Below are 60669 nucleotides of genomic sequence, written 5' to 3'. Positions count from 1 at the left end.
TGGCCATGCAATTTCAGGCCTTGTACAAAAACATGTATAGCTTAAAAAGTCCTTGAGAATTAGTTTGTCACTTGCTTAGAGCCATGTCATCCCCTGTCTTGTATGGTGTTTTTGACACCATACAAGCCAGGTGGTCTTGTGAAGAGGGCGTTGCTTGTCCTTAAGCTTATTTTGCCCTCCCATGGTTTATGGTCATGGTTTAGGGCCTGATTCTTGAGTTCCTTACACAAAAGGAGTTGTTCTTCCCTACCTTCTCAGCAGAGAAAGGTTGGGACCGTGTTTTGGCTGTTTTCAGGCAGGCTTGCTCTGAGAACCACAAGCAAAGCTAGGAGAGAAGCATCGTGTGTGACTGCCTCTAGCTCTGGAATGTGGAGATGTGAAGCTGTATACGTCGCTTTTCTGTAATTTTGCTGTTCAAGTATCCATGAGGGAAAGTGAAAAGATGGGAGCTTTAACTAGTCCTGTACTACTGGGTCTGAGTTGGGGGGTAGTTTGCATGTAATGTAATCCAATTTTCAGTGAAGGCAGCAATTTCACCTGGATTTTCCAGTGTATTTACAGATTATTATTATTATTATTATTATTTTCTTAAAATGCCTATATTAGAAAACAAACAGGTCTTTGAACTGTGAGCTGCCTGATTAGCTTGTTAACTTTCTGGTTGTGCTCGTCGCAGGTCTGAGCCAGTCCGGTGGGATGGGCTGTGGTGAAGGACTGGGCGTGCGGTGGCTCCCTGGGGACGGAGCCTGCCGCCGAGACTGTTTCCCATAAATTCACTCTCTCAGGAGCTTTCTGGCTTCGGAGCTCGTGTGCCTTACAGCTGCTCGATTGTTCCATGGAGAGTGGGGAGAAGGCTCCAGTTTGGTTAGGACTTTATGTGCTTGATAGAAGCCGACACTTTGAACACTTAAGGGTTTTTTATATAAAACGCAGCAGACAGTCTTTGTAGCCTATTTATGTGTAATAAGCTGGGTTTTGTTTAGTGCCTTGGATTTTTTTTTTTTCTCTGAAAAAGAGAAAGAAATTAAAACCACAGCAGTATTTTCCCATGCGGCTATAGCGAGTATCCTGTGATCTCACATGATCAGCTGTCCTGGTGGGGTGGAGTGTGGGAAGGTGTCAAAATATGTCTCTCAATTTTTTTTTTTTCTTAAAAGGAAAAACCAGATGAGTGCCAAAAGCCGTGTTCTCTTCTCTAGCCCTGCAGTAACAAACTACATGAGTATATGTTATTAAGATGATAAGATTAAATTTCTAGCTACTAACATGCTATCACAACAGCAAAGGGGGAAAAAAGATCTTGAAAAAATTATGAAAATTAGTCTGACGGTCTCCTTTTAATAATAAGATCACTCCCAACCCCAACAGACAGTGTAGGCTGGAATTCCACAGGGCTTTTTTGTGGTCCTAATGATTTTAATAATACTTTGTGCTATGTAGCACCTTTCATTAGAGGATCACAAAGTGCTTTACAGTCACTAATTAATTAAACCTCACAACACGCCTGTGAGATAGGTAAGTATTAGACATATATTAAGCTGAGACACTGAGATTTAATGATTTTTTTCTGCATTATTCTGGCAAAATGATTGATGTTTAAGCACTGTATATGCATTATATCTCTGTGTGGGTGAGTAATATATATAAGCTCTAAAGTTTTAATTTTACTGTCCTTTAACAAAGAGGTCCTACTTGAGCCTGTTGAATATAAATGAGTATTTTCATTTAACTTTTTGTTGCTGCAGTCTGTTGACTGATTATATCAGTCTTCACAGACCCTTGACTCAGTTTGCTCTTCATCTCCTTGTGCACTACTTGTACGAAGATTAGTCAGTGGCCTCTCACAAAATTCAGACATCATCCTAAATGTATTATTCTCTTGAAAAGAGCATATGACTAACATCTGAACTAAACTGCAGAGCAAGCACAAGGCAACAACCATACTGGTGCAGTAGGCTTTGATGACAAGTCATTATGTTCAATAAAAGTAATGAGCAACAACAATGACCCACTGCCATAGCTGATGATCAGCAGGTAATTAGTCATCGTTTTCACCATGCATAAGAAACTACTGATTATCAGTATTTGCTTTTTCTTTTTTTTTAAAAGAAGTATGGTAGTCACTATGGTAATTCATTATCCTGAATTACAAACTGATTTTAGCAGAAGTTTCCACTTTTTACTTCCAAGGATAAACTGATGTGAGTGATTGTTGAACAGAAAAGTATGTATCTTGCAGATGCATGAATCATGGAGAGTAGACTTGGCTGGTGTTGAGGGAAACTATATATAGCTATTACTATTATTTACACTTTAAAATATCTAACAGTGATCATATCAGGTAAAAAAACCCCACATGGTTTAAAGGTAATTTTGGCATAATGAAAATAAGAAACTAAACCCTGGCTTATGGAGCTCAAAGACAAGTTCTACAACACAGGCCTTATTCAGGGTTCGCTCAGCTCGAGATGTCTTTTCATTCGCGTCATGCTTCATAATTCTTTCATTTTGGGAGGGTCACCATTTCCAGGGATGAAAAGGTAGTTCAGTCCCATTGACTGTTCATCACTTGGCCTGTGTACTAACACACATCAAACATGCTTATTACTGCGATGGCATTTTTGAGATGTGAGAAGTTGCCTGCTAACAATGAAAGTAACACTAAATTGGTTTCAAGTGGGCCATGCGGCAGCCAGCAGATGATAACTTCCAGTTGCTGACAGCAGAGTCTGGATGTGAACCAGTTACTTGTATTATATTGTCTATCCGTTACGCCAGTTCTGTTATGATGCACAGTACCTGTGGTTATATAAAAAAATATGAAATACGGGAATTTTAAGGCATTTCTATTTCCTACACAATTGTCCAGCTTGTTTTCGGCATTTACTTTAAATTTGTTTTAACTTGTTTTTTGGTGAACATCACCTCTGAGGTACTTTTTATCTCTCTCTATGTGTTTGCTGTGAGAGCATGTGAGTCTGAGAAGGCGGCAGCTATAGGATTTCTCATGCTTCATGGAAGTAGAGAACAGCAGCTGCTAATTGCATGGTGTCCACTAATAGATGCATATGAATGAATGTACAACAGGCATAATAATGTTTTTAACTAAAATATATATTTTGAATGCATAATTTAGGAAGGAAAACCTTTTTTTTTGTTTTGTTTTGCAGATATACAGATCAGCTTTCAAAATGTCTTCTGTGTCTTCCGTGCATCTTCTAAGACAATTGCATTAGCCCGTCTGCTAGTTGACTAATAGAATTAATAATTGTAAAAAGCACTCTAAAGCCACATGCCTTATGAAGTCAATGCTGGGTATGATTTTACAAGTATGTGATCCATTTTTTCAAGTGAAATTGTTAACTGAAAGCGTTTTTGGCACACAATAAAACATTGTGCAATCTGTTATTTGTCTTAGAGATAATTTCAGAGTGGCTATATTCTTTCTATATCTAGCTTATGACTTGCTAGGGGATGGTTTCTTCAATTTAGGAGTATTGCAAATGCAGTATTATTTACATAATACGTCTCTGAAAAATGATAGTGGTGGAATTTCAGTGACAAAAAAACCCAACTGGGCCTTTTCTTACTGTCCCTTTGAGTGGATATCAAGCAAATAAATGACAGATGATTTTTCAAAAGCTAAGAGACAAAAGAGGGGAAAATAGTTTTAAATTCAACTTAAGAAAGTTTTTATATTTAACTCAATGTTATCTTCTTTCTTTTCTTTCTTCTAGTGTAGAATACTGCATGAAAAAGCTCCATTAGGCAGATATGGGGTGGTTTTTCCCCTTCATTAACTCACAGACTCACAGATATGCTTGGAAAATTTGAACCGAAGTATCTACATCTGAAGTAGTGTCTAGTTAGCCTGTTTATAGTCCAGATCTCTTCTTTCTCTCTTTTCTCTCTTTTCTCTCTTCTCTCTTTTCTCGCTGCTTGTCTTTGCTCTTCTTTCTGTTTTGTTTTCTGTCCTGTTCTCTGACTCTTTTCTGTCAGTTGCCATGAAGATAGCAAATCTTTAGACTTTCCTTACCTGCCAAAAACGTCGATAATAAAAAACATTTAAAACATTGCGTTTAGTCTTGTTTAATTTTGACTGAGTTAACAGTGACAATGTTTAGTTTATTGATTTCTGATTTTTCTTCACTGCACAGTCAGGAGTCCTGCCATGAATTGCATTTAAACAGAAGTTATTTTAAAAATTGTTTGAGATGTATAACCAGGAGTAAAATACAGACTTAGCTAAACACCTTCCAGAGATGCTTATAAGTATTTTTTGTATGTGTTACCCAAGAGCATTCATGAAGTCCCACACAGTAACGCTAAAAGGCTGAGGACTATCTTTATACCTTGAATTATGTATGCGCATGAGTTCTTTTAGTAGGCTGAGTCTGTATTGTAATAATTCTCTTTCTAACACAACAGGAAATGTTTCTTTTCTCTTAGTTCTGAGTGACTTCATAGTTCAGAAGTTTTCAGTGAAAAAAAAAAGTAGAATTCAGTGCATACATATCCTGGTAGATGTGGTTGACATTAGAGAGAAGACACTTGGTTCCCAAGCATGTGTGTCTTCTACAGTAAGGAATCGCAGTAGGCGTTTAAGAAACTTATTAAGACCACACGGAATGTCAGAATTTCTGTAACACGAGCTGGCATTCTGTGTGAAAGCCATATTGCTGTAGCCCATGCTGCCTGTGGATCAGCTCAACCACAAAGACAAGAGAGCCTGCCCAAGACACAAGTTGAACACTTCCTCGAAGAAGTTATCTGTTTTTATCAGCGTAGCACACAGTGCCCTTTCATGTGGAGCAGATGTAAATAAGAGGATGTACAGACACCTGTTCTTTTATTTTTAACCTCTGTCCCCATCTGTACTTCTAAAAGTACGGTTTTGAGGTCATCCATAGCTTTTAAAGGTCTGGACACAGCACCATTTGGAGTGCATCAGTGCTGCTCCCAGAATTGCCAGGTGGTCCTCCCTTCATAGAGCAAAATGTATCTCCAGTGCCTCCGTAGGCACCTGGCTATGGCTGGCCTGGGAATGGGGGCTCAGGCTTGACTCTTCAGCTCACATCTCACGTGTGGTACTGTAGGTTGCTGCCATCGGACCACACACAGTTTGGCAAAGGGAAACATCCATCATTGTATACAGTGTTGGCAAAGATAAGAGCCCAAGTTGTTGTACATCTGTCTTCTGCTCATAGCTAGCATGTGAACAGAAATGGATCAACCCAGCTGATGATGAATATCAAATCCAGAATCACGCAGGGCAGAGTTTAGGGAAATTTCATATATACATTTTCTCTAAGTAGGCTGGTGAAGGTAGGGATACATAGTGCTTGAGGAATTGGGCTTAGTACCTGCGTAGTCTGGTTACTTGTTCTTCCATAATCTCCGCTGTTCAGCTAGCAGCTAACTCACCGGTGGCAGACTCCTTCTTACCCTCCCATTGCTATTGCTGTCCTGTCTCAGCTTTCTTTACCAGATCCTGAAAGAGTACTTGCAGATTTGGCAACAGTGGCTATATCTGCAAGAACGACCGAGCAGAGGGAGGTTCGACTGTTTAGATCCACATGGATTCCAGGTGTTTTTAGGGTAGATCCCAACTCAGCCACACAGCAATGTCAAATGTCTGGATCCGGGCCTGTAAAATTTTATTGACAATGGGTTTCCTAATAAAGTTAGTTTCTTTTTGTTTGGCAAATAGAACTAATTACATGAATAATGGACTGTGCGGCCAGACTCTAGAATATCCATATAATCCTGTTTGAAGTTTATGGGCAGTAGGAGGGGGACCTTTTGCTGTAGAGAAACTGATACCTGCTTAGGAAAAATACTTTCTCTGAATTCTCAAGTTACTTACTCTCCTAAATCTGTTTCCTTCCTGATACCTTGTTTAAGTTCTCTTGATTATGTATTTTAGGTGTACTTTTGCAAATATGCATTGTATGTAGTTGTACAGTGTATGAGCATTACACTGCAAAAGTTTATTTCCCCCCTTAGTTTCTTAAAATTACTTTAGAAAAAGCATTAATTTAAAATTATTTCTGCCAGACCATTATCTTCTGAAAAGATAACGAAACCTGTAATTCACTCACTCTGATGGCAGTGTTTTTGTAGGCTTTAAAGTTCTTTTTTTAGTTAAGTTTAGTCTCAGTGTGATAATTTTTTAAAATGTAAAATTCCGGTTTTCTGCATAGTCTAAAAGACTGTTTGACAATTTTTTTCTGAAAAGTTTATGTATTTATATAGTTCAGAATTCTTTAAAAAGTGCCAGGTTTATAATCTGTTATATATCTTTATATCTTGAATAATTCTATAGGGTTTTTTGCTTTTTTCTTTCTTTTTATTTTTCCTTTATTCTTTTTTTTTTTTTTTCTTTTTCTTTCTGTTTCTATGGTAGATATGGTCCGGAAAAAGAACCCCCCTCTAAGAAACGTTGCTAGTGAAGGTGAGATACAGACCCTTGAGTCTACAGGTACTGAAAGCGAAGAGTCTGGAAGGAAAAAAGAATTTTCCGCAGAGCAGATGCAAGAAAACACTGACCAGAGTGATGCGGCAGAGTTAAATAACAAGGAGGAACTTTGCACGCATGTCCAAGAGCCATCTTCCAGCATTAAAAAGGACTTGAAAAGCTCAGTGCTGAGTGAAAAGGCTGGCTTCAATTATGAAAGCCACAATAAGGGAGGAAATGTTCCATCCTTCCCTCATGATGAGGTGACAGACAGAAATATGCTGGCTTTCTCATCTCCAGCTGTTGGGGGAATCTGTGAGCCCTTGAAGTCTCCTCAAAAATCAGATGCAGATGACACCCAAGATGTGGTTTGTACCCCATCAGGAGATGCAGCGGAGACAAGTGAGGAGCATCAGATGTCGCCAAAAGCTTCAGATGAAACAGTGCAAGTGCAAAGTGGTCAAACTGATGGCCAAGGCTCAAGCCCAGTCCCCATGGCCTCAAAAAACCCACAAGTGCCTTCAGATGGGGGTTTAAGACTGAACAAATCTAAAGCAGATTTGTTGGTAAATGATAACCCAGATACGGCGCCTCTGTCTCCAGAGCTTCAGGACTTCAAATGCAACATCTGTGGATACGGTTACTATGGGAATGACCCCACAGATCTCATCAAACACTTCCGCAAGTACCACCTAGGACTGCACAACCGCACCAGGCAGGATGCTGAGCTCGACACTAAAATTTTGGCTCTCCACAACATGGTGCAATTCAGCCACTCCAAAGACTTCCAGAAAGTCAACCGCACTGTGCTTTCAGGGGTGCTGCAGGACATCAATTCCCAGAGGCCTGTCTTATTAAATGGGACTTACGATGTGCAGGTTTGTATTTTCTGAGCCTCCCCGCTTCTGCTAACTGCCTTCTCAACTGCAAAGTTGGTTGTTTCCAAAGCCTTTCCTACCAATGTGATTAACGTGTTTCATATGACCTGCTTAAGCCTTAAGAACTGTTTTGGTCTATTTTAGCCAGGGTTTCTGCAGGTCTGCTGAGCATCTTGTACAGTAGAGGAGTACTTGGCTTTTTGACTGGTGATATTTCTGTGTACGATTTAGTCGTGGTGGTAATCAATAGCAAAATGATCTTATTCAGCAAAAAGGAAAACTGCTGAATTGGTAATCATATCTGAAGGATTTGCTGTCATGGAAAGAAAAGAGCAAATAATAATGAAAAATAACAACCAGATAGACAAAAGCCAGCAGCTGGAAATTAAAAATGTAATCCTAAATTATCAGCTGCCGGAATTCAGGATTTGGCTTATTGATTCTTTATTAAGATAAAATAAACGGCAAGTCTTGGCAACTCTAAAGTTGTCTAGTGCCAGAAAAACAGGATACATAATGGGTATTTAAAACGTTTCAAAAAGTAACAGTAATCCGCACTGTCCTTCATGAAAGTGAGCCCACAAGGAAAGGACTATTGCCTCAGTCATTTTCTCATCTAGTTGGAGCAGGGAAAAAACTACAGATACTGCTGTAAAAAAATGTTTTTAAAAGTATCTTATTTTTTACCAAGAAAGAGTGGAGAGAAAAGCTTTTCCATGGAGTCTTAGTTTCTTATCAGCTCATATTTAACTGAGTTTTAAAAAGAAATGCTGCTTTAAAAATATCCTCTCATGAGTGAGCTGAGATGCAGTAGGATACCTCAATATTCTATGATGTAAAATTCAAGTTTGAAAAAAAAATACTCAGTAACAAAGTTTGCATACAAAACAATTTCAAATGTCCATCCAATTTCAAGTGCATGTTTGCATACGTGATATTCAATCTGGTAGCAATTGCCAGACAAAATTCCAGGATATGTTAAAATAAAAATGTAGAAGATGGAAAATATTCAACAGTGCTTGCAAAGACTGTAGCTGTAGGAAACAAATTTTGGAAAACAGGTTAAGATGGCTAACATCTAACTTCAAGTAAGAACCTGAATCCGGAACACAAGTCAGGAACTTGACGCTTTTTAAGTGACTTAAACTTTTCCTCTTTTTCAGAAACTCTGCAACTTCTTTGTGGAGCAGCAAATCAAACTGAGGTCGTTACTATGCATAAAAGCTGCAATCTTTGAACTACTGTCTTATTAAAAGATCACTTCACTGTCTTGTGTCAGACACTCTCTTCTGTCAAACTGTGATTAGAAAGCAAATTCGTGATTTAGTTAAAAGAGGTTAGAAGTGAATAATGTCAGAATGTGAGATGATGGCTTATAATTAGCACATGGTATGATGCTGATACCTGGATTTCCTGGTATAGTTTCAGTTTGCTGACTCTGGGGACAGCATCTTAGAGCAACTGATCCATGCTGTCAGGAAGACATTCAAATTGGAACAGCTCAGGCATACAGTATAGAGGAATTTGAGTTTCTAAACACACTTTCATTTCCTCCAAACAATTGTTTCGTTAGGTCCTTAGTTATTTATAGGAAAGTTTATGCTTGATTAGAATGAGCTGGACACTTTTCCTATGCAGTGCTTTCAGAAATAAAACAGATGTGCGAGCTATCTCAGTTTGAACTGATAGAAGTAGAAATAAAACAGCTGAACCTAGACTATACTTGTCTACTAAACCCTGGCAGTAAGATACTGCAGGGGAGACAAAAAGTGGTAGGAAACAGCCCATAGATAATCTACTTAAGATCAGTCTTTTCTCAGACAAAAAACATTTTCCAAAATAGAACAGACAGCCTATACAATGTTGGCAATTCATTTTAAAGAAAAAAAAATTGGATCTGGAAACTTAATTTTTAAAAGTGCTAATATTCCCTGCCCAATTTGGGAAGAGGAGATTAAATAAGCTTTTGTGGCAAATGCCATACTTCATCACTTGCGTATGCACCAGATGTTGATCCAGAACATGTCAGAAGATAAGTAACTGATTAATATTTTTATGCTCTGTCCTTCCCCACTCCTGATACAGAGCAGCTTTGTGAGATTAATAAAGAGAGTAAGAGAACATTTGAAAATCCCCTTTGCACCCACACATGTTTATATTGCTACTATGTCCACTTTGGAGGGGATTTTTCTCAGGCATCTGAACGGCTGGCACCTCCTGCCGCAACGAGGGATTGTATCGGTTGGAGCTCTGGTTAAAGTTGTTTCAGTCAAACTGCTGCGTAACACAGAGAGGGAGCTGAACCTGGATAATTGGTTCATCCAAACAATATTAATTTTATAGGTACTGGGCTAAAGGGAGAGAATCCCTTCGTAATTAACTTGAAATAGTAGTGGACTGGGCTTAAGGTCTGATTTATTGATCTCCTTGTACTTAACAAACTGTTGTGTTGTAGCTGGGGTGGAAGTTATTGATGGATTTATGGTCTCAGGCCAGGGAGCTGGGTACAGAGCCAGAGGACGAAGACAACTGACTTTGATTTGGCTCAGTCAGAGTCCACAGTATATGAAGATTTGCAGTAGTGAGGGATGCTGTTGAGCCCCATGATTTGCATTCATAACAAAAGCAAACAAAATGCAATGGAAAAATGTCTGAGTGCAGAAAAAACCCTGGTATCTTCCACCGTATCTGCAGATAGGTAGTGGTGTGGTCCCTTTGCCAAGGTCTTGAAAGAAAGAAATCAAATACATTTTTTGGACTTAAACCACAAAAGTGGAGTCCGTCCTAGAAAACTTAACCCCCTTCCCAAAACTCAAATCACCACCTCCCCCTCCTCCCCTAAACCCAGGTTTTTAGGGGGTTTTGTTACATTGCAGTCAGCAAAAGAGTAAGGATACACATTTGGGTTCACATCCAGTTTCACAAATGTTGGGACTGTGTAGTACCTAGAGGATTTGTCTGGGAGCTGTGTAAATAATCCAGAGTTTCTGGCCTTACTACTGTGTACGTTTTTGCTTGATTTTAATATTTAATCCAACAAGATTCCTTTGCCTTCTTCAAAAATATTATTTCATTTTGAAAGTCTCTTTACTCTTTGTTCCCATTTTCTTCTTCAGAGACTTTTGGTTCATTTGGTTAATAATAAATTCCATAAGATTGGGTAAAATCACTGGGTGGTTGTTTGTGGGAGACTAACGTTCTTGACAGTATAGATTTTAGAAACCATTTGCTAGTACATCTCAGAATCCCAGAGAATGTGTTAATCAGCTTTATTGCTTTTATCAGAATAGTATTTGAAGTGAGTTCAATGGATCGATCAGCTTTTGCTGATGGCCCTCGTTACTGTTTCTTCACATTTAGTTAATTGGTCAATCTCTATTGGCAGCTTTGTCTCGCTGGGTATTTTCACCTATACATGGCTTAGTGAACATGCCTAAAGCACTAGACTTCAGGCTGGATCTAAAGACTTCCCTTGGAGTAAAATTCAGATGACTAGAGTTAACAGATATGATGCTGAAAACCATTTCTTTGCTGCTTTATGATTGAGTGTCCTTCTGTGTTAGATCTATTGGGTCTTTATATGAGAAGATCTGAAGACAGGCAAGTTGCTGGCAAGTAGGCAGGGGTCCATTTTCCATCCCCAGATTTTTTTGTGAGTGGAGAGTGAGACAGCTTCAATAGAAAAGTTGAAGAGTGCGATCTTCTACATAGCAGCTTATGGCTAAGGCACAGGACATTGCCCAGCAAGGGAGAAGAAGCAGGCTTGGATCCCCTCTGACAGAGCAAGGAGAGGAACCTACTTTTCCTGTTTCCTGAACAAGTGTTCAAGCCATTAGGCTATTGTATAAAAGAAGGCATGACCCCATTTCCTTATACGTTTTAAAAGAAAACAGTGTCCCTCAAAGAAAGAACAGAAGTGTCTGCATTCAAGTGATGGTTTCAGATGGCATGTCCCAAGGGAAAGGGTATTCATGCAGCCGTGAATAATGTCATACTGCAGTGCTCAGCAGTTCTTACTGACTCCAGGCAGCTTCACATTGTGTGTGCTACCTTTGAGGAGCTTCCTGATCTGCATGGCCTGATCCTGGACCTTATTGTCACAGACTTACCCCTTCTTATGTTCAGCCATTACAGAGATTCAAAGTCTTGTCTGAAAATACTAAAAAGTGGTTTTTTCTTTGTTTTTAATCCAGCCATCTCATTTTGTTTGTTTCATAGTTTTAGATACTTGACTGCCCTATAAGATAACAAATTTCTGAAAAGCCATGGACTTATAAAAGCCATACAAAAATTTCTTGATTGTATTTCAGTGAGTCTGGGATAAAAAATACAGAAAAAGAAGAAAGTATTATCTAACTATCCTATAGTCTAATGAAAGATTGGTCGCAGATTTTTTCTTTTATGGTTCTAGACACCCAATATTATAAGAGTTGTCCTGTACCACTCAGCCTAATCCTTTGTCATATATGAATATGAGTAATAACTTTTCTAGGATTTTGACAGCAACCAAGAACATTTCTGGTTGTCCGGGTACCAGGATGCTCAGTGTCCTCGAAAGCGGCAGAAATGCCCATGCATACAGGGTGTGTAAAGCTCTTCCTTTTGTCTTCTTTATAAATCAGTGGTGAGCTCCCTGTGCCTACACAAAGTTGTGTATATCTGGTTTTTAGCAGTCTGGATTTCAATGTATAAAATCTGGCAGCTTTTCTCATATTAGAAGTTTGTGACTAGTATAAAAAGTCTCATCTCCCTAGGATTCATCTGAATGAAAACTAGTGGTTTTATTAGTAGTTTCTGCTTTTTATCTTACACTGTTATGTTAGCAGTTTGAATATTTACTTTTGTATTAGTAAATTCAAACCTTCTTAAAGTTCAGCTTTGTCATCAAGTGAGCTTCCTCCGAAGTGACATAGATACATATCTAGTTGATAGGAGCAAAGGAGAACATGTATGTGAATGAGTTTAATTTCCCTCACAAATGGATCCAGATTTTATATTGTTGGTCTTACTGACTTTAGCACAATTGTCCATAAAACAGGAATTAGATATAAATAAACTGACCAACTATTGTTGGATATGATGTATCCTGATCTCTTGGACTAGGTTGTGCCATGCTACATCTTGAAGGGTGTGCTTGAACAGAACTTTTGTGAAGGTGTGAAGTCCCAGAAGGTGTATTTCAACTGTCAGCTGCATTGCAGACTCTCTCTAGGGACTTCCTTGATTAATCTGAAGGCTGTCAAGCTATCTTGAGTGTTCCACCTATGTGTGTGCATACCTGTTTATTTTGAGTCTTATTTCTGGGTCATGATCAGGCTAGGAGACTACTTGCAGACTGAGAGTCACACCTCATGAGCAGAGGAGTCAATCATCTCTTTTAAACCACGAACATGAAAAAGAAGTGGTGGCAGATGGAGAAATGGGTAGTGGTAAAACACACATGTATATATACATTAATATGCATGTGCTTGTGTGTGTGTGTATATATACTTCTTTTACGCATATATATATATCTGCATACACATACATATAAAGTGAAAAGGCACCTGTAGTCTTATAGGCATCTAAATTCCGTATTGACTATAGCTCATGAGTAATGATTTGTACTGTTATATGTAGTAGAAGTTCTTCATGTCATTTTCATAGATACATTAGGAAGTTTACTATTCAGAATGATATGTGCTGATTTACAGCATGTCAGCTGCCAAGTAGTAAGTGCCTGCGAACTTTCACTTGCTCTGCAACAGAAATGAGCTATTTTAGCCTTCTTTCAGTGAGAAACAGTCTACCCTCATATTAGAGAATCCGTATGGGCAGTTTCTGCGGAACAACTGATGTGCTGTATATATCGCAGCCTTCAAGGCAAAGTGTATGTGTTAATATTCCTCATCTCTATGCCAGGGCTATCTGGTAGTGTTTGAAGAGAGGTTAATGAAGAAAGTTGGTGAGACTAGTAATAGTCATGGATATATTTAAAGACATAAACTGCCAAGCTAGCCCACAGAAATGATGAGAGCTCAAAAAATAAAGTTGGTGGGGAAAAAGGAAAGCAGCTAGGTTTTCTTCTGGTGTAAACTGGTGCAAGTTTGCCTTGAAGTCTGTGAGGCTGTGTGAGTGTACAGTAGCCAAGGAACTGTCTGGTAATTTTATCTATACAGAGAGAGAATAGACGGGATGGTGCTTCTTTTAGGACCTAGATAGTAGTCTACTATCATTAGCCAGCAACTGCAAGTCTTGATTCTCTGTTCCTTACTTTTGTTGCTTTTGCACAGAAGTAAGGTTCCTGACCTTAATTTTAAGTCCTGTTACTATTATGTCACAGTCTTTTTTTTTTTTTTTTCAAATACCTTTAAATTCTAATGTCAAACCCCATACTGGTTCAGTGGCAACAGAATAAATCTTGGGAACTATACACTCCTTGAATTAAAGTGACCCAGTATTTTGCTTTCTTGTATTGGTAAGTATGAATAGCCCAGAAAGCCAGGAGTTTTCCCTGAGTTTTGCTTCATTTGTCCAGCATAATTCTGTCTACCTATAAATTAATCACACTATGGTAAATAGTTTTACAAGTATACTCTGAAGATTCTCCTAGTTTTACGTGTAGAGAGAGTGCAAGTGAGAGGGACTGAGTTCTCCATAGTGGAGGTTAGACAACTGGGTGGTGTTACACAAACTTGCATGAAAGCCAGGAATCTGTTCTGGCCTGCACAACATGAAGAACTTCATAAATGTGGGATGGTTAAAATGTTCTGGATGCTATATTGCACAAAGCAAATGAATAAACAAGAGCATTAGAAAATATTTTAGGATTAGAAGATTAAGAGTAATTGGCAAAGGCAGACTGGATGGCTCAGGAGATTGGTAAGGGATCTGGAGCCTTTCACCTTCTGATTAGCCAAAGATGTAACCCAGATAATCAAAAAATGATTTATTAACGTTTGATGTTCCGACGCAGACAGTTGGTCTAGTTTCTAATCAGTAGTTGCAAAAGAAGCCAGGGGTCAAAGACAGCTTTACTCTGTGCCTGTAAGCCTTGTAGTTGAATCTGCTACATGGATATAGGCTATGGGTTTCTGCTGGTAGAATTTTCTTCATGAAATGTATGATTACAGGAGCCATCAGGCTTTGTCTTCCTTGGTAATTTTTTTCCATTTTCTATAAGCAGTATTTGAAAACTTCTTCAGCATAAAAAAATCAGGATTGAACTTTGAAAAAGACATGGGAGAGTAGAGTAGAGTAGCATTTGGATCAATGACAGATTAAATTTGAAACACATTTCTTAAAAAAACCTTTAAGTACCTCACCTTGCTCAAGTCCACTTATTCCATGAAATCAGTTTTCGGTCTGACTAATTAAGGTAATACAGACATATCTGTTGGAAACATAGTGCAGTTACGCAGCTTTATTGAAGTATTTGCCAAAATGCTTTGGAAAGTACATTTTGAAATACTGTCAATTACTGTGTTATCTTTTCTCCTTTTTCTGGCTGTTTTTGGAAATGTGCAAGGTATATGAGGAGATAGCTTAGTTGTATTAACATGTGAACCTCAGTTCTTGTGGTAAATTCTTTCCCAGTCTTCTAGATTGCATAATTTTCCCCATTAATGAATGAATTTAACATGAGTTTTGAGTTTCAGGGAGTCTTACTGTGAAATATATTTCAGTTTAATCGCAGACTGAGATTAAACTGAAATATATTTATGGCTTTGAAGAGCAGTTTTTCAAGAATACCAATACAGTCATCTCAAGCTTAATAATGGAGAACTGACTGTAATAGTTGTCTTCCTCTATGCAGAATAATAATACCAACTGTATTGCCATAATTGAGGTGCTGCAGGAGTAAGTGATAATCCCAGTGTCTCACAAGCAAGCGACAGTGAAGGAAAGAACCTCATCAGGTTTCCGCAATCCAAACAGACACCTTGTATATTGGGTTCTCTTTAAAAACAGAATTATGAAGATTAATTTTCTTCTGTGCTTATTGAGGGAACTGGTGGTCTATAGGTGCACTTACATTTCCAGTGCAAGCTGTACCTGTACTTGTGACTGCCACTAGTTATGTAAGCTGGCACTTTGGACTCCGTTGCTGTAACAGAATTGCAGAATTTTAGCATTGCTTTTGTTTAGTTTTCTCTTCTTTATGTTGGAGAGGAATGTCTGCTTAAGAAAGTAGAACTCTGTCAGGGCAAAGCAGGCTGCTAGGTTTTGCTGGGATCAGAATGACATAGGGCAATAAATATGAGAAGCTGTCATTTCTGATACCACACAAAGATGTGGATATTGATTGCTAGGGTGTGTATATACGCATGTATTTTTTCCCCTTTCTCCTCTTTCTCCTTTATTTTTCCTCTTTCTGGTGCAGGTCAGAGAGAGCAGAAGGTTAAGGACAGTTAAATACCCAGTGGAGGAGATATTGGTGCCTGTATAACTGAAAAATCTGAAAGTCAAGCCAAGACTTGAGCAGAGTGCATGAATTCAAACAGTTCTGCAAATGTTTAGGCTTCTTCCAGATTTGGCTGGCTGAAAGCTGAAACAGCTTCAGTTTATATTGTCACTTGAAGTGCTTCTCCCAACCTCTTTGCGTGGAAGCCGGTTTCTTCAGTTCCCTTTACCTGATGACCCCCAAAGAGGCTTTTAGTAGGTTTTGTTTTGCATGAAAAATGGCTTTTGAGTGTAATAACATTAAGATGACCCTGTGTTACCTTTCACGTACATGGTCTGCTAATAGGATGCATTATTTTGAATTGTGGCAGGGTAGTCAGGGAAATGCCGACCCAATAATTGGTAATCAATTACATTCCAGTGCTGTAAAGATTGTGTGTCCCCCACTATTGCAAGAGGTTAACACAAATAGTGTGAGAATACTAAGTTCTATATTACCCTCTTGTGATGCAGGGAAGGCTGTATTCGCCTGGGATGCAAATTAGCTGTGTAGGCCACTAGGCAGGATTAGCACAAGTTGCAGAAATGACGTGATTTACAGTCCATTGTATAAAATACTAGTACTAATAATACATTTTTCCAGTGTTCAGAAATAAAAGTAATTAGCAATGAACAGCAGCTGGGGTTATTGTTGCTCACAGTTTTTAACTGGGGTCTACGGAATGTCTGGAAAATAGGTTTGTTATCTGTAGGCTCTGTGAATGGAGAGCTGAAAGTAAAGGATGTATTTTCTCATTAGAGCCACTTAAGGTAAAGCATTTTGGCCAGTTTTCTGTGCATGGATAGAACCAGCATAAGTATCTAATTAAATGAGCAAAACCAGATCACCTTGCAACATATGTCATCACACAGCGAGCTGCTGTTATTTTCTGTTTACCATAACTCCATCAGTGCTTTCTTTGTCTTTCAACACCATTGAGATTTTGAACGTTGAAATAATGCAGTGGATGGAGACCTGAAGTGCCAGATACTGTGGAGCAGGCCCACATCCCACTGTTGTCAGTTGATCAGGCCCAGCATGGCTTTGTTCCAGTTCTTGCTTGCCATGAAATGAATAAAGTGAGATATCTTCTGCAGTACAGATTAAAACATGCCTCTTCTAAAGAACCTCTTCAAAACCAAATTCATAACTTGATACCAGAACTCAGAGCCCCAGTTTAAGTGAAAATGTTATTACAGCTAAGTCCTAGGTATTTGGTTGCCTGACTCCCCGTTGTCTAATGAGACGTTTCCTAAACAAACAGAAAATAATTTTCGGTTTGTTTAAGAAAAAGTTTTAATCAGCATATGGGAATTCAACTTTCTTTAAAAACAAAACCAAAAAAATAATTGGAGGCTGAATAGCAGCAGGTCATTATATCACGGTTTAGCAATCATTGACTCACTATACATGTTCAGTTCTGATGGGATACAAAGGACAGCATCTCATTCTCTGAGCTAAATGGCTAAAAGGCATTTATATTATATGCATTTAAAAATGTTTACATTTCATGCTCTGTATGTCTGAGTCTTTCCGTATGGTGTGATACTGAATGAGCAGTGATCACATGTTTTCTTTGTGGCACAGCTGTTGAGGAGGAGAAGAAAAATAATTACACCGTTTGCCTAATGCATTAGAACTGAGTCCTGCAGAAATGTAGTAATACACTTACTGGTTGAGCGAATGGAAATCAGACTCTGTGTGGAAACTTTATATTCCCTGTAAGGCATCTCCTGCGTGTAAAAATTGAGAATGTGGCACAAGGAAGCTTCCACCCACGCCTTTGGTGTAGTGGTGTAGACTGGATGATGGCAAGGGAGTTGATGTCTGTAGATTTTGGGTGGAAAGAGGAATTATCTTCTGGATGCTCTACACTACTGTTCAGGAAAAGAAGTAGAGCAATGGTGACATCTTTGTCAGGAGATTCTTTCTTTGGCCTTGGAACTGGTTGTACAGGAGCAGCAGATCTCCCCCTGATGTCATGGGCAGGTGTGGTGCACTCCTGGGAAGGGCAGGCCTGCCTGCTATGAGAACAGAGGGTTTAATAACGTAAGCCCTGGAAGACTTGTTTCCTTCCTGCAGACCGTTTTGCTCAGAGATCATGAGAATGGTTAAGTAGACCTACCTTGTTTTTTTAAATTGGTGATGTCATGGACTTGGGTGTGGTAGGTTTCTTTGCCATATACCATTTTTCTACTGTAGTTTTTCCATCCTTGTTTTACTAATTTGAGCTCTGTGCATGAGAGAAACAGAAGATTTCCATGGAGAATGTCTGCAGTGAGTAATTTTTGAGAAACTGCCTTTTGTTTCAGGCATCAGCCACTATGGCTGTGTTAAGAGGCATCCTGGCAGATACTGGATACTCCTGTAGGAATGGTCTTTATAAGAACTGGTCATACGCCGACCTAGCAAATGAAATTTGTTGTTTCAAATTTAATTTTTTTTTGCTCTCATTTAGAAAGCAGTTGTCTTGGACTATTAAGCATGAATATGATTAAAACATGTAACTACATTGAAAGAAGGTGGCTGAGGGTCTGTTCTTTTGTTCCACACTTGGTACAGACTCCCAGCAAAGTCTCCTGTCAAAGGCTTCAGAGATACCGGAGCTTATTATTGGATATTTCATCAATGACATGACTTAGTGATTTAGTGAAGGAAGGAGTAGTCCTATCGGAGAGCACTAAGTTAAGATCACATTGTGTACGTGCGCCTTAGTTTCCTCAAATTAATATGTTTATTATTCATATGGAATATATATTCAGCTATGTGAAACATTTCAAAATCTTCAGCAACAAATGCTAAATACATGAGGGTATACGTCTGATACCTTACTACATTATTATAAATGAAAATGGTGGTGATGGTTAATGAAAAAGTCTTACAAATTAATTGCTGTCTATCTTTTTTTTTTTTCTTCCTTGCTATTTGAATAAAGCTACAGTGGAGCTAAAATGACTTTATTCTTTATTCTCAGGTTACTTTAGGTGGAACCTTTATTGGAATTGGGCGGAAAACTCCAGATTGCCAAGGCAACACCAAGTACTTCCGCTGCAAATTCTGCAATTTCACCTACATGGGCAACTCCTCCACTGACCTAGAGCAACACTTCTTACAGACTCACCCAAACAAAATGAAAGCAGCCCTTCCCTCCTCTGATTCTGGTAAAACTTCAGAGAAAAACTCCAATAAATCCAGTCCTACTCTTCGACCGTGTGATTCTGGAGACTTGGGGAAGTGGCAAGACAGAATCACTGTAAAAGCAGGAGATGATACACCAGTTGGATATTCGGTGCCCATCAAGCCAATAGATTCCTCTAGACAAAATGGTACCGATACAACCAGTTACTACTGGTGTAAATTTTGCAGTTTCAGCTGTGAATCGTCCAGCTCACTGAAACTATTAGAACATTACAGCAAACAGCATGGGGGAAGCCAGGCAGGAAGTCTTCACCCAGATCTGAATGATAAGCTTTCTAGGGGATCTGTCATTAACCAGAATGATCTAGCCAAAAATGCAGATGGTGCAGAGTTAGTGACAAAGACAGAAAAGGGTGCGAGTGTGGCAAAAAAGAAAGACTTGACTAGCAAAGGAGCAGAGGACAGCATGGTTACAAGCTACAACTGTCAGTTCTGTGACTTTAGGTACTCAAAGAGCCATGGCCCTGATGTAATAGTGGTGGGCCCACTTCTCCGTCACTATCAGCAGCTACACAACATTCATAAGTGTACCATTAAGCACTGTCAGTTCTGTCCCCGAGGCCTCTGCAGCCCAGAAAAGCACCTTGGAGAAATTACTTACCCATTTGCTTGCAGAAAAAGTAATTGTTCCCACTGTGCTCTCTTGCTTTTGCACCTGTCTCCAGGGGTGACAGGAAGCTCTAGAGTCAAACACCAGTGCCATCAGTGCTCATTCTCCACTCCTGACGTGGACGTTCTCCTGCTCCACTATGAGAATGCACATGAAACCCAAGCGTCTGATGTCAAGCCAGAAACAAACGCCCTGCCAGGGGCAGAGGGGCCACTAACGCTCAAGGAGAACAAAGAACACTCATGTACCAAATGTGACTTTACCACCCAGGTGGAAGAAGAGATTTCCCGACACTACAGGTACAGTGAAGTTTCAAATGATTCCAAACAAACAGCTCTCCCTTAGTTCCTTAATTGAATGTCACCATTCTCCAAACATTTGAGGAAACTGGAAATCAAAATACGAATGCGTACAGATATAAATCTTTACAGCCAGAGTCCAATCCAACATCCACTTTGTTTTGGAAAACCACCAGCTAAGTTGGTGGATTTAATTATACATTTAAACCTGTGCAAAGAAGAGGGAGATTTGGATTTGTGTGCAAATTCTGAAGTTTCAGCATGTTTGAGGTTTGGTCAACTATTTTCCACCCAGAATCTTTTAGGTACTAGTTTAGTTTAGGCTTTTTACCAGAGAGCTGGCATCTTCATTCAGTGGGGGAATACAAATGACTTTACTCTCCAAGATAGACTATGAATCCTTTTATGCTCCGTAACAGTGCTTCAATGTACTACCTTTTTGTAGTATTTTCCATTCCCAAGTCCAGCAATGCAATAATTAGTTTAAGAGCATTCCAGTACTGTTTTGGTGTTGGTTTCACACTGGGAGCAGACACTCTTTTGTCTGTTGATGTCATCCCCCAAGATCCTTTTGCAAATGCTTATTTTTGTGTTGCTGGTTTACAGTGTCATTATATTTATTTTAAATGCTAATGTTCCTATTTGGAGGTAGATGCAGCCAGTCTCCTGACTCAGCCTGACACAATGTCGTAGTGGCAGCCAACTCCCTGCTAAACTTCTTGGGTCAGTTCCTGGGCTGTTGTAAACTGGCAGTCCAGTTTACATCACAGGAGGAGCTGGCTTTTAGGCTTCGTAAAGAGGAACAGTTATGTTCTGCTGCAAAAGCGATGTTAAATATTAGAAAGTCATGCTGAATATGTTAATAGTTAAGGCTAATGCGTCAACAACAACGGAAAACTCTGTATCTATCTCATCTAAAAGATCTTTGCATGGAAGCCAGCTAGAATGAAGACAAAAGAAGATGCATTTTCAAAGCTAAAGCTTTGTTAAAAGCTCAAGAAACTGTGCCACGTTTAATAGATTCCAAGACATCCAAAATTAACAAAGGCAGACTGGGGCATGATACTTTAATAGAGATTAAAGCTAGGGGCATCCAAATGTTGCCCAACAGAGGGCTGCATTGGCAGTGTATCAGGAGTCTGTTTAAAAAAAAAAAAAAAAAAAAAAAAAAAAAAAAAAAAAAAAAAAAAAAAAAAAAAAAAAAAAAAGGAGCAGATTGCTCATCTTTAATTTGGAGCTAGGGCCCACGGAGGATTCAGGTCCCAGCATGCAGTGCCCCATTTTTGATCCAAGTGGGCCTGAGGGATGTTGTGCGGATTAATTAGTTAATGTTTGTAAACTGCTTTGAAGATGAAAAGTGGTATCTAAGTTCCAAGCATTATTACAGCAGCTTTGAGCCATGCTGTAGAACTCCATAGGCAGCACTTTGTCTGCTGCTGGGGCATGGTACAATCTTTTTTTAGTGGTTAAATAACTGGAAGATTGAAATGGCTTCTTGACGAAAAAAACCCACTTTTATTTTGCTGCAGCTGGTAATTTAAGTTTTAACAAATACGCCTAGTTAAAATCATTTTTCCCAAGGAAAGGTGAGGCCATGACTTTCAGAATTAAGTACGAAATAAGGCACAGGGTAGCAGTAGCTTCTCCTTTGGAGGGCTCAGTACCCTGCGGCTCTGGCAGTTGTCACAGGGAACTGCAATTTGGAAAATCAAGAGGTAGACTTAAGTGTTCAAATCTCAACTTGTTCATCTGAAATTAGTCTATTCTGAGACCCTCGCACAATGAATTTTTTAAAGTTTTTAGTCTACGACATAATTGAGTATTCTGAGGATGTTGTGTAATTAAAGCAAAGCACAACGGCCCTGTAACTGCTAACTTCTTTCCCTTTCTCCTACCTTTTTTTAATTTGATTTTTTTTTTCTTTTCTACATGTACTGCTGCTGTTTTCCCCCATTGTGCATCTTCTTTGAAATCACAGAAGTTAGTTCAGTTTGTGGTAGGTTCTGTGCAGTGGCAAACACCGGCAGGTTTTATTGCTTTTCTATGCCTAACCTAGTTTCCGTAGTTTTCACTCTATCAGACTAGAACAAATGGAAAGAGAGACTTGCAGTGCACTTTAGCTTCTGTTATTATTATCAGGCCTTTTTTTTTTTAATAGAAGTTTGGCATGTATCGGATATGTATTTTCTTTCCCTTTTTGTATTTTATGAACTAAAGATACAACATAGTTCGGATTTAAAAAAGTAGAACCTCTGTAAAACAGTAGGATTAGGGAGTTAAGTGACGCACAGAAACATGCTGATGTGGAATCAACTCCCATCCAAGCTGGTCTTCTCTGTGGCTTCATCAGAATTTATCTCCATAAAGCTGTTATGCCACACTTTATGTATTTCTGATTTATTTAAAATGCTATATGTGCACATTTATCTGAAACATGTCCATTTATACAATAAGGAGCTCAATAGATATAGGCGTAATATGCATAATACTAAACATTACTGTGGTGGCGGAAGGTCTTCTGCCATTCATGGTTTAAGTTTACCCTTGATAATCTGTGAGTATCAGAGCTGGTTTTAGGTATTTTGGTTCATGTATTTTTTGTCTGCGTTTTTGATTATTTTTGAGTTTGAGTCACACGCCTGAACAGCATGCTTAATTTATTTTCTTTTTTATTTCATTTCCTTTTGGCTTTACATCTACCATTTTACTATGTCTGCTAGCTAAAAAATTATTCCTCTGCAGCCATGCATTTGCACATTATTAGAATTTGCAAAAGTGGTTCTTTCTAAGTTTTCTTTCTACAAAAACACATACTTACACTTAATGCTCATTCAATATTTCTTGACATGATTATCTGAGAGCTGTTCAGTTAAATTTGAAGTTAATGAATCACATTGCACTTGAGTTTACTTGTATTTAGATCTCACTGAAATGTGCTTACTCATATAAATCCCCAGAAGGTTTATTTGCCTCAATTTTCTACTAATTCTAATGCCACTCATTTTCTCTTAAACCTCTAAGGAAGCAGGTACTCTTCCTGTTCATTGTGAAGCTTAGTTTTTCCTCAAAACTGTCTGGTATTCCGATGAGCTAAAAGATGCCAACGCTTGTAATTTAGATAAAAATAATACTGAGTATTTGGGGAAATTTTACATGTCAGATTACTTAGAGTGATCTATTTTCTTGCTTGCTCCAAAATAATTAATTCTTAAATTTTAGGGTTTTTTCTTAAAAATGAAAGAGGCTTCTTGCAGAAATGAGTTTTTTTTTTTTTAAAAACAACTTTTACTAAAAAATGTGGAAAAAGATGCATTTTCTCATTTTTGCAAAAATTAGAATTTTTCATATAAATCCTTATTTGTCAAAAAAGACTTAGACAAGAAGGCACTTGATCAGTGCTGGTAGAATTCAAAATGCTATGCTGAAAAATGCTCCGAACTTCTCTTTAAAGAAAGATAAGCTAATGAGTCACTGAACAACTGCAAAATATGAAAATAGACTCAAGTGAAATAGAAGCTTTGGCAATGGTATAGTGTCATTTTTGTAATAAAAAAAGTATTTTGAAAACGTGGATGACAGCAGTTATGTAGAGTTCTCTTTTGAAAATAATTCTGAGTAAATTTCGAATTAAATAGTTCCTTACCTCTTAAAGATAAGTGGGGTAGAGAGGTAAAGGCAGGGGGTGCTTTGGGCTCGTGCCTCCCCAGTGCCAGGCCTGCTTGTTGGGGACAGGGGTGTTAGAGCTGCCCCCTCGCACCGTCAGGCGGCAGAAGCCAAAGCAGAGTCTTAGATGTGCAGATTATGGAAATGTGGAGCCTTTGGTACAGCCCCAGAGAAGCCAGCCCAGGGCAGAAGTGTAACCTGGGGCCCACCAGCTCCCGGTTTTTCGTCAGAGCAGGAGCCTTCACTCACTGAACAATAGCGGCAGCTGCAAGGACCTTTTCCGTCCTCCTGACACCTTAATTCACTGCTCTGAACTTGTTTGCTCTTGCCAATGTGTTTTGCTCTCCTTTCATCTCAGCCTTGCTCTCTACTCTGCCCGTTCTCTCCCCTTTCTGACCCTCCGCTGAGTTTTCTTGCTGGCTTTTCTCACTACCTTTTCTTCTGGATATTTTCTGCTCTCCACCAGCCTGAGTGCAGCACCCATCCCAAAAGTAAACTTTCTTATAAGCCTGTTTCTTCATGCAAAATACTAGTAATGATTATATTCATAATGAAATTCAGAACATGCAAAAAAAAAATGGAAGTGATGTGATATCCATACCTTCATCCAGAAAATTTTCTGTGCCCTAGGGCCTAGAAATGTCTTCAGGTAATTAAAAAAAAAATTACTTGTTTTGTAGAAGATGGTTCAGCCTAGTTAACAACTGGCTACTGTCAAAGTATCACAGCCTGTTAGAAAGCTCAAGGAAAGAACATTAAATCCATCAAGAAAACTCCGTATAATCTCTCCAGCTTGAAGATTTTGGAAGGGAAAATCCTAATATCTTATATCACTCAATTCAAGTACATTTTGGTACAAATAACGATAGGATTTTAAGATCAGAATGTGACAGTGCACCAAAAGTTTGGCCTGAATTTCTTGACATTTGATCTTGGAATTGGACCATAAATGTTTTAATGTCCATGTATAATCAGGTCTTTGGTTTATTTTGTAGTGAAAATATTAACACTAAGTGATGTCAACGGATAGGCTGATACTGCCATCCCAATGCCTCATTGAAGATAATGCCAACTGATGGCTCGAGCCTGCTGTTAGTTTGTTTGAGTGGTGTATAAGCAAGATCACAAAAGGGATAATGCTGTTTCTTTCTTCATTTACATTGCTTTCTTCCATACTGAGATTGTCCTTAAACATCTTTCCTTTGATCAGCTGTATACCAATACACTGTATTGCACCTGATGAAGTCAGAGTTTCAAGTGGTATATAACTGGTTTAGCTGTAAAGTGTAACTGTCAGGTAATGTACAGGAGTGCTTACTGTGTACTTTCCAAATTGGAATTTTTAAAATTTCACTGCTAACCTTGGGGAGCTTTGTGCACAAATCTATGTGTAACTTGGGCCTTTGGAAACAAGATGTAGATTTATATTCTAGTATAAAAAGAAATCAAACATTGCCAACTTGTTTCCTTGATTACTGTCAGGGTGGGGTGAAAACAGTCAGAGATGAAAACATTTTCTTTTTATGCTTTGTCTGGGAAAGAATAAAAGTTTCCAACTTTTAGAAGTTCTGTAATAGCTGATGATAGTTACTATTTTATTGTCTGAGACTGTGACTTATATTGGACAGTTCCAAGCTTTAGCTTACATTTAGGAGCTTGAGGATAGAATAATATACAGGACAAACCCATACAAAGTAGGAAGAGGTATAATGTTGGTGGCAGAGATTTCTTTTTAATGCATAGTAGAAAGGTGTATGTCCTGAAAAAAAGCAGCTTGTTGGTTTACTATCTACCCACATCAGTCCTTGCCTTTTCCACATCACAGTGCCTATCAGTCTCTCAGAAAAATGAAGGGATGCTTGTATGACTCTTTTTGAATCAGTTATAAGTAATTCAAATGCACAAACCTTTAATGTAATAGAAGTGATTTTATCTGGGCCTCAGCAATATAGTTACAACTGCATCTAATATTCCACATTTATTTGTGGCCTCTGAAGTGTGGTACCGCTCCTGTGGTGTGTACTGCTCCTGATCAAAAACATTTAGCCCGCGTGGAAGGGTTTAAAAAAAAAGTTTGACAGAAAAAGATCAGCTGTTTGGAGGTGTGATATCTGTAGATGAGAGCTAAGTTAGGAAAGGGGGTTAGCTATTGAAATAGCCAAGTTAAACAAGAGACACTTAGGGCTAAGTAGTCTCCCAAAGGATTGATAAACTTTCACGTGGGGAGTGTGTGCGATTGAGCCATTAGCCCCAAATGGTGTCTTGTTTAACTTGGCTTTTAAGATAACTAGCCCCTGTCTAACTTGGACTTCGCTTATGGTATCCCACCTTTACAGGGCTGACACTCTCTATAAGTTGGCTTTTTGTATTATAAAATGGTTTTGATCAGATAGCACTTTTTTTTTTTTCAGAAGAGAATTAAGCTTGGTTTAGAAAAGAATTAAGTTGCAAGAGAGAATATATTAGTGTTGCATTGAGAGACAAGCTGAGTTTAATAAAACACGATTGTAGAATGAAGAAAAAGGAACACAGCCAGAACAGGATTTTAACCCACAGCTTGCTCTCCCACAAGTAGATTTTGTTGCCATAAGGCTGTGTGGAGAATAGCTGAGTGTATTTTTTGCATAACTGAACAAGCCCATCTAGTCCCTTAAAATGAATATAAATATGGAAAATGACAAAAAGAAAACTGATACTGCACGAGGGCTAAAAAGCTTGAGTCTGAATGTGTACTCATGTCTGCGTGCTGACATAACTGCAAGAAAATCAGACAATGTAAATAACATATGGTTTGTTTTTCCAACAAAAGGCAAGAAGGAAGACAAGGGGTTTTAATAAGTTTGGCAAGTTGTCCCTTCTAAACTATCATACTTTAAAAGGGACATTTTGTGTATCATTCCAGTTCTACAGATGCGCTGGGAGCCAAATCCTGCTCTTACTGAAGTCAATGGGAGTTTTGCCATCGACTTTACTGAGACTAAGTTTTGGCCTCCAAAGAATTAATTCTAACCATCGAAGCTGTCAGGGCAGTAACAGATTTCTCATACAAGTTTTGTCCTGTGTGGATAGTGAAAGGCTTGTTTTTTAGCTTGGCTAAAGACGCTGTTGTGACTCGGAATGCCTGGGGTGTGGATGTGTGAGTGTGTCTGTAGGGAGAAGCTTTCGCAGAGTTATGTACATTTTGATGAAGGGCAGGGACAGTGTTTTACTCTGCGTTGGTACGAAGCTGGGCGCAGCGGGGCCCGGAGCCTGACAGAGGGCTCTGACCACTCCTGTGCTATAAACAATTATTCATAATGGCGTTATTCAGCTCATAAACAGTGTTCTGTTCCTGTGATAGATACAGTAAATGGGTAACATGTTGTTCTCATGTAGCAACATATGCTTTACATAATTCAGTAATGCAGTGCTTTATATAGGCTTTTAGAGTAAAAACAGGAAAACGCATTATTCCACACTGCTCCGCAGTTCATACCCAAGCATTTCTGTATTTGACAGGAAAACACAGCTTGTAGTGACACAGCCAACTATTTTGCTTTTTGTTTAGAGCAGCATCTTTTAAAGTTGTGTTAAAATGTCCATATAGGACAAATAAGTACTGTCTGTTGTGTACAACCTTCCGTCCTTTGTGTGTTATTATCTGGAAGTTAACCAGAGTTCCATTCAAAATCATCTTTGTCAACCAAAGGTATACAAAATTTCCAAAAGTGGAAAGCAAAGGAATTTTTAAAAACATTTATAACTTTCTACCATGGATCTGTATTATATAAAGTGGTTTTTTATACAAAGAAAACCATCCTTTTCTATTTGATTTTTGTTGGAAAAAAAAATGCATTACCTCAGTGTTTCTACCACAGTAGAAAGTAAAAAGTGTATTGCAGCAAACTGAAGGGGAAAAAACACAAAGTACCAGTGAAAATTATACGAAGTTTAGAATAATGCAGTGGTGTGAGAATGAACAATAGGAGGCCATTGCAAGGCGTGGGGGGAAAAAACAGCAGGATTTTTCCCATATTGCTTGAGACACCCAAGTAAACTGGCTTGTTTTATTTAGAGGGAATCGTACTGTATTTTCTGTTTATTTTCTTGATCTTGGTAGGTAAAACCACTGTGAGAGGGAAGGCCAAGTGGAGGCTGTCACATTAATACACTTCTCCTTTTCTTCCAGGAGAGTACACAACTGCTACAAATGCCGTCAGTGCAGCTTCACAGCTGTCGACACTCAGTCACTACTAGAGCACTTCAACACTGTGCACTGTCAGGAGATGGACGTCACTACAGCCAATGGAGAGGACAGTCATGGTGTTTCGTCTATCAAGGAGGAACCAAAAATGGACCTCAAGGTCTACAGTCTGATTAATCCAGACCCCAAAATGGGGGAGGCCATATCTGACAGCATAGTGAAGAGGGAAAAGATAGAAGATAAGGAAATGCTCAAGGAGAAAGGTTGGACTGACAGTCCTAGTGATGATCTTCGCAACGTGACCTGGAGAGGAACAGACATTTTGAGGGGGAGCCCATCGTACACACAGACCAGTCTAGGCTTATTGACTCCAGTGTCCGTTGGCCAAGAGCAGCCAAAGCCTTTAAGGGATAGTCCAAATGTAGAAGCTGCCCATCTTGCACGGCCAATTTATGGCTTGGCAGTGGAGAACAAGGGCTTCCTGCAGGGCGTGCCAGCTGGAGCAGCGGAGAAAGCTGGGCAGCTCACCCAGCCCTACGCTGGATCCGGGGACAGCAAGGCAAAGGACGAATCCCAATCCTTATTAAGGGTAGGAAGCTCTCTTTTATCCTCACTTTTTATGATGACTACATTTATGTTATGTTTAATTCAGCATGCTACTGATTTCTTCCAGAGAAATATGGTTGGGTTTTTTTTCATGCAAGGGAAAAAAATATGTGAAGGAAGGACTGAAAGAGTCAAGCTTGTAGGGCTAAACTGGCACATAAATGTTCCAAAGTGTTTGCATAAAACAGTGTATATATTGATGTCGCATTAGTAAGCAAGTGCTTCTTCTTTTGCTATTTAGCTGTGATTGAATTTTGTTTAATCATTCCTACTAATTGTGCAGGTTGGTGATGCATTTGAAGAAGGAAGGTTTAGAATCCCAGAAGGTTGCACATCTGTTACACTAAACCAACTAATCACCTCTTAAATTTTGTGGTGGTGTGACAGTTCACACTTAAGCAAGATTTCACATTATTTAATATCTAAGAATATGAAAACTGAGTTAAATAGGAATAAAAAGTGACCCCTTTTTCTTGTGCCTTGGAAGCAAAAGGAAAAGAAAAAAAAAGAAAAGGAAGGAGCTTGGGTGATAAGAAAAGGAGAATATTTATCACGCCAAATAATTCCTATTCTGTGGTTTTTTTTAAAACAAAAGGACCTGTATATAAGGAACTTCTCCTTCCATCGAGGTATGCATTTCCTACTGTGAAGAAATCTGAGGTTAGAAAAGCTCTCAAATTCTGAGGAGCTGAATAGGGAGACAAATAACTACCTTTCTCCTGCAGTCACCACTGTATGTTTTCAGGGGCTGTTCCTTATCTGAACTTCTAGAGACTTGCTACAGAAGTGGTTAGTCGACAGACAAACCTCTCTAGAATGGAAGTGACGATCAGCTGGTTTTTTTTTTTTGTCTTTATAAGAACATTTATAACCATAACATCCATTACTGTAAGTGTGAACAACATGTTAGGAGAAGACAAAAGGCAAGATAAATGTTTTATTCCATGGTCTGCTAAGATTATACATAGGTACATCTGTCTCAGTATGCATGTATGTCTTACAAGCTCTTTCTAAATTAAGTCAATGGTATTAAAAATATTCAGTTATTCTAAGTATAAAATCATATGTCTGTCACTTAAAGCCTGCATGCAATTTAGGGGGACCACAGTCTTTTGTACTTTACAGGTCATGAATAGTTATCATCAGATTGTAAGTGTATGACAAGCAGTCACTGTCTGACAGGTTCCCTGCAAACGTGGGTGTGTGTTCACTGTGAATGAGAGGATCATATTTCCCTCCTCCATTTGGAAATACATGTAAAAATATATGCATGTTTCTGACTAGTAGTTGGGTATATTAGCTGTGCACAGACGTATTGGCTGGAGGAGCTATTTATACTGGGAGTTATCAGAATACAAATAATTTTCATTTATTTTTGATTATTAAAGAATGAGAAGAAAAAACTAAATAAAAATCTGCAAAGGGACATGGTGGTATGCAGAATCAACTCTGTAAAGGTCTAAATTTGGTTGGTAGCTGGAGCCTAATACTTCGTAGGGAAATTGTGCACTGGCTGTTTCTTATGCCCTATAAAAAAGTAATTCCAAGTCTTTATACAGAAGCACTAATATATGGATATATTTTCTAACTTAGTATTTTTATCATTTTGGAAATATTTTGATCACTTCTGGATATTTGAAATATGAAGTATCTGTAATTTCCATGGTTTTCTGAGGAAAAAAAGGTCTTATGTTTGTGTATATAAATTAGTTCCTTGTATTTTAAACTGTGTACAACCCAACTTTTCTTTTTCAAGGTTTGTAAAAGGATTTACTAGTGGATGAGGTGTATACTGACTGGTGAAACCATACTGACACCCTTCAAAGTGGGATTACTTTTGTTTACACCTTTAGCTACCTTTCTCTTTGAACTCTGTATGCAAAGGACTTGTTTGTCTGGGTCTTTTCCTTAATTACAGTATTTTAATTTTCACTTTTCTTCTTTGAAAATTTGTCAAGTTGCCTTTGTCAGTTCGAAACATTTTTTTAAAAAATGGAAGGAGGTTAACTGTCTTCATCTGCTAAATAGAGTCCCTAATCATGTATATTTCAGCACTGTTGATGGATAGAGGAAAATAGGGAGAAATGGAACGTCTTGAAGGTAAGGGGTGATTTAAAGGATAGGATGTGGAAGGTGAAGGAGTGTGATTCTATGAGTGATATTAATTCCCTATTCCCTTGGATCTGTAAAAAAAAAAAAAATCATAGAAACCTAACTCCTTTATTTTGCTCTTGATACAGTTTTCTGTAGACAGTTATGGGATGCAGTACTGGAGCCAGGAAGTAAGACAAAGTGATGGGCAGCTTGACCAGAGGGAACTGAGCGACAAGAATTATCTGACAGACATGTATGTTAGAATGGCTGGAAGCTCTCTTGGCTCAGGCAAAGTTAGAAATTGTTCAGAAAAAAACTTCCGTTCTGGAAAAAGCTTATTTTTGTAATCCTTTGAAATAAAAGAAAATAATCTGTGTTGTTAAGCAAATCTCTCATGACTATCCACTTTTGGACAAATTTATTTTTCTAATGTGAAATAGTTCACAGAAATAGCTAATGTTGTGCTAAAAGTTGGGCCTTTCTAGTAGTAAAGTGTTAAAATAATGCATACTTCTGGTATCATATAATGAATGCTCATGCAAAATACTGTATCCCGGGACGACTGGTGACTAGGAAACAAAACCTATAATAAAATCACTGTGGACACCTTCATTTCTTTTTCCCCAAAGATTGACCCAGACAAAGCCAAAAATTTGGGATTACTCAGTGAATAAACACTGGACTGAAAAAAAACCTAACACATCTCTTTGGTTGTACTGGCTGTTCAATATTTATAAAGTGGTTCTGCTTCTTACAAATGATTTGTAGTGATTTGACAGTAGCAGTAATACCGTGTGCTTTTCATTTTTTAGTTCTCTCATGACTGGGGGAAGGGCAAGGGGAGATCATGTTTTTCACGTTTTTTCGTATAGATAGAGGTTAATACTGCAAGTGGGTTTTCCAGACACTGCATTTAGGAGTGACTAGTATTTTAGTAAAATATCAAAGATGTACCGATCAACTGGGAAAGGGGTGAGAATCTACAGTTACCCACAGAAATCCCTAATGCTTACAAGATAATTGTAAACTTTTGGAAATTACTTGGAGTGTTTTTCAGCTTTGCACGTTGTGTAAGCCGTTTATATTCTGCTTTCTCGCATTCCTTCCATGCATGATGGACATGTTCCCTCCCCAGACTCTGTGCTACGGTAGGTTATTCGTGGGAGTCGTTAGGGTAGGATTTCTTTCTTTTTTAGCAGCTAAAAGACCTAATGGCTTGTGACCTTTCGGGAGCTGGGGATGGTGCAGTGGCGATAGCTTGAACTCTACAAGTGTGCGAACACACATATGCAGTAGACACACCTTTTTCCCCAAGAGCGCTTCCAGGCTGTGTGTATGTAACAGAATCTTTCTCAGGGGCTTGGTCCTCTTCTGTGAGTAGCTTTAATTTATTTTTCTTATTAAAATGTTTCCAGCAGCTGTACTTACAACGAATCGGTATGTTTTGCAAATGGGAATTAAAAAAATGTACCTCAGCGTGGTACAATGTAGACATTATTTCTGCTCTTCCTTAGAGTAGCTGATTTTATAGTGTAAAGATTTGTTGATACTGGAAGGTCTATTGAGATGCAAAAATGTTCCTTTTTTTTTTGGGTAGTACATTGGCAGCCAGCAGACTCCAAGCCAGGCAGATTGTTTAATGCTTTGACAACGCAGATCTTGGACAGCAGGAACTTTTTGCTAAACTGATTTTAAATGAAGTGTCCTGTTTTGGTATGTGTGGACGCTGCAGAACAAAGTTTTCCACAAAATTGGGAATTGCAGCCTGAACCTTCAGACTTATATACAGACCTAACCAGCCCACCTAAAGGTATTGATAAATATTGCTGCCTCCTGTCATAGTTTAACTGATGCAGATGCAGAATAACACGGGTCACTGTGTTCCACATGCCACATAGACCTGAAAGCAACAGAGAAATGCCTGTGTATTAGTCATAATTGATGTAATGGAGGCATTTGTGTACTGTCGGAGGGAGAGAGATTGACAAATTATCGCAGAGGTTCTGGTGGTTTTTATCAAAGGCAGACTGCAGGTGGTAACATTAAATATAGAACTGAAGATACATTAAGCTTTGTTATGAGCTTTTTACATGGGGCAAATGATAAAATAATATCTTCTATTAAATTAAGGTTATTTTGCACCACAATTATTAGACTATTTACACACTACAGGAAATCAGAGCATTTCAAGGAAGTTTCTGTTTACTTTAAGAACAGTTATTTTCTTATTGTCTGTGAAAGTTACACTTCTGATATTTCATATTGTGTTCTGTCTAGGGCTGTTTATGTGGCTTTAAATTTGGGAGAGAGACAAGAAATCAGAAAAAAGTTATTTTCCATCTCCCTGTTTTGCATTCTCCTTTGTGACTGACAGAGCTAATTTTAAAATAAGCAATTGGTATGTGTGTAGTAAATTTACATATAATTGTGTAGTATCAGCGTAGTAAATATCAGACACAATCCCTAGTGGAGAAACATGATTTCTCCTATTATAAAGTACTGACTCCCATTACATGCAGAGTTAGATGCCAGATAGCTGCAAAGCTGTGGAAATCCTGGACTGGCCTTAGTGATTTCCAAAAGACTTCTCTAAACATTCGGTTCTTGGCCAGAAGGATAACATACCTTTGAGGTAAAACCTGCCTGTCTGATATTGGTAGAAGTATTGCTGCTGCCTTTAGCAGGAACACAGGGAGCAGCACTGGAAGTTTCAAGCACTCACAGTGGGACCTTTGTTTAAGTGTGGTGTTTTGGTGGTCACTACTGGGTAATTGATGGAAGTTTTCGTCTGCTTTGGCATTGTATCCCACTTCCAGCCACCTTTTGATAGCAACATCTTAATGGTATATCTACAAAGTTAAATTTGATGCATACGATTGCATCATATATCTTATATTTAAGGTGGTGGAGATCTTGGATGCTGCATCTTATTCCTCAGCCACTTTGGGAAAGAAAAAGCAGCCCTTTAAAGAAGAAACATCTGAAATATTTTCTCTGTAGCTGTATCTCATTTTTCCCCCCATTTCCTCTGACTCTGCTAGAGATCTTTCAGGAAGTATTTATAGTCAAGGCCATTCATTGCCATATGGGTCCTCTAATTAGCTGAGGGAAGCTCAGCAGGCACTGCGCCTTACTAATGCACAGAGCTATGTCAGGTCAGGGAGCTGCCAAAGTCTTGGTTATTTTAGAAGCACCTGTTTCCACAAGTCTCTGCCTGGGGAGGCAGTGGGCTCCTTTTTAAAATATAGCTACATCCTGGAAAATGGCAAGAATCCTCCGACAAGGAAAATGAGAAAATAAAGTTAGGACTTGAAAAGAAATGGTTTTGAAGTATCGCATTTCCTGTGCAAACTGAGGCGGGTAAGATCCCTGTGCTGGTGAAGGGCTTGTGAACGAAGCTAAAATAACTTCTGAAGGTTTCAAGTAGTTTAGAAACAAACATGTACTTGTCTGCTTTTAGTAACTACTGGAACCAAACCCACAAGAAATTGAATGTTATGCGTTACGCATCCTGACGGAGTGATCAGATAGGACTAGAAAGTAACTTTTAGAAAAATGTTAACCTGTCCAATTAAAGGCATGCTTCTGGTTTTTGTGTGGGGTGTGTCTGTCATGTGGAGAGACAACCCCTCCTTGTGCATGTTAACCCACCCATCAGTGCATTTATTTTCTTCTCCCTTTTACGAAATGCAGTTTAGAAGAGAATTAAATGATAAAATCATTATTTGGGTGGGGTGCAGTATAATAATGTGAAAGGGCAGCACCTACGTCAAAAATCCTTGACAAAAAGGTGAATCAGTATGTGGAACAAAGGGCTGGGGAGATCGGTATGGGCTCTTGGACTGCTTCATGAGCAGCAGAATTTACTAAGTTGCTATGATCAATGACAATGATTCAATCAGGGAGAAGCAAGATAATTCTTGATTTGAAACAAGCTGCTTCATTTGGGTGAGAGAGATGCTAATGAAAATGAGAACAGAAGAGTGTTTTCTTGTGCTGAACCAAGCGGCCAAAACAGATTGACAATCAGTGTCAGATGCAATTAATTCAATTTTATATTACCTTTCTTAGTTCAGGTAGGACAACCTCTCTTTTGCTCTCTCTGGTCCAGCATTTGGTGTCTCAGCGTTGATGGGAGCGAGAAGGGGCAGCGCACTGTTATCACCTGCATGGCAGCATCCTGCACCAGGGCTTGGCTCTGCTAGGCGAACCTCACTTGGGTGCTTGAGGCTCCATGCCATTGCTGCCACGGGGAACAGTGGTTATTGAACTCAGCGTGAGGGTGGGCGTATCCTCAGTGCGTGGGTATAGATATCCCCAGCAGCCCCCACCGCTCTGGGCTGGGTGAGGGTTTGGGCACAGATGAGCCCTCAGAGGAGCGAGACAGAGCCTCCCTCGTCCTGGGGTTTGGCTTGGAGGTCTCCCTCCCACCTCAGCCCCTCTGCACTACCAAGTCGCCCTTATTGACAGTGGAAACAACCCGTCCTGCAGCCCTTATTCATACCCCCTTGCTCCAGACTGGACACACTGAACAAGGAAATGTTATTCCCTTAGGTATGACCAATCCTGGTAAGCAGGTATTTTTTTTTTTTACTGTCTTCACATTAATTCCTGACTTTTTTTCTTTTTTTTTTTTTAAACCTGCTCACAGGGGATGCAGCTCGGTTAAAGCAGTGTCAGGGTATGGAGCACAGCTGTGGGCACTGCACAGGCAAACAGCGCAGCAGCAGCTCCCTCCAGTCTAAACAATTCTGAGAACTGTCAATGGGAAGCCTTGTTGAAACTGGGCAGTAAGTAAACGCAGCTTGTCGCCTGACAACTAATTTCAGTAATTAGTTGGGCTTTCCAAAAGTTTTGAAAAGTTAAGGGCAACTATAACCATTATACAGCCCTATTATCTCTCTGTATTGCTAGTAGTGCTTAGTATTATGTACCGGAAGTGAAATGGAAGCTTCAGTTAGCTCTAGAAACTAAGGATAATCTTCATCAAACTGGATGCAATAGGAAACACACATGCATGTCTGAGGGCAGAACTTGCTGCTAACTTACAGATTTTCAATTGAAAATTAAATTTCATAGATGAATGCAGGCAAGGATCGGACCTAATTCTATTTTTTGCCTGAAGTACTATGGTGCTGAACAGTGAAAATCTATGTGAAGATACCTCTAACATCTGGAAGTGCAGAGTTGCTTTCTGTGTTAAATTTCAGACAACCGTCTGCATGTATTTGGTAGTTAAAAAGACACAATAAATATAGTCTTTTAGAGGAGGGATATAATGATAGACAGCAAATAAATGTTTAATTTATCAGACTAAGAAGGAAACATTGTAATTATAATTGATTTGAAGGAATCCAGATGCTATCCACATCTGAACAAATTCAAAATGGTACAGATTTAAAACTAGATTTATGAATATACAGTGTACACACATGTTCTGTGATTTTTCCGTTGAGGTATCTAGGGACTAATGCACATGGTTAAAAAAGACAACTGTGGAAAATAGTTGTTATATGAACAGATGTGTGCTGAAACACAAAAAAAAAAAATTTTTTTGAGATATGCAAAAGGTTTTCTGCAATGTCTTTTGCTACCTTAGCACTCCTCAGAATATGCATGTGGCCACCTTGAAACTAGTTTTAAGATCTGTAATGTAGCACAGTTAATTTAGTGAACAATTTCCTGCCTAATGTAATTAATTTACTTCTTCTACCAAGTTCTGGTTTTAAAATGAAGCTTTGTAATGGCTCAATGGTTCTGTTGATGGTTTTCTAAGCATTTTTCTAAGTACATTTTTGTATATTTTAGCAAATCTTATAATCTTTATTGTAGTGATATTATGTGTTTGTAATATATACATCTATAAATATAGGTATTCAGTATTGCATGTTACATTATTTAGAGTTCAGATAGGACATAATTTGTGCATGAAGACAGGAGGAGGAATAAGGATGTTTTCTCTTTTTGTGCTGTGCACATTATTAGGTTTCTGAAAAAAATGGCCTGGTGGCAGCCCAGGCTATGCAGCGCTTTGCAAGCAGCTTGCAAATGGACTTAGAAACCTTTGCTAAGTTTGTGTCCTGCCGTGCTGCCTGAAATTTGCATTCAACAAATCTTGAGTCATATTTGTTGGTGAATCATATTTGTCCTAGTTAGGTGGGTAATTCATGGTGATTTCTTGGCTGCTCATAGCCTTAGTCTCACGATTCTGTCTGTAAAATGGGAATAAGGCCAGTTTTGCATCTTGAAAGGTGAGAGCGAAGAGAGATGCAGTAAACTCTGTATCGTGCAACACTCATCATAGCAGGAAGAGCCTGATCCATAGACATCCTGAATCAATATTCCTGGTTGAGTTCTCTGGGCATGATGATGTAACTTTTTGCAAGAATACCAGTGAAAGAGAAAAACTTAAGAGACAAATCATAATTTTAATTTTAACTTTGTTAAAATTTCTATTCTTTCCTTCAGCCTGAAAAAAAAGAAAAAAAAAAAGAGCAGGAATTCTGGAGTGAAGCATTTGCATTTCTTGTTTGACTTTGACCTCATTTTGGTTTATGTGCCTCTGATGTGTATAGTGGCAAACTACACGTTTTCACTTATGGGAAGAAGTCTTTTAACGATGCTAACAGTGCAGTCTTTAATCATGTGAGTTGCCTCCAGCACTTGCTGAGAGTAAAATTCCACCCTCTCCATTTTCAGATGGGTTGTACTATCGGCTGTTTCTCCTTGCAAGACTGTCTGTGATTTGAAAATCGTGTTTGAATTTAAAAAAGTGAGGAAAAAAGAGAAATAATCAGAACACTTGTCAAGGAATTTGTTATGAATGGGAATGAGGAGCAATGCAAACAAGCTTGGAATGAGTTTTAATTCACATGTTATTCTGGGAGCCTACAATTTCTGGTGAGAAAATGGCATATTTTAGGTCTATTTCCTCCAGTTTTTGGCATGGAGCAATGCCTGCTTTGTTCAGTCAGATGTTCAAATGAGAATTTTGGATGCTTAAACTAATTTTAGTAGTTGGGGGGCAAATTTATTATGATGCTACAAATAGAGTTCGATTACAGCTGCTTCTTTGCAATTATAAAAATCGGCTGCGAATCACTGGTTGCAAAAAGAAGGAAGGAATCTCATCTGTACAGAATCCTGTCTTGTTTCCTTAAAGTTCTGAATATCATCATTTATATACCCAGTATTTTGAATTTGACTTGATCATGTTGCCAGAGTATTTCCCTGCCGCTTTCCTTCTGTGTCCCAACAGTGATACTGTGCTCACATCACTTTCCCTTTCTTTTCTGAAGAAACCATATCTTTTTGTGTTACAGTGAATTTCTGAGCTTGTTCTGAAATTACAGTAAGTCACACAGACCTCTTCAGACTTATTAAAAAACTTTAAGAAACTTCACTGGAAGTTGGGCACTTCAAAGCTCTTACTACTCTAGTCTCTACATGACTAAAAGGCTGTAAGGCAGGCACCACAAGGTGAAAGCTTTCAAATCAAAGCAAAAGTTAATATACCGCTATTATAAGACATATAGAAAATAGTGTCTTTACATATGTATGATTTTTTTTCTGATAGTATCTGCTTTAATGTTCATGGGATTGTGCTTTTGATTTAGAAAAGAATACTGGGTTATACTCCGTGCTTTTTCTACATTTCATGGCAGCTCTTCTCCCAACCCAAGTGGATAGATTCTAGATCTGTTTAAAAGTTTGTGTTGTGCAGAACAAACTTGGTCAGCCTGTTTCTTGAGAAAAACATTTTCTTCACAGTTCAGTTAATGGACTCAGTTATGGTGATCATTTTGGCATTCCTCCCTGCAGCTGATAAAGAAGAAAAACATCTGTAAAGCTCTCCATTGACAGTAGCACAGTACCTGTGTATTACAGAAATTCATTTATATTTGGCTGAGGTATGCTAGAAACTCAAATATTGCCTTCTGTTTAAAATTCTCATCTATAGTAAGTCATCTACCTTATGCAGTGTTTGAGGGGTGGGGAGAGTTAATGGAAAATGTGATTAAAATCTTCTAAACTTCAAGGCTTGTAAACAGCTTGGCACTTATGTATGTTTGTGTGCGTACTTGTGTTTTACTGGTTTGTTTACTAATTTTAAATTAGATTTAAAAAATAGACTGAAATTTAAAAAGTGAGATTTATTTTTAAATTAAAACCGAAAAGGCTTTTCCACTGAACACTGCATTTCTGTAGTTATTTAGCCAAATGGTTTGTAGGATGTAATTTTTAAAGCAAAGAGTATGTTACAACTTTACTGATTTTTCCATTACAGAAAATTATGTTCTGCTTAGCAGAAGTTTTAAATCTTGGTGGATTTTTAAATAGATCTTTTCATGCCTTTAGGACCGTAAACTTAATCATCACTTAATCAATTTGCCTTTGCCTTCTAATAGCCAACTAAATGGTTGAAGGGTAGAGGTCTTTGCGATGGTTATCAGTCACAACAGTCAGAGCAGGTTTGATGTAGGGACTTCTACAAAATTTAAGAGGATAGTTGATGCCTGTTAAATTTGGTCCCTCAGTTTCTTGGTATAATGCCCAGCGAAGTGATTCCTCATGTAAGACTCATTTTAGTCAAACCTCATGACCAACTGTGTCTATCTCAGAAGAGGTGTTTAATTTGACTTCAGTGCCCCAAGTTGGCATTGGTGTAGACCTCTAGACTGAACCTTTTCCAAAATGCATCGTTTCAGTGAGTGAACAGACAGCCTGGGGAGAAGCCTTAATTGTCGCTAGAGGTACCTTAAAGCTTTCTTAGTGATATCCTCCTTAAGAAGTGAAGCATAAGCCATTTTGAACACCTGTCCCCCAGGTACCTCAGTGTTGTAAGGAAAGAACATTTTTAAAAACACTGAGTTGAGAAGTATTTTATCTGTGCTGGTTCTGTAGGTCCTTGGCAAAGAAGTTAGATTTTGTAAGTGCTGGAAAGTTAACAGGATCCCCATCCAGCTCTCCACACTGAAGGGCTTCCAGTGCCTGGAGAGCTGCAGGGTGTGCCTGGTGCTCTGCCTGGCTGTGAATGCCTGTGGACCCTTGCTGTTGGCTATTTTTTTACTCTTTGCTTGTCCATGTTGCAAGGAAACTTCACTGTAACCTCTGATTTCTTGTCGTCTTCACCTTCATTTGGCTCTCTCTGTCAATCTTTTGTGGAACTCACAGTTTTCTATAGTAAGTCATTGAAATTCTCCAAATTTGGAGCTTTTCTGAAATAAAAAATATTGAATCTTTCATTCGGTTATAAGAATTGTTCCTGATAAGCCTTTCCTAAAATAGACATTGTCTGCATCACGAACAGAGGCTTCCTGATGGGGAGAGATTAAACAAAACAGTCTAAATCTTCTTCTCGGCATCTGCACTTTGCCTCAGCTGGAGCCAGGGTGCAGGTCTGCAAGGGCTTTGCTCTGACAGGTTCTCTCTCAAATGCCTACTAGTATGCACATAAATGGCCCTAACGATCTGATATCCTTCCTACCAAAAATATTCTCATGGCCTTGCTTGCTTTCATCAGGATCACTAAGTAAACCTCAGCTAGTGGAAGGAGGCATGTTGGAGCGTAGCAGAAGAACAGAATGGATGAAACTACAAATTGTTAGTCTGTTAAACACAGATTATGTCTTTGGGTACAAATTCCATTAGCGACTGAATGAGTCTGGATGGGTAGTAGCCTGTGGAAGTATTTGTTATGACAAAACCAACTTTTCATTAATAGACAAAGTTATGCTGTTTCCCTCTGTAGTCTGGCCAACATCAAAATGTTTCAAACTAATTTCAGACTTGTAAAACACTGTCTATCAGATACAGACATATGGATTGAACTAGTAAGTTGCTTGCCATCTGCTGATAAAGGAAGCAAGGCGTCTAAGCAGAAAATGCAGAATTTTTTTTTCACCCAATAGAATGTCATATGGTGCCTTTAGTAGTTTTTTGTATTGACGTTTTTATTGATTGTTAGTAAAGTGTTACATTGCACTGACCTGCATCTGCTTTCAATCTGATAATTATGGGGTTTTTTGTTTTCAAAATATCCATGATAATTTGAGCCTATAAGTAATGTAGTTAGACAGTGACCCACTTTAAATCTGAAAAAAATTGATTGATAACCATACTTCTTATTGTGTGAAACAGGAATAAGCATATTTTTTTACTTGAAAAGGAGAAAAACCTTAAATGTTACTAACAAGAGTTAATTAAAATTATATTTTCTTTCAGTCAAAATTTCCCCTTTCCTTCTGAAAAATAGGATAGAGGCCAGAAAAAAAATACAATTCCTAACATAAAAACAAACAAACAAACAAACCTGCCAAAACTTTTCTGCTTGAGGGAAAATGGATACTTGAGCTTTCTGGGTTTTACCCTGTAGGAGACTTCTCTCCCCAGCCCTGGTGGTTTGTGCAGGTCCAGAGTTTGTCTCCCAGATCTTTGCCAAGGCTTAGCTATGCTGGCAACAGCTATTTCATCTGGGGATGGTTGGCCTGGAGGGCAGAGAGGTTTCGTTGCCTGGCCGCAGCAGGACCAGCCCGGGGCCAGTGCAGTCTGCCGGAGCTCTAATGTTGTGGTGTTGGAAGCAACTTCTGTGCTGGCGTCCGTGGCCTTGCTGCTTGCTTTCGAGAAGCTGCAGCGTGTCAGAGTTGGAGATCTGCTTCCTGAAACTGCAGAGACTTCTTATTTCAGCATACTGGCCCTACTTGGGCCCAGTGGAAATGATAATGATCGGCCCATAATGCAAGTTTAAGTGTTTGTTCTTTTAGTTAATGTTTCTTATAAATTTGTCCATTTTCAGGAAGCTTTTAGAGCTTCTGTGGTTAAAAGAGACATAACAAGTACAAAATTCAGTAACTTCTCAATGGACACACTGCTTTCATAATCAGTAATCATACTGATCTCATGCGATCAGTAATCAAGCACATGGAACTTTGCTTAGTTAAATAATAATAAATGCTCATTTCATCCCTTGATCTCCCTTTTTTTTTCCATAGTGATAGGTAATTAATTTTTCATTGATTTCAGTGATCCAATTTGAACCAATAGTACTAAAAATATTCACAAACTGTGTTCTTAAACATGAGTTATGTCTTCATAAAAGTTGTGACTGAACTGGTGATTTTCTTTTGTAGTAAGAAAAGCCCATTTTTTTTTCTGCAGCAATTAGGTTATTGACTTGCTAGAAGTGTAGGATGTTAAGAATGTACCAAAGAATTTCGATATGTGCTTGAAGTGAAAGTAGTAATGGAAAATCACTACTTGTCCAATATACTGTTTTCTCTGTTGTAAATATCTTTGTTTTTCTGAAAATTGATGTTCCTTGTAATGACCTGCAAAGCCTGTGAACAATGCAGTACCTATTCACACAAGCAGCCTTCTCTTTTCCGAGTGTGGTTATGCATGGTTTCATCTGAGAAAAGCTACACAGTTGCATAAATAACAAGCTCTCCACAATGTAGAGTTAATTGCCATTTTACATTTGGAATTTACACTATGCAGAAAGCTAGTGCAACAGTAGCAACATTTTAACAGGCGTTTGTTGCAGCTGTACACATAGGAACCGATGTCCATGACAGCAAGAAGTAAGAGGAAAATTCAGATAGGACTGATGAAGTAAAAGCTTAGGTAAATGCAGTGCTCCTGTGATGGCTTATGGAAGGCATTAAGCTACAAGTACTACCACTAGCAGTACCATTACTATATGGTTTGCCATGTGCTTCCCCTCTGGTTTTGGTAGCAAAGCTGAATCTGGTATGCTCAGTCTGGTCTTGTATTCTGTTTCTATGCCATGTTCCAGCACACTGAGTCTAGGTCTACTCTGCATCTGATGGGCTATTATTGGTTTTTGTTCTGGTTTTGTTTCATTGAAAGTATCAAGACTTTGTATTTTCCTGATGGTAAATGTTAATATTTACAGCATATTATTGGGAAGTATATCTCCAGAGTAATTTTTCCCTTTTTAATTTTTTTTCCATAGGACCTACCATGCTGTACAGCATGTTTATAATGCTGCAATACATATATTGCAATTGACAAAATACAGGTGTTTACAGCGTTCTGTTTGAGAATGTTGACGGCAGCAATGGAGTCAGACTACTGCGAAGAAAATACTGTATCACCGTAATCAGGAGGATATCAGATATTTAGTCTGACGTTGCCTGCCAGAGACCGGTTAACCTTGCTGTTGATGGGCATATTCACCTCAGTGTATTAAATGGCTCTTCACAGGTTAAGTCCATTATGTAGCATGGTAAACTGCCTTGGCAGGAGCTGAGGGTATGACGGATAGGCTAGGAGGAGCCAAGACCCCTTCTCTTAGACAGGCTGTAGCATTTGGGACAGATTCAAATTTCTTTTGTGTTTTTGTTGTTGCATATTTTTATTTTATAGTAGCTTCCAAGGAACATTGAGATTCATGAATATTAGTAAATACCTTTGAGAAAACTGGACGTGAGGTAGTTCAGAAGCAGGAAGGTTTATAAAGAATAGCGAAAATTTTCTATGTCTAGTATACACTTACCTCTTGTCCACCAGAGCTGTTCTTTTGCAGACCGAACTGCCTTACTGTAATACTATCACACTTCTGACATGAGCGAGTGCTTTCAAAACCATTCATGCCAGATCAAGATGGTGAGAACAGCAGACAGACATGAGAACTGGGACTGTATAAACCAACGCAGGTCCAGAGAAGTGGCAGCATGATTCTCGCTGCTCAGACATTGCCAGTGTGCTATTCCCCCTTTCCCTGGCGTGAGAGAATTGACTGCAACTGTTTATTTTCAACACATGGTTGATATCTTTGTCTGTCTGCCTGTAGATCAGCTGTGCCTTGTTAGGGACTTTACTCATGAGCCCTGAGACTCTTGCTCAACCTTTCATCTCCCTGCCATGTAACTGTGGTTTGTTAGAAATAACTGAGGAAAAATGTAAACTTACTGAAACGACTAAGAAGTCTATAGTCAGTGTCAAAGGAGAGGGGGGATGGACTGAATCAAGGGTGTATGTAAGAGATTAGTCCATGCCTTCTCAGATACATTTATAATGGAGAAAGAAAAACTTAACAGTTGTATTTGCCCTTTGTGAAATATCAAAAAGGATATTTCAGCCTGACCAATTCCTCTTAGTCTTGAGGTTTCTCTTTGTACTGTACAAAGGCGTGAGAGTGTGGCATTCCCACCTCCGTATAACCCCAGAATATACCCATACATTATGTAAAAAAAGCCTTGGCTACATATATATATCATATGCCATATTTATATGAGCAAAGTTACATAGTTAAGAGGGTGTAGAGACATGGATGCAGCTCCTGGAATTGTGTGCTTTCTGTGCTGTAACCGTAGAATGTTATCCTGTTCAGCCTTGCTTAAAGAACCCTGCAGACAGAGCGCTATTTATTTTTGCAGTTTTAAAAGTGTGAAGTAGTCATAGCTCTCAGTTGAAGTTGCTGTGATCCTTCTGTAGATGCAAAAGCCGTTTTTACACGGAGGAAAATATTACTAATTTTCTGGCCTGTTTGCAGACTGTAGAGTGCCGTTGGTGGATTCAAGTAGCTTTTAGCACTTATGTCCACTCCACAGGAGTTACTCAAGTGTGTCAATAGAAATTACATGTATCCTGGTTTTTGGATATGCCTACCAGGGACTTCACTGAATCACACTTCTGCTGCTGCTGCTGCTCTGTTCTGCTCTCCGAGGAAGACTCCATGTGGAGGTCAGCCAAGTTTTCAAACTACTGATTGTGTCTGTACTCGGGACAGAATTATCAAAGAATGGATTTTTTTTTAAATGGAACTCTATTTGTGATCTTGCTGTTGTCAAAAGTGCTTCTAGTCATAGCGCAGTTGTAAAGTGAGGGTTGTTTTCAATAGCTGGCAATGAGTTGTCAAACATTTTGGCCTACCTTTCATTTTTTCTAAACAATTTAAATAATGGGCAAAAGTTATAAATATGCTTTATAAATCTGTATCATCAAAATGATAAGTCATATGCAGACTTAGTGACTTGAAGAACATCTATTTAACCACCTGATACCATTATTTTTTTAATAGAGACTTTTAGCACTAGAAACACATTTAAAAAAAAGATTCTTCCAAAGGGACAGTTAAAATCTGTGCCTTTTCTCCTTTGTTGGAATTTTTTTGAGAACTCTACCAGGACCAGCACAGCTATATCACTCTCTTGTTAGTATGTGCAGAATGTCAGCCTTCCTCACATCTTTTTCTAGGAGAAACTGCTGAAAGATTTGAGTTACCCTCCATTAATAATGCCGTAAGTGCAAATGGCTGAAGTACACCGACAGTTCTGCCAATGCAAACCTGTACAAAAAAGAATGAAAATTTTGTCCCATTCTTGTTGAAATATTGAATTAGATTGTTTAAGACCAATGTTTGATTTGACTTTGTAGATAGCAAGGAAAATGAATGACCCTTTTACTACTTTTCTGTGTGAAATTTTACTTTTTTTTTTTTAACCAACTTTACCATCATTTGATAACTTGAAGGGCTATGTGGCATTATGAATAGAACAGGTTAGAAAGGACATGTTAGGAGAGTTTAAGAAGTTGCTGGGAAAAAAGAGTGTAATGATAGCAGCAGGAAAAGAAAAAAAAAAAAAACATATTACAGCTTCAGAGCAGATGGAGTCCTCTAAGGAAGCTGTCTGAACATGGCCCGGGAACTATAAATTGCATTTGAAGATAGGGCTTTCACTGCAGATGGCAGGTTCCCTGTTGGAAGGTGAAAGCCAGAACAGGGCTATGTGCATGCAGAGAACTGCCTTGAATGTGCCTAACATCTTGTGTTTGACATACATTGAAATTTGGGTTGGAATATGAATTCAAAAAGCTAGTATACAAGTTCAGAACATGAAATCTGTCATAGTATTCAGAAAACCAGCAACTTGCTTTCAGGCATAGAAAATTTTAACTAAATACAAAGACAGAATAAATTTGTGGCCCTACAACTGAAACCAGGCATTAACTTTGAATGCCATTTTCAATCACTCTTATGTTGAAATATGACAGGAAAATGCTCTCTTTCTTCCCCTCTGCCAAGCTGGTATCATTCCAGACTTACCGTGTCAAAAAGCCTTGGTTTCTCTTTGGGTCTGTTAACCCATATTATTTTATTACCCCATTTGACCTGGACCTGATTTCAGTGAAATAAATGAGAGTTTTGGCTTTGACTGGGACTCCTGCTCTAGGAAATGATCCCTAGATCTTAGGAAAAAAAATCCCTGAAGTTACCCCATTCCGTGGGCTTTCAGGGTGGGAGTTGTCTCATCTAATTGTGGTGAAGGTGTCTGTGCCTGAGTTTGACTGTCTGGGTTTCTTGGAGCCAATGCAAATTTAAACAACATCTGAGTTACCTCATCAAAAAAAAAAAAACCAAAAAACAAAAACCCAAACCAAAAACTCCAAACATTTCTATGTAGTCTGAGAACTGTACTTTTTTTTGGCCATTCATTGTATTGGCTTCATCTCCAGTAACTACGAAGGACGCGTAGACAGATACACCACTACACAGCAATTGCAGGAAGTGATAAAAATAAAAGGAGTGCCTGCTTCTTCTTTGTCTGAATGGCAGCCTTATCACTGCAGGTAGGAAGCAAAACTTTGGCATATCTGCAGCTGATGACTCTTCTGTCTCCAAAATGTAATTTGTCAGTTAATGGAAAATACTAACATAGCTTTAATCAAGAAGTCAAGAGGGAGGTTTAACTAAAACTTAAAAACATTATCTCATGGAATAATTATAGTTTTATTTATTAATGGGTTTTTTTTTTTGGTTCATACATGTGTCTGAATTTCTAGAGTGACATTTCTTTAAAAAGGAAATAGCGTAAGGCTGCTGAAGATGAAAGCTGTATTTTCAGTACTAGTCTTTGGGCAGAGCGAAGTGATAGTTACTCTCTGGCAGTATATTTAAAGACATGCTAAACTGATGGCTGTGTAAGATAAAACTAAAATCAGAGAGAATGAAAGCATAGTTATGAAGCACAAAAAGGGAGTAAGATGGAAAGGAAAAGTTAATGAGCTTATTTGGTTAAGACTAGGGGTGACTCCTTCAGTACATGAGTTGTATGTATGAGTGAAAAAGGAGTGTTTTCTCCTGCTTGTGCTAACTACTGAAAAGTCAGGAAGGCCCAGCCTGTAAGAGAGCCAGGACAGAGAAAGGAATAAGGGATCTGAAGAGAAAGCATGTCTCTGAGAAGTGAAATAATTAACTAGGAGAAATGGTCCACAGAGCTTTGTCCAAAGTTTTACAATATAGGTTTTTTATTGCATCTCAAACAAGCTTTTAGTGCTTTGTTTCTTTGTACCTCTCATTCTTAGTGTACCTGTCTTTGCTCCTTCTGAATCTGTGAAATCCATCTCAAAAGTGCAGTAAACAATCTGCTAATGTTCATTTTATGCTACTGGAGGCCTTCAGTGATAATTAGTGATTTGCTACCCCTTATACATTAGTCAGCTGTTTAAATCCAGAAATGCAAACTCTGACCTAACATTCTTGGTGATTCCTGTTAAATACTCATTTAAACCAGCAACAGCAACCGAGAAATCAAGAAATGAAGCACCATTATGCCAAGTTAGAAATCCAAAAAACAGTTTAGCATGCTTTTTGTGAATACTGTTGGTAAAAATGACCTTCCTGGGTCAGGTACTTTGATGTATCTAACAGGTTATATGAATAGAGCAGCAATAAAAGGCCATGGCAAAGCATATTTCATGGGAGTAGTGTGCAGTGTTACCAGTTCTTAAATGATTTTTCCCTTGTGGACATGTGAAAGTCATTCTCCTATACACAAAGGCTGTGCAAATCTTGTATGCTTAGAATAAACAAGAAAGGAAGCATCTGGATTGGGCATTGACCAATGTATTTGAATTTTAAAGGCCCTTCACTGATTTACTAAGCCATGTCTTAGATTGATCTCCTGCTCCCCTAACACTGTTGACAGGATAAGGGTTGTATTGTGAAATTCCCCACTTGTATTCAGTCGCTCTGTACTTTCTTCATGACCTCATTTAGATGACCTGCACCTTACAGTTACTGGGATACCTGGAATGAATTTCTGGAAACTATGCATGGTATATGCTGTAATTTGGAGTTTTGAAACCAGGTTTGTAGAGTCTTATTAATTCGTCATGATTAAACAATTAATGTGAAAAAGAATAGATTTCTTCAAAGAGAAAGGAAAAAACCTCCATATCTGGATTCTTACGATTCAGTAACCTTTCTTACATACAATAGCTGTCACAGAGTGGAAGCAAGAATGGGCAAAAATCTTGAGCTGGAGGCACTGAGGAATCTTTGTATCACCTCATAGGAACCCAAATGAGATGCCTAGGTAAGAAGGGTAGTTTTCTTGGACTCCTTAGGGGAGAAGAGAGAGAGGTACCTACAGAATGCAAATCAAAACAGAAGCATATCTTCCTTCTCAAATAATTGTTCTTTACCTTGACTGACAGCTCAGGAAGCCTGTGCAGATTACTTTCTTAATTTAGGCCTGTAAGTTAGGTGACTGAAGTTGGGTGATATTAATATATTTAAGCAATTCTACAAAGTGCCAAAGCTTGCCTGAAGGCTTTCCAAGAAAAATGAGAAGCCAACCCCTAATGTCCTTTACAGACACTTCTCTAAATCTCGTTACAAGTGTATAACACCTTTCTGCACTGCTTCCTGTTTGCAGATCTCCTAAGCTTATCCAGCCCTCAAGTGCCAGTCATTCAAAGTCAAAACAAGCAAAACCATCTGTATTTTGAGGTGCTTACAAAAGAAGTGCCTTGTCTTCATTCTGCACCAAGCATTAGCAAACAAGCAGGGTTTTTGCAAAGGAGAACTGTCGAGGGTATTGTAATGGGTGCTGCACTAAGCTACGGATGCAGAGCTGTGCCTGGAAAGTAGTGGCGTTAACGATTGGTTCATGGTCGTAAGAAGTCCCTAAACCAAAAAAACCCAAATGAGTAAAGAAGCACATTGTCACATTGAAAATTATCACAATCTCCGATAAGATCTCATCATGTTGAATTTTCCAGATATGCTCAGATGGTAATTTTTGGATGTTTCAAAATTATTTGTTTGTTGAAGTGCATGATTGACTGCTTTTAAAATGTTGATTTAACCTCTTTGCCACTGAACAATCCATGATACTTTCCCTTGCAATTTATTCTTTTTTGTTCCCCAACACAACTAACAAATACTGTTTCACAAAAAATTCCTTTTTTTAAGGTTATATGTCACTTTGAAACCTGTTGAGGGAACTAGTATGGTAATATTGCTGATTATATTTAGGCAGCAAAGTGTGTCTTAAGCCATTCAGACAGATTAAGGGTGAAAGGTATCCCCCCGCCCTTTTTTTTTCTTTAAAGGAACTGATGTGACTCTTGTTTATGGACAGTTTTATTGCAGCAGGGAATTTCTCCACCCCAATTTTACAGGACAGCAGTAAGTGGTCAGCAGCAAGCATTCTTGCAGCAATGTGAAGAAAGTCTTTCTTAATATTTCCATCTTTTTAACAGCAGTTACAAAATGGTTTCTTTGATTTCTTAAATAATACATGCATTTATGTGTGGTGGTTTTTTTTCTTTTTTTTTTCAATATTGGTGATGAACATGTATCTGTTAGTAGTTAACTTTTCTCTCCTGAAGTTTACAGTAAGCTGGAAAGCTGCTGCACAGTTGCTTGTTGTCTGCGTATTGCGGTGTGAGGATAGAATAGTATGAATAAAATTACTCAAGCAGCTGGATCAACTAAGTGCCTAAATAAAGTCTATGTAGTAAATAAACACACTGTTTTATGAAATAATGGCAGTTTTAACAACCTGTGAAAACATTTGCAAAACAAGTAGGTCAAATGTAGTGCCACAGTGTATCACAGAGGAGGAAATAAAATTTCTCTGCCCATCCACTTGAAACCTGCAGAATGAACAACAGGACTCTGCTGGGTCAGAAAGGTCTGGCTGCTGTGACCCTTCAGGAGGAAAGTGGTCTCTGTATAGCTTGCAAAAATTGTAATGCGTGCATCTCAGTGCAGTTTTACTGTAGGATCTTGCAGCATTTAAGATTAAAAGACTACTTAGTGTTTGGATAAATCCTTCTTATCCTACTTTATTAAGGAATATGTAATTGTCTTTCACTATTTAGGTGGGAAAAGGGGACTTTCCAATGAATGCAAACCCACTTTTGAACAAATGACCAAAGAGCAGATCTGGGGAAATCTGAGTTCCCCTTGGAGTTCATTTCAGCAGAACCAATTGTGTAATATACTGTTTTATATGTAAAAAACACATCTAACCTAGACTGTAAAGATACAGTGGTAGGAAAGGTGAGCTAGTTTTTCAATTGCAATATGTACCATAAACTCTTAATGCATTCATTTACACTCAAACAGGACAGCGTGGCTTCCCTATGCTGGATGGACAGAACAAGTTAGTTAATATATTCTGACAAGGTCCTGCTATCTTAGTCTGGACAAGGTCTATCAGTACTTGTCAGTCACTTTATTCTAGTTGCTTATCCAGCAGAGTTCACCTCTGGCAGTTGTGCATCAATCTAACATTGGATTCTCTCTGGAAGACATCTCCAGCAGTAACAACTGAGATCAGTGTCTGAGTTATAGCATCCCCTAGTCATCGCCTAATATATCGCTGGAAATATGGAATAAAAGTTGAAAAAAAGGAAATAAGGAAACCAATGACTACCATACCTTCCTTTGAATAATGAAGCTGATTTTTTTTTTTTAGTGTAGCTATTTCAATAATTTGATAATTGGAGGAAATCTTGAATTATGAGTGATTCACTTTTTTCTCCTGGTAATATTGTAGCTGGATATTGGAAATGATACGCTACAGAGTATTTTTTATTTGTTTGTTCTTTCTCCCCCTCCTCAATTCCTCTCCAGCTAACCCACTGGTTTAGTGATTAGTACCAGAGCCTTTCACACAGTGTTTTGAGCTCAGTTCCCTGGCTGCAGTTCACTCAACCTTGACGTAAATCTCCAATAAGTACTTTGTGAGAAGTTAGCCTTTTGTGCAGGGTGTGTGAGAAATCCTGCCTGACCAGGTTTGTTACAGAAACCAGTGTCAAATTGCCTTGCCCCAAGTGTTTGAATATGAAAGAGGGGGATGGGGGTGGGGGGAATCATGCAAAGAACCGACCCTCACTTTGCACTTTCAAGAGGCTAATTGTTCAGAAAAAACCCCAGTGTTTGGACTCACCGTGTTTTAAGTGCTGATCTGCCTATGTCTGGCACTGTCAAGTGAGCCTGTGATGATTTACAGTCTGCAGGTAGAGCAGCGAGTATGTCATTCACAGAATCCGCCTCTGTGCCTTGCTTGTTGAGGCCGGTTGCTTTTAATTTAATCTATTTGATCGTGCTATTTGCCCTAGGTGATCAACAACCTTTCATGTAAATCCTAGCCAATCTTCTAAAACTAATGGAGAAGAAGAAAAACACACGAAAACATTAGCACTGTAGTCATGCCTTTGCTGTTGATGTCAGAGGTGTCATAGGAAGAAGGCACAAGAGGTATGCAACCCTCCCTTTTTGAAAGGAACATATCCTCCTTTCTCTACTTTTTTTTTAGAAAGTTACATCCTTTGGAAATGGAAACAATACATTATCTTATTACCTCAGGGTACATGAAAAGCCTGTTGAAATCTCTTTGCCATTCTTCCATATCGTGTAAGAGTCGGTTGCTCCCAAATAGATTTAAAATTCAACATCTGTATGCCTGTTTCTGTTAGCAACCTTCACATTAATTGCAATTACGCATTGGTAGATGTCTTTTGGATTAACTCCTTCAATCATGGGAAGTAGATCCACAGAGTTTTGCATAAACACTTTTGAGTTTGAGGCTGGGGCTGCTGGAATGTGTTTTGACAAGTCACCCATTTATCAGAGTATGATAGCAAATAGCAGCAATATTGCCTAAAGTGAGTGGGGACTTTGGCTTTACAAAACCAATGCGGAATCTGCAGTGAGGAACAAAAAGCTGGCTCTCCAGCTAAGCAGGCAGAGCAAATGAAATTCTTCAGAAGGGAAACGTTGCACAGAGGCTGGCTGTGATTTATTTAATGGGTCCACTGACTTCAGAGTCTCTGACTTGAAGATTTTTGAGGGAGAGAAGGGAACGGGAAGGAGAAAAAAGTGCTGGAAGGAAGAGGAGGGATCCTCTGTTTTTGCCAAGCATTATGTTTAGTTGGAATAAAACAATAATAAACACAGCCTTTGAAGGCTGTTATTGCCTTACTGCCAACTACCTGCAAGAGCCGTGACAGGGAAGCACAATCTGAATTTGAGCCAGTGAGTAAAATACAAAAATCAGAGCACAGTTCATCAGTTGTCTTATGCTCCTGAAGAACCTAATGTGAGTTGATGTTGATCTGAGAGAAATGGCTTTATGTTTTCATCTTTTCGTTCTGTGCTTTGATTGTACATATAAAAAATAAAAGTGCTTATTTTAGTCAATTCCAGTAAAAATTTAGTTACAATGCTTTCAAGACCACTTTGCATTTTGTTAAACAACTTCTAAGCATAAAATAATCTTGAAATCTACTGTGTTGCTCCAGGCTTTTGAGATATAACTTTTCATAATGGTTATCAGTATCATCATCATTAAAAAAAAGAATCCTTACAGTGAGGGAGCATTTAAACATTATGATTTGGCAGTCAAAACCAGAAAATGTCAAAGTTAAAATTTTCCTGTGCTCCTTCAGACTTCTCGCTGAGTAACTTGGTGGTCCTGAACTGTCTGGTATTTCTAAAATGGGAAATAGAATTGCATGCAAAATACAGTTGCAGAGTTGCGTTGCCAGCCTCCCCCCATGAGGTACACAGTCGTCTTGATCGTATTTGCTCTGAATTCTTCGCACATCTAATCTAGCCACAGCGTGTAACACAGTTTCTCTCACTTGCATAATTTATTATCGAGTACCACAACTCTGCTTACCTGTAAGATGTAAATAGCCCCACCGAACTGGATCCGGCCATCAGGATCTTGTTGCAGGGTCAATGTCCTGGTTGCAAGAGGGCTGGGAAGCAAGATAATGTGTGTTTTTGTAGATCCTCTTCCTTTTGATGTGAGACTTTTGTCTTTAAACTGTTGGCTAATTGCCGTTCTATTATCTGACACTGGTACATTTGCTTTTCATATAGCTCTTTCACCGCTGCCTATATTAGTTTTACTTTCCTCCTCAAGACCCCTGTTTGTTTTCATTGTTATGTTTCTGTATAGGGAGGGGGCTTTCATTGTTGCCTATGTTGTGGGTTCTTCTCCCCCCACCCCACCCCCATCCCTCCGTAGCTTCTTTTCCACTTCCCCATCTTTAAAAACTGCCTAATTAATTCTTAATGATTCAAAAATGCATTAACACCTAGCCACCTCTTCTCTCTCCACTCCCCCACCCCCTTTTCCTCATTTGCCTTGCATCATGCAGTGACAGCCCCAGCTAGGTTAGGTACTACTCCATGTCTGAGTACATAGATCTTGGAACAATAGCATAAATTTTAATTAAAACTGTCATGGTTCTGAGGAAAAATATGTAGATATTGCCTACTGTTTGCAGTAGGTGAAATGGTTGAAGGCTCTTCATCTTACTTACTCACTGATCAGATAATTAATGTGGTATCTGATGTCCAACTTGACTACCGTTCCACAGTAAAGAGCATTTTTTCCTGACTGCAAGCTGCCAGTATGCACATCAGCATGTGCTTTACAGATCTGCTTGGAATGAGCTGTTAATCCCTGGTGGAGTTGTGACTATTAGCGCTGTTATCTGGGTGGTTTAGGAGAGGGTATCATCAAGAAAAGGGCTTCTTCAGTAGATCTTCTGGGTCCTGTTCTCTCCTGTCCTTCAGCCATTAGTTTCCATATATATAAGTTCACTTGTCTAATAAACATCTCGTATGGTGAGACTGTGGTGTTAAACGTCATCATATCCACATCAATACCTCTCCCATAGGTGGAATGGTTTGAAACATTTTCCGATCAGGGTTTTCAACAGAATAAAGCCTACCAACCAAATTGTTTACAGCAGTTCAGTATTTTTCCACCATTGTGTTACTGTAAAAATAATACAATTTTTGCACTTAATTTTGTAGTCTTGAAATGAAGCTGCTGCTTAAATCCAGAAATATCATTACTATAAAACAATTGCAATAAATATGAATTTAAAGTGCGTAAAATGTGTATGATAAGTAATGCTAATTTACAAAAAAATCTGCTTTATCAAAAAAGGAGAGGGATGAGGCAAGAAAACGCTAATGTGCAACTTACTTACACTTACTCATCACGCTTGCAATGAATCTTTTCCTGTTACCAGCTTGAGATTTTATAACTGTTAACAAGCTAGTCGTAACTGTTGAACTTCAGTACATCAACAGTCCAGAGAAGATTATTAATTAACCCTTGTGACTGGTGTGGTGAGAGCTTGGCTATTGACAGCTGTCACCACAGAACATTGCTGCTGTTAGTTTTCAGCATGGAGAAGAATTGGGATTCATCTGAGGGCTGTCACAGGGAGAAGGCAGATGGTTGGAGTGGAAGGCTCAGATTTGCCATGCTGACCCATGTCACTAAGTTGATGGGTATTCCTTTGACGTAAGACACAGCTCAACTGAAGGCTGAAGAACATAGTCTAAAATTAGGAGTGTGGTTAATTCCAGTGCTGCCTAATGTTAGTAGAGAATTTTAAAGCCTTTTTTTTAACTGTGATATTTATGATGTCCCAACCAGGGATTTGTTCCCCTCTGAGCTGAATTGTAAAGCAATGCCGCAGACCATGGAATTCATCGTGGCATGACGGCATTTAAAACCTCAGTCAAACCTTGTTGAGTATCTGTAATGTTTTCTATTCTGAGCCTAAAGAAAACACAGCACCATGACTAAAGATAAATAGTGCAATATTGTCAACATCCTGTAGATGTTACACTGCAACTGTGCAAAATCATTAGGTTGGTCACTTACTGGTACCTTAATGTTGGGTCTGGTGGTGAGCTTTAGGGAATATATTAGAAACGTGTTTCTTTTATGTTCCATTGCGGTTTATGCAGTCTGTGAAGGAAATGCTCTCTCACCTTCTTATGTCAGCCAAGTCTTTTGGCTAGGTTTTTCCTAGGAATAGGAGGGGTTATTTTTGTCTTTAATTTTTTTTTTGTTTTGTTCCATACGAGTCAGAAGACAGTTTATTTTCACCATTTCATCTGCAGGATGTGACAGGGTATGAACTGGCTAAAGCTTCTTGGTGGACCTTCCTAGGTCTTTGTGTTTTCAGTAAGCACCCTGAAATCACCTAGACTTTTAAACTCTAAAATCTAACCTGCCTGTTTCACTCCTTCTCTCCTTGACTACCAAGTCAAACTGAGGAGAGACAACTCCAGCGGTACACCAGTCCCACCTCATTCACAAATGGATGCAAATGCAAGTATGAGCTGTGCATCTATGATATTTGCTGTCTAGAAGAAGTTCAATTTAGTGATTCTGAATGGGTAGGCAAGGGAAGGAAAGCTTGGTGCTCTTTCAGAATGGCTGTGCTATGCATATCCACCGAGTATTTAAACTGATGACATTCCTCATTTTCCTACCCTGTCTGTCTCCCCAAAGCTAAGGTTTCAGTGTGTTTTCAGAGTGCACAATATTAGCTGACCTTGACTTGGAGCAACCACTAAATTTGCATTGCATTTACTGATACTAAAAGAACAATCCTGAGAGTAAGTCTGTAAGGCTCTGTTACTCATTTTTGTCACAATTTACAGAAATTGAGGGACTTTTAGATTAATTTTTGATCCAGCTGAAGCAAACCATAACTACAGTGTACAGATTTTATAAAATCATTGCTTTTGGCAGTTTGAAATGACTAGATTTCTTCAATCCTAACAACTGCTAGATAGTGTTGCTCAGCCTTTAGAGACTGTTGGACAGAACTGAAAGCCAGGATGTGCTCTGCAAAGTGGATGCATACTGCTGAGGATCGAACTGAGGTATTGTCTCTGCAAAATTAATCTAGCAAATCCTTTTTTTTATCCCTAGATAAGCATTCCAGAAAATTCTATTTTTTTCATTGTTATTAATAATACAAAACCCCTTGTAATTCCATTGGCACAAAAAGAAGTCAGATGTATATCTGAGAACTTCAGCATCAGCTTAAGGGTGGGGAAAGGAAGGAAGGAAAACAATATACCCATTTTCATAAAGTCACAACAAGTAACTACAGTACTTACAGATTTGAAACTCTTTTCTCAAAAAGTTTAGAAAGTGATGTAATGTAGATTACAAAAATGATTAAAAATTACTTACCAGCGAAAACAAATGTAGATAAGTTTAATTCACTGACCCTAGAATGAACGTATTTTGATGCTTATAGTTAATGTTATTTGGATTAAGAAGTAACAGTGGGAAGTTGGAATTTAGTGGCAGTGGTTAATGCATTTAGCATTTAATAGTTTAGTTGCTTAAAAATGGTGCTTGTATGATCTGTGTGTGTGCAAGTATGTATCTTCTCAATGTTTTTTACAGTTTCTTTGGTTATGTTCCATTTACTAACCATACTGTAATAATTCTTAAGCATTTGATGCCGTGGTTTCAGTGCAGTATTTCAGTGCTGAGGGTCCACCTGTGTCTTTATGCTTCTACCTGAGTTTGATGGATTCCACAGTATGTAAATACATCCTTAATGTTATCTTGTATTTTTATATTTTACTGTCTGTGGATAGTAAAATGAAAATGATCACACAACTCCAATGGGGCTTTTCATCCGAGTGTCTCAGCACCATGAAAGCACACATCAAAATTGTTACAATTATGTCGTTTGCAAGTGTATTATGCTGCTGCTTTTCTCTTCCTACGAGTTCCATTCTTCTCATTAAAAAAGAGATATGAACTCGATAAGAATACTGTTTTACTGCTTTGTAAATTTTTATCATTTTCTGAAACTTCAAGAGTCACAATAAAAGGAAATGGGATTGTAACATTGCCGTAGGACATGCCAGGATGGCTGATGAAGTCTCCTGTATTCTTAAACATAGGAAGCTGCTAATTTTAATAACTCTAATCCACTTTTTAGGGAAACTTCTAGCCTCTTCTTTTAATGAACAGAACACTTCTCTCTTCTTTGCAGTTTTTGAGACTCTCACTAAATTGGGCTCTGTGTGTGTCTATCCAGCTGGTTTGTCACAGTCGGTATTCAGCCTTCTAAAGCTGAGTAGGGTAACGAAGAAGATAGCACAATGCAGGCACAGTAACTTGTACAGTGCTTGCTCGTTACAGTGCCTCACCATTAATGTGTATAAATACCTACTGCAATTGAGCATGACATTTGTAGAGGGATCAACTCCAAAGACATATTGAGTGTACACACTCTAATTTCTCTTTACACATCCCTCAAGGTGAAGATAGATATTTCAGTCTGTCAGCCTATCATCACTCTGAGCACTTTCCTTGCCTTATGTGCTCTCTTTCCTTCTCCTTTGAATGCATGTACTTTTTAGAATTTCTGTTAGAGATTGAATTCTTTTAAAGGGGATCATTTTGTCTCTTAGGAACAGATACTCAGCTACATCTCTTTCTATCTTTTAATTTTTTTTTTTTCCATGAACATGTGACTCTTAACAATGTGGATTTACTGAAGGTGACATATTTTTAAAATATTATAATAAGTTTTGTAGTGCTTCCTTTCAGATAGATGCTGAAAGTTCTGACGAATTTAACCCATTTCAACCACCGGCACTGGTGTTTCTGAGTTTGTTTGCTGTAGCTATGTCCAGTAGTAGGTACATGTAGTTACAAGAATAGAGTCACCTTATTTTATTTGCATTCTTATTTCATGTATATTAACAAAAGGAAGGGAGACTTTTCATATATGTTAAAGGATGGTGTATCCTCTCTGTGAACCTCTCATAGGCAGGCTGCTTACCTCCACACATACTCAACTCTTCACTTTCTTACATCATGTCAGGTTTTCCCTTTATATCATTTGATCAGGTTAGCTATAAAAAGAATGAAAGTCTGAGCAGATTTAAATATTTGCATCCTACAAGATTAATTGCAATGGAAGTGTGATGGTCTTGCATTATGAAATTGTTAAAAGGTAAAAATAAAAATAGAGGCAGCTCTCTAGGTCTTTGGTTTTAGTCTTGGTTTTTTAGGAATGCAAGAAAGAAGGGTACTTCTGGCTATTGTGAGAGGAAAAAATTTGCCATGACTACTTTTTATTTCCATATGTACTTACTTTGTTTGTTTTCCTCTTACTACTCTTTGATATAGAATAGTTTCTTCCTGTCTTTCATTAAACTGATGATGCCTTGTACCCCCGTGCTCATATATGAAAGAACTGCAGCAAGAAAAGAAGTCATGCCTAAAACATCTGATAGTATTTCCACGTTCATATGAAAGCTCTGAAAATCCTTGATAGTTTATTAGATAGTCATGTGGGGAGGAGTCCTTTACATTCACACTGAAGAGCTTATTGTTAATGAAGTAGGTATTAAAGAGACTGACTTGTACATCTGCATTGCATCAGTTTTGGCATGGATAACTGGGTAACCAAAACCTGCTGGACTTTTGAAAAATGGGTTATTGTCTAAATGTCATATGCTGCCAGTTCTATAACATAGAAAAGTTTGAAAAAAGATATATGGGAAAAAAGATAAAAAAGTAGACACAGAGAAGCTTTAACTACTATTGTTTATTCATTCAGCTTTATTCCTTCTCTATTATTTGCTCCAAAATCACCTCACCTGAGCAAATGTCATGTGAAATATTGTATGGGTTAATCAGTAATTGTGTGCAAACACCTATTACCTATCTGGGCACAGTGCTTGAGTGTGCTTTGTGGAACAACTGTTGGGCTGCTTTGGAAGCTTCTTTTCTTAATTTTTTTCCCTGAAAGATCAGGTTATCTCCTCATCTATAAATATAGTGAATGTTCTTTTATTAAAGAATACAAATAATTATTCTCATTTTCTTCCTCCTCTTCCTCACCCATTTCTTTCCCAAATTATTTTAGATTCGCACTCCCTTCTCAGTAGTATTTTGGGGGGATCAAAGTAGGTATTGATAGATAATTGAATTTATATTGTGCTAACCAAATGGGGAACGTGGTAATCAGCAGAAAACTACAGGAGGGTAACCATGACAATTTCACTAGGCTGATGTGAGTTTCTTCCAGAAATCACTAAAAGCAGAAGTGTTACCACAGGTTTCAGACTTGTCATGGCCTTTTTATTTCTATAGAGAGAGCTGAGTTATTATATCTGCATAAGTGGAAAACTATGTGTGTTGATACTTGCTATCCTCTGTTATTTCCTCTCTGAGGGACGCAACACTTTTCTGTCCTAATCCTAATCACCTTCTGTTTCTATCAGACTGCATGTGAACTTGAGTGCCCCAAAAGCCATGCTGTGGCTTGGGTAGGGAGGTGGAAGAAGAGTTTCAGAGAGATCAGTAGGTGGAAGGTAATGCTTGGGATTTCACTGCAGGCTGAGATGGACCTGCAGCAAGGTTGAAGGTGCCCTGTAGCATGAGCTTCACAAGTGCCTCCTGGACTGCACTTGGAGCACCTTGCTGTACCCCGAGCCACATTTTGTTTTGGCTGTCTCTGATAAGTGGTATGTGATTGACTTTCACATGCTGACAAAATGCATTGTTGCATATCATCAAATCTGCCTTTGCTACTGAGCTTAGTATTAGCTAATGAACCAGAAGAACTTGTAGTTCCAGTAGGAGTGGTTTAATGCTGCTGGTATGCTTTTCTTGTGGCTTTGTGTCCCCCTCCTTTCCCCACTATGATTTGGAGGTGGAGATTGTTTGTTTCTTTAACTGGCATATTATGTCAATAGAATCAAGAGATAAGATTTAATCAAAATATGTCATATAAATACATAATAAAACAGTAAAATATGTAAATAAGATCCTATTGGTACCTTGGCTTTTTGAACTGTACAGTGTGCTTTCATATGATGTAAGCGTAATGCTCTTGGTTTTGGTGGAACTTCTGAAGGGAAGATTTTAAATTCCTCTTTTCTCAAGCTAAGGCTTGGTTTCATGTTAAATAATAGAAGTGAAATGAGATTGCTATCTGTTGAATGAAGAATGAGATTGCATTCAGCCTTTTTCTTCATACATTATCTTATCAGTGTGTGATTCTGCTTATATACACTGGAATGAGATATATCAATTATAGCTCTCATTTATCACTGCCAGAAGCTCTACTGCACATTTCAGAGCCCTCATATAGACTGTTCTTCTACAGTCAACTACCATCTTGAACTGTTGGCTAAGGCATGAGTGGCTGGGTGAAAGTGAGAACAGCAAAGCCAATCCAACCAGAGGCTTAGCAGCAAGAGCTCTAGACTGTGTCATGTTCCTCCTAAATTCCATGTAAAGCTCTTGTCTTGAACAAGTATGTTCCCTGTCCCTTATGACAGAAAGGGATGTGGAAACAATTACTCATCATGAGTCATAAAAGAGATAAACCCTGAAAGATAGACAAAAATATGTTTACCCTGTGCTGAGCTGCATTAGCCCAAGGCTGTGAAGTCTTATTTCCATGTCATGCCCTGGTTCTGAACTGTTTGTCTGAGGCCCTTTTACAGACAGCTGCGGAAAGTAAAAGGTCACAGTGCAGCAGCTTTAAAGAACCTGCTTCAGCCATATAAAAGTCACCAAAAGACATGGGAATCTAGTTTGTCTAATTTGGGAGAATTAACCTTCATGGTGTAGCATCTTCAGTAGCAAGAGGCTTTTGACAAGATGACATGAACATATTTGTCTGTAATTTAGTTGAGAGTGGCTATATTATGATTGTTTTCCCACGACTGCTACAAATGTAGTGATCTTAGCCCAGATTTTGTTGGTTTTTTTTTTTTTTTTACGATTAGTTGACCTTGTTCTCACTGTGGAGTATTAAGAAAAATTGCTAATCATTAAGGACGTGTCAGCCTGTCCTGAAAATTGGAAAGATGTGTTGTTTTTTGTCCAAGGCTGAAAACATACCTTTAATTTGAAAGTATGACTAAGTCATTGTGGATTAAGCTTCCCACTCTTGACAGTAATTTGGAGAAATTTTCTTTATCATCATAAAGAAAACTTACTGAGTCTCCTTTGTAATGTGTCAGTACCTAAGCTGTCAGTACCCAAGCTGTCAGTACCCACATGCTTTGTGCTTTCTGTTCTGCTCTTGTGTCTTCTGCAATCTCCAAGCTGGTAAAAGAACCTTTTATCTTACTTAAAAAAAAAAAAAAAAAAAAAAAAAAAAAAAGAAAAAAAAA

At 38.5% G+C, this 60669-nt stretch overlaps 1 protein-coding gene across 1 annotated transcript; it reads left to right on the top strand.

The window, feature by feature from the left end:
* Positions 1 to 3292: 3292 nt before the first annotated feature.
* Positions 3293 to 41157, top strand: LOC104502165 (zinc finger transcription factor Trps1-like). Its single transcript, XM_010146097.1, has 5 exons — positions 3293 to 3329; positions 6407 to 7335; positions 18732 to 19864; positions 27696 to 28299; positions 40786 to 41157. Exons 1-5 carry the CDS (start codon positions 3293 to 3295, stop codon positions 41155 to 41157), a joined length of 3075 nt encoding a protein of 1024 aa, XP_010144399.1.
* Positions 41158 to 60669: the final 19512 nt, after the last annotated feature.

This window comes from Buceros rhinoceros, unplaced genomic scaffold (assembly GCF_000710305.1).
Source record: "Buceros rhinoceros silvestris isolate BGI_N320 unplaced genomic scaffold, ASM71030v1 scaffold1752, whole genome shotgun sequence".
Taxonomy (NCBI): domain Eukaryota; kingdom Metazoa; phylum Chordata; class Aves; order Bucerotiformes; family Bucerotidae; genus Buceros; species Buceros rhinoceros.
The sequence above is the reverse complement of the archived record's forward strand: the minus strand, read 5'-3'. Positions and strand labels throughout refer to the sequence as shown.

Coding starts and splice junctions, on each gene's coding strand:
- LOC104502165 (XM_010146097.1), top strand. CDS start 3,293: ATGCCTTATGAAGTCAATGCTGGGTATGATTTTACAA. Junction 7,336..18,731: donor ATGGGACTTACGATGTGCAG/GTTTGTATTTTC, acceptor CTTTATTCTCAG/GTTACTTTAGGTGGAACCTT. Junction 19,865..27,695: donor GAGATTTCCCGACACTACAG/GTACAGTGAAGT, acceptor CTTTTCTTCCAG/GAGAGTACACAACTGCTACA.